The sequence below is a fragment of the Harmonia axyridis genome, chromosome 6 (assembly GCF_914767665.1).
Source record: "Harmonia axyridis chromosome 6, icHarAxyr1.1, whole genome shotgun sequence".
Lineage (NCBI taxonomy): Eukaryota > Metazoa > Arthropoda > Insecta > Coleoptera > Coccinellidae > Harmonia > Harmonia axyridis.
Genome location: NC_059506.1, coordinates 19,724,718 through 19,796,499, shown reverse-complemented (window position 1 = coordinate 19,796,499; position 71,782 = coordinate 19,724,718). Strand labels below are relative to the sequence as shown.

The 71,782-nt window shown below is 37.6% G+C and overlaps 8 protein-coding genes and 1 long non-coding RNA gene across 9 annotated transcripts in view; 1 reads left to right on the top strand and 8 right to left on the bottom strand.

Annotated features, from left to right (window-relative positions):
- Positions 1–1,007, bottom strand: part of LOC123682612 (brassinosteroid-responsive RING protein 1-like) — a 1,340-nt gene extending 333 nt beyond the window's left edge. The window contains exons 1-2 of the mRNA XM_045621344.1: positions 652–1,007; positions 1–65 (exon numbers count right to left, since the gene is read on the bottom strand). The exon at positions 1–65 is cut by the window's left edge and continues 333 nt beyond it. Of these exons, the coding sequence (XP_045477300.1) occupies positions 1–65; positions 652–713 (127 nt within the window). The 5' untranslated portion in view covers positions 714–1,007. The remainder of the gene's footprint in view (positions 66–651) is intronic.
- Positions 1,008–8,950: 7,943 nt separating this feature from the next.
- LOC123683108 lies at positions 8,951–9,661 on the bottom strand. Its single transcript, XM_045622009.1, has one exon. The coding sequence runs from the start codon at positions 9,659–9,661 to the stop codon at positions 8,951–8,953; it is 711 nt and encodes a 236-aa protein (XP_045477965.1).
- A 2,537-nt stretch (positions 9,662–12,198) lies between these two features.
- LOC123683107 lies at positions 12,199–12,834 on the bottom strand. The gene has a single exon (XM_045622008.1). The coding sequence runs from the start codon at positions 12,832–12,834 to the stop codon at positions 12,199–12,201; it is 636 nt and encodes a 211-aa protein (XP_045477964.1).
- A 6,760-nt stretch (positions 12,835–19,594) lies between these two features.
- Positions 19,595–20,511, bottom strand: LOC123682530 (brassinosteroid-responsive RING protein 1-like). The gene is made up of 2 exons (XM_045621176.1): positions 20,175–20,511; positions 19,595–19,993 (listed from the first exon to the last, which is right to left on the bottom strand). Exons 1-2 carry the CDS (start codon positions 20,234–20,236, stop codon positions 19,648–19,650), a joined length of 408 nt encoding a protein of 135 aa, XP_045477132.1. The 5' UTR covers positions 20,237–20,511; the 3' UTR covers positions 19,595–19,647.
- Positions 20,512–23,164: 2,653 nt separating this feature from the next.
- On the bottom strand, positions 23,165–23,836 carry LOC123682812 (brassinosteroid-responsive RING protein 1-like). The gene is made up of 2 exons (XM_045621618.1): positions 23,745–23,836; positions 23,165–23,563 (listed from the first exon to the last, which is right to left on the bottom strand). Exons 1-2 carry the CDS (start codon positions 23,804–23,806, stop codon positions 23,218–23,220), a joined length of 408 nt encoding a protein of 135 aa, XP_045477574.1. The 5' UTR covers positions 23,807–23,836; the 3' UTR covers positions 23,165–23,217.
- A 10,907-nt stretch (positions 23,837–34,743) lies between these two features.
- Positions 34,744–35,414, bottom strand: LOC123682657 (brassinosteroid-responsive RING protein 1-like). Its single transcript, XM_045621403.1, has 2 exons — positions 35,284–35,414; positions 34,744–35,098 (listed from the first exon to the last, which is right to left on the bottom strand). Exons 1-2 carry the CDS (start codon positions 35,343–35,345, stop codon positions 34,753–34,755), a joined length of 408 nt encoding a protein of 135 aa, XP_045477359.1. The 5' UTR covers positions 35,346–35,414; the 3' UTR covers positions 34,744–34,752.
- Positions 35,415–38,317: 2,903 nt separating this feature from the next.
- On the bottom strand, positions 38,318–39,070 carry LOC123682637 (brassinosteroid-responsive RING protein 1-like). The gene is made up of 2 exons (XM_045621378.1): positions 38,851–39,070; positions 38,318–38,670 (listed from the first exon to the last, which is right to left on the bottom strand). The coding sequence occupies exons 1-2, from the start codon at positions 38,910–38,912 to the stop codon at positions 38,325–38,327; spliced, it is 408 nt and encodes a 135-aa protein (XP_045477334.1). The 5' UTR covers positions 38,913–39,070; the 3' UTR covers positions 38,318–38,324.
- A 3,235-nt stretch (positions 39,071–42,305) lies between these two features.
- LOC123682858 lies at positions 42,306–62,317 on the top strand. Its single transcript, XM_045621660.1, has 3 exons — positions 42,306–42,606; positions 42,933–43,267; positions 60,456–62,317. The coding sequence occupies exon 3, from the start codon at positions 60,510–60,512 to the stop codon at positions 61,533–61,535; it is 1,026 nt and encodes a 341-aa protein (XP_045477616.1). The 5' UTR covers positions 42,306–42,606; positions 42,933–43,267; positions 60,456–60,509; the 3' UTR covers positions 61,536–62,317.
- LOC123682859 lies at positions 44,515–45,661 on the bottom strand. Its single transcript, XR_006747894.1, has 3 exons — positions 45,132–45,661; positions 44,681–44,801; positions 44,515–44,610 (listed from the first exon to the last, which is right to left on the bottom strand). It is a non-coding gene; the product is annotated as an uncharacterized LOC123682859 (long non-coding RNA).
- Positions 62,318–71,782: the final 9,465 nt, after the last annotated feature.

The following is a 71,782-nucleotide window of genomic DNA, read 5'->3' as shown; positions in this document are numbered from 1 at the left end:
TAAGGTACAATTCTCCTGTTAATCTGCTCAAACATACGCTGCAATCCTCTTCGAATGTTATACCCCTAGGAAAAAAAAAGTACATATTAATTCACTGTTTGTAGGTACAATATGGTTTTTGTTCATTTCAAAACAATTATTGAACAAAAATTTCTTTATAAGAACGAAACATTCAGAAACTAAAGATAAAATTTGATTATATCGTTTCAAAACTACTCACCTTCCTGTCCTACTTTTTCGTGAAACTCAAATTGGTCTAATCAGATTTTTCATAACTCTTTCCGTTCAAGAGATACAGTGTGATTTTGGAAATTGATACTTTTCGGACACCTCCTTTATCTCCGAAGTTAGTAGAAATAATGCTGAGGTAAAAACTACATCTGAATCAGAATTCTGCGTAGAATCCAGTGGCGTACTCAAATTTTTTTTTCGGGGTATGGTTTTGAAGATTCAACACAAACCTATATTTTTTTTAATGGAACACCCTGTATATTATTACTTCGTTCGATTCGTAATTTTTTTTCCTTCAAAATGATGTATGATACTATGTAGGTAGGACGTTCAGAAATATAAAAAAACACTAAAACATCAAATAATGATGGTTTTTTTGTTAATGGGTCATGAAACAAAAAAAATGATGTAAAGCATTACCTTTCTGTACAATCGTTGTACAACTTTTCGAAGTTGAATTCATATAGATGGTCTAAAGACATCTTTTCGGCTTCAAAATTTACTGCTCTGCTTTTTTTGGGACAGCGTGTCGACTTGTGCTACATGAAGTAGGTTCATATTTAACTGGGAATCTTTGGCTTAACTCCGTTTAAGATGTGTACTTCGAGGCTTAAATAGATTGTTGCGCCCTCTGTTGGGGGAAGCGTTAACCTGGTTGGCCGCGCCACCATGATGGTAACGCAGGAATCTGTAATCCCCACAGTACCCCCTTGCTAGTGATTAACGATATATTACATCCCCGCCTGGAAACGCTCGGGGAAACGAACTTGCCGACCTGATCTGGTCATGTAAGGTCGTCGTACTGCTGGCGCTTGCGTTGCTGCCTCGGGTTCTGCTGGAGCAGGTGGGATGGGTTGTTGGGCCGGGGGTGAGTTCTCGCCTGGTAAAAAGAGAAGAATTCCTTCGTCTTCATCGTCCTCGTTCGAATTTACAGCGTCCTCCGGTGAATTTTCGCTGACCGCGATGTAGGCTGGTTTCAGCCTGTCGATCGAGACCGGGACGTTGGTACCGTGAATTCGGAGGGTGTAGTGCTTTTCGGCTCGAGAAACCACCTCGAACGGTCCATCGTATGGGTGCTGGAGCGGACGTCGAACGGCGTCGTGCCTTACGAAGACGTGGGATGCGGTGGCGAGATCTTTAAAGACGAAGATCTTCCGCTCACCGTGCCTGGTGCCACTGACTGGTCGGAGCGCCTGAAAGTACTGGCGCAGGTCGCGAACGAAATCGTCGGAGTTATCCAGGTTCATCGTCGACGTCGAACCCAGGAACTCGCCAGGAAGACGGAGTGGTTCTCCGTATATCATCTCAGCAGCGGTGGATTGGAGATCTTCTTTCCAAGCGGCGCGGATCCCCAGTAGTGCAGTGGGTAGTGTGTGGACCCATGTGTCAGAGTCCAAGCATTTAATGGAAGCTTTGAGCTGACGGTGGAGTCGCTCGACCATTCCGTTGGCGGCCGGGTGGTACGCCGTGGTTCTGAGGTGGTCCGTCCCTAGTAGCTTGTTCAAGCAGCGAAATAGGTAGGACTCGAATTGCCGTCCTTGGTCTGTAGTTACCCGGAGCGGGACGCCAAACCTGGCAACCCAGTTAGTGTAAAATGCTCGGGCGACGGTTTCTGCTGTCTGGTCTTGGAGCGGTATCGCTTCTGGCCATCGAGAAAATCGATCGACGCAGGTGAGGCAATACCGATATCCTTTGGAAAATGGCATCACGATCAGGTCGATGTGCACATGTTCGAAACGGCTCGACGGCGGTGTGAAGTTACCGATCGGAGACGAAACATGTCGTGACACCTTTGACCGCTGGCATTGGATGCAGACTCGGGACCACGCTCGGCAATCTCTGGAAATGGAGGGCCAGACGTATCGTTGGCTCATCAGCTTTGTGGTGGCCTTGGCGCCTGGATGGGACAGGCCGTGGATGGCGTCAAAAGCTGGTTTCCGGAATGGAGCCGTCAGGAAGGGTCGTGCCTTAGTGGTGGATATATCGCAGAAGACGGCAGCGTTGGATCCTGGTATCGTGACTTGGCGTAGAAGTAAGCCAGAGTCTTGCTTCTGGCGGAACTCCTGGAGCTCTGGGTCACATTGCTGGGATGCTGCGAGGGCCTCGAAGTCGAGTGGTGCTGCGATTTCGTCCACCCTGGAAAGGGCATCTGCGACGACGTTTTCTTTTCCGGATATATGCCGGATATCTGTGGTGAACTGCCCGATGAAGTCCAGGTGGCGGTATCGGCGTGGGGAGCATTGATCGGACTTTTGACTGAAGGCGAAGGTCAGCGGCTTATGGTCAGTTAAAATGAAGAAGTGGCGTCCTTCAACCATGTGTCGGAAGTACTTGACCGACTTGTAGATGGCCAGGAGTTCCCGATCGTAGGCGCTGTACTTGCACTCAGCGCCAGCCAGCTTCTTCGAAAAAAAACCGAGTGGTTCCCACTCGTTGCCAACCCGTTGATGCAGTGCAGCTCCAATGGTGTGGTCCGATGCATCACAAACCAAGGAGACCTCGGCGCCAAGTTCGGGGTGTGCCAGAAGTGTCGCTTTTGCAAGTTCTTCCTTGCATGCGGCGAATGCGGCATCAGCGTAATTGTTCCAATTCACTGGTGTCTTCTTTTTGATGTTTCCTTGGAGCAGGTCATTGAGTGGTGCCTGGGTCTTAGCAGTTCCGGGCATGAAACGCCTGTAGAAGTTCAACATGCCAAGGAATTGTCGGAGATCTTTTGCTGTTGTTGGCCTGGGATATTCGCGGATGGCAGCGACTTTCTCGGGGAGTGGTTTTGTTCCATTACCAGATACTAGGTACCCCAAGAACTTTACTTCCTTAGCGCCAAAGTAACATTTCGCTGAATTGACGACAATTCCGTACCGCTGGAGACGTTCGAATAGAATGCGTAGATGTTCATGATGCTCTTCCTCGGACGAGGAGGCCACCAGTAGGTCGTCAATATAGGCATACACGAAGTCGAGTCCCCGGAGAACCTCGTCGATGAACCGCTGGAATGTTTGAGCGGCGTTTCGTAGTCCAAAGCTCATTGCCGGGAATTCGAATAATCCGAACGGAGTGGTGATCGCCGTCTTCTCCACGTCTTCAGGGGCCACCGGGATATGATGGTACGCTCGTACCAGGTCAATGGTGGAAAAAATTGACTTTCCACGGAGCATTTGGGCGAAGTCCTGGATGTGGCGCACTGGATACCGGTCTGGTAAAGTGCGCGCGTTTAGTCCCCGGTAGTCTCCACAAGGGCGCCATTCGTCTCCCTTCTTTGGCACCATGTGGAGTGGCGAAGCCCAACTGCTCTTCGATGGGCGACAAATCCCCAATTGGAGCATGGACTCGAACTCCTTCCTAGCGGCGAGGTAACGGTCCGCGGCTAGGCGACGTGGCTTCTGGAAGACGGGTTGTCCTGGTGTGGTGTGGATGTGATGCACTGTACGGTGTTTCACATCCGCTGCTTTGCAAGCGCCATCAGGGCGCGTCAGCTCCGGGAACTGCTGGAGCAACGCGTGATAGCGCGTATCGCCTGCGGATGTTCGAATTCCGGAGATAGTCGCGCACTTGGAGTCCCGTCCCGTGACACTGAGACTCGTGGATCGGTCAAGTAAGAGTCCGTTGCGCAGATCCACGAGGAGGTCGTAATGAGTCAGAAAATCCACCCCGATGATGGCCTTGGACACGTCCGCGATGACGAAATTCCACGCGAAATCACGGCGGAGACCGAGGTTAAGTGTCAGTGGAATTGAGCCAAACGTATCGATCGCACTACCGTTAGCCGCGGTTAGCTCATAACCGGTTTTTACCCGTCGGCCTTTCACTAGACGTCGCGGAAACACGCACAAGTCTGCGCCGGTGTCGATCAAAAAGTTTTCTCCACTGTTTCGGTCCCTCAAAAACAAGCGGCGTGTGTTGGGGCAGCTTTCGCCTGCCGCGTTCAGCGACTGCCTTTGCCGTTTCCCTGTAGTACGCGATGTAGGACCATCGTGGTTCCGCGAGTGACCGCGCACTTCCGCACGAAGATCGTTTAACTCGCGACTTTGTTCGTCGAGGCGCACCGACAACCTCTTCAACACTTCACAAAGCTGTGATTCGCTTTGTGACACCCGAGGTGACACCGCAGACACCTGTTGTGGCGTGACGGTACCTAGCGCTTCCATTACGCAATCTGCGGTCTTGGCCAGGTCGTCCAGGGTCACGTTGGGTTGGGCAGCCTGCGCGGCGATGCTGGCGCGAGCGAGGGGGTTGATCCGCTCCATCCACAGGGCGCGGACGATCTCGTCAGCGGCGTTGTCCCCAGCGAGCTGTTGGAGATACCGCAGGAACTGTGAAGGCTTCCGGTCTCCAATTTCGACTCTCTCCAGCAGTTGTCGCGTCTTTTGGGCCTGTGATTTCCCCAGGCGTTGGAGCAGCTGCTCCTTCAGTGTCTCGTACGGCTTTTGTGCTGGCGGGTTGATTATCAGGTCGCGAACCTCCTTCGCGTACCTGCCGTCTAGGGATTTGATCACCTGCCGAAATTTCGCTAAGCTGTCCGTTAGCCCGAAATCTTCAAGTGTCCACTCGACCTGCTGGAACCATACTTCTGGGTCCTCTGGGGTGAACGCCGGGATTTGGAGGCGTGCGAGTATTCCGGGAGTGGGTGCTGCGGCGGATGGATTCGGCATCTTGGCGTCTGGCGTCCTGGCGTCTGGTGTTAGTCGACCAAATCGTCCCTGTCACTCATTAAGTTGACGTTGATCACGTCGGGGTCACCAGTTTTGGGACAGCGTGACGACTTGTGCTACATGAAGTAGGTTCATATTTAACTGGGAATCTTTGGCTTAACTCCGTTTAAGATGTGTACTTCGAGGCTTAAATAGATTGTTGCGCCCTCTGTTGGGGAAAGCGTTAACATGGTTGGCCGCGCCACCATGATGGTAACGCAGGAATCTGTAATCCCCACACTTTCAACACTGTCAAACTGATACTAAACTAGTTAGCGTACCTGTACCTTTATGTACTCAAACAAGTACACGACTAACGGGATTGGATACGAAATGTGCACCTGCGCAATTCATTACTAGTTTGATTTAGGGAAAGGGACAAACAGCTTTCGATATTTTCTGACACTATCGAAATTTATCGAAATATGTAAGAGTAAAAATATCGATATTACTCGAATTATTGAAATTTTTATAGTTGTAGGAAATAGTAATTTACGTAACAAGTCCGGAAAATAAGGTTTTTTTGGACGAATAGACAAAATTCCAGGAAGAGCGTAAGCGAGTCCTGGAAGTCTGTGTGTCCAAAAAAACCATTTTCGGGCGTGTTGCGTACAATATTTTTTCGGCAACCATGTAAAATAACACTATCGCCGCTGCTTTCCATATTTTATTGCGATTGCGATCAACAAACATGCAAATTTTTGACAACTAATTTCATATGAACTGTCAGCCGTTATTTCGGTCTATCGATTCTATGATTCTTTTCCGGCCTAGTCCGGGAAATAATACTTTCTCAGAGAAAAAGTGTCCGGGAAGTGAGAACTTCCCGGACGGTTGCCGAAAAAGTATATTGTGCAACATGTGGAGAAAGTCCTTTTCTCGCTCGTGTGTTTGCGGCACTCGCCTTTCAGGCTTTTGCCACAAACTTCCACACTCGCGAGAAATGTTGAACTTTCCCCACTTGTTGCACAATATACTATTTCCTACAACTGCTATGAAAAGTAGCGTAGCGAGGTGTGGGCAAAGTGCCGTGAGAAATAATATTTCCCACAGTATGAGCAATACATAGTTTTGTGGAAATTCTAATAATTTGTAAAGACAATATCAATCGAAGAAAAATTCCTGAACTATCAGCTGCGACAGTCAGTGTACTACTTTGCTGCCTAGTAAAACAAATAACCAGTGTATGAGAATGACCAATTTTTATATCATACTCAGAATCTCCATGAAGTTCTGATTTCGAATACTTGTCACAATTTATCTGTGATACTTTTTAACGTAGGCCACTTTTTTTGACGAATTTCTTGGATAAAAAGCTTTGAACTAAACTAAATCTTGAAAACCGTTCAAGGTAATTGTACGATATTTTTATTGATTCCCGAAAAGTTTTCAAGTCTTCTGAAAATTTACGTATCACTCTACTGGTGGTCTGAAAGAAACTGCAATTTTTTAAAAATGACTCTTTGAAAATGTCAATAAGTCAATTTTTTCAAATGGCATGCGCTGATTTCTTTCTACCTGTCGGATAGACTAGTGGGTAGTCTTCAATTTTTGTTGTGCCCAAAACATAAAGTTTTCAAAATGTTTCGCATTTCATGTTTTGTACAGGGTCTGACAGTATACTTTTCACGCATACAGTTTCAAAGGGATGAAATTTAACTCTATTTAATACCAACTAATAATAGATATCAATTAAAAATTAGCCAAATCAAAGAAGCCATCAAAATATTCGGAAACATTCATTTTGACAAAATGAAGATCACGTGAAAAAACAGAAGCAAACGATTCCATATCTGATCGTTTTTCCATATTAAATGATGTGTTTATAATAAAAATTTTCTGTAGAAAATTCCACACACTCAATGACTCAATTTCAAATTTTTCGCATGTCATTTCCATATTCTCCGAAAAATATCATTAGAATCGGACGATTTATGTCCTCATTTCAATATACAGGTCGATTAGGTCTATCATTTGAATAAATTCATAATTACATTTGAAAGATCGAAAGAATATTTATAATAATATTAAAATATAGGTTACGGACATCTTTTGGTGTAAATATTTCCAGATAGAAATCGGCGTTGAGTCTATTCTAACCATGAATTATTATTCCATTTCGAATCTCACGGAGGTGGCGGTGCAAGGTACTGTATCATAAATCATATCCAGTAAATCTGCTCGTGGTGGCTTGTGCGGTTTCTGCTTCTGGATCGAAATTTACCGATCTTGTGTTCTCTGATTGGTTGTCTCTTGGTTATTACGTTAGAACAAAGGAATTCCTTCAATATACATACGCGTACAACTTTGCTTTCGCCGTTTTTTTCCCGAAATTCGAGGCTTTATTGTAAAAAACTGGATATACATTTATGATCCAAAGTATTGTCCATCTCTGGCGACTACTTTCTTCCATCTTTCGAAAAGCGTACGAATCCCGCGTTGGAAAAACTGGTCATCTTTTGACGCGATCCAAAAATGTTTAAACGAGAATAACTTTATGATGGAGACAAAAATCGACTAATATTTCAATAGCGCTATGTTCACAAATACTTAAGCTTATTGTATGACATCTTTGATCTATTTATTTCGACTACCCCTTACAGCTACAGCCATCTATTGCAAAACGACGGAAGCAAAGTTGTACACCTAATATTTAGGCCGAACATCTGACTCTAACATACTTTTGTAGATCAATAAAATACCGAATATCGTTTTATCTCTTACAACCAAATTGGCTCTTATTCTTGGATCATTAGGAATGAGCATATCAGAAATTTTCATTACATATAAAAAAAATATGTCTATCATTGCCAATCCAATATCCTTAGCTGTTTATTATTTATGGAAAACTGTTTGATTACTCGGATTATTAGTCGATTTTGTTACAACTCGTCTGTAGTAAGTGCCTCTTGTAGGCTATCTTTCGACTATCACTTACCACTTACCTCTATAGCTATCTATTGCAAAACGGCGGAAGCAAAGTTGTACACCTAATGAGAGTATTTTTTAAAATTGTTTTATTTATAATAAATCAGACTCATAAGACAAACAAGAGCTATTTCTGATTGAAATGACACTTAGTTAAAGTTAGAAAAAATAAGATGAAAAAAAAAACAAATGTTTTAAATATAACACAATTTATGATTTATTTCTCTCAAAAATGTTACAGATTGTGTCGAACAGAGATGTAAAATTAATTTTCTTCGTTGGTTTGGCACTCGGTTTGGCATTCGTTTTCTCCTTCATTCTCTTCTTTTTCTTCTTCAGTTTCACTCTCATCATCTTCTCCACTCTCATCATCTTCTTCATCACTGTCCATCTTATCGAACCGATGGATATTGACAGGTTTCCAATTTGTATCGAAGATACTGCAGGTTTCTTCGAAAACTAAATTTGTCCTGCACATGGGACAACATTTGGAACTGGAGCACCACCTGTCGATACACTCCTTGTGGAATGAATGTCTGCAGTCCGTAAGGTACAATTCTCCTGTTAATCTGCTCAAACATACGCTGCAATCCTCTTCGAATGTTATACCCCTAGGAAAAAAAAAGTACATATTAATTGACTGTTTGTAGGTACAATATGGTTATTGTTCATTTCAAAACAATTATTGAACAAAAATTTCTTTATAAGAACGAAACATTCAGAAACTAAAGATAAAATTTGATTATATCGTTTCAAAAATACTTAAAGAAAAAAATGATGTAAAAGCATTACCTTTCTGTACAATCGTTGTACAACTTTTCGAAGTTGAATTCATATAGATGGTCTAAAGACATCTTTTCGGCTTCAAAATTTACTGCTCTGCTTTTTTTGGGACAGCGTGACGACTTGTGCTACATGAAGTAGGTTCATATTTAACTGGGAATCTTTGGCTCAACTCCGTTTAAGATGTGTACTTCGAGGCTTAAATAGATTGTTGCGCCCTCTGTTGGGGGAAGCGTTAACCTGGTTGGCAGCGCCACCATGATGGTAACGCAGGAATCTGTAATCCCCACAGTACCCCCTTGCTAGTGATTAAGGATATATTACATCCCCGCCTGGAAACGCTCGGGGAAACGAACTTGCCGACCTGATCTGGTCGTGTAAGGTCGTCGTACTGCTGGCGCTTGCGTTGCTGCCTCTGGTTCTGCTGGAGCAGGTGGGATGGGTTGTTGGGCCGGGGGTGAGTTCTCGCCTGGTAAAAAGAGAAGAATTCCTTCGTCTTCATCGTCCTCGTTCGAATTTACAGCGTCCTCCGGTGAATTTTCGCTGACCGCGATGTAGGCTGGTTTCAGCCTGTCGATCGAGACCGGGACGTTGGTACCGTGAATTCGGAGGGTGTAGTGCTTTTCGGCTCGAGAAACCACCTCGAACGGTCCATCGTATGGGTGCTGGAGCGGACGTCGAACGGCGTCGTGCCTTACGAAGACGTGGGATGCGGTGGCGAGATCTTTAAAGACGAAGATCTTCCGCTCACCGTGCCTGGTGCCACTGACTGGTCGGAGCGCCTGAAAGTGCTGGCGCAGGTCGCGAACGAAATCGTCGGAGTTATCCAGGTTCATCGTCGACGTCGAACCCAGGAACTCGCCAGGAAGACGGAGTGGTTCTCCGTATATCATCTCAGCAGCGGTGGATTGGAGATCTTCTTTCAAAGCGGCGCGGATCCCCAGTAGTGCAGTGGGTAGTGTGTGGACCCATGTGTCAGAGTCCAAGCATTTAATGGAAGCTTTGAGCTGACGGTGGAGTCGCTCGACCATTCCGTTGGCGGCCGGGTGGTACGCCGTGGTTCTGAGGTGGTCCGTCCCTAGTAGCTTGTTCAAGCAGCGAAATAGGTAGGACTCGAATTGCCGTCCTTGGTCTGTAGTTACCCGGAGCGGGACGCCAAACCTGGCAACCCAGTTAGTGTAAAATGCTCGGGCGACGGTTTCTGCTGTCTGGTCTTGGAGCGGTATCGCTTCTGGCCATCGAGAAAATCGATCGACGCAGGTGAGGCAATACCGATATCCTTTGGAAAATGGCATCACGATCAGGTCGATGTGCACATGTTCGAAACGGCTCGACGGCGGTGTGAAGTTACCGATCGGAGACGAAACATGTCGTGACACCTTTGACCGCTGGCATTGGATGCAGACTCGGGACCACGCTCGGCAATCTCTGGAAATGGAGGGCCAGACGTATCATTGGCTCATCAGCTTTGTGGTGGCCTTGGCGCCTGGATGGGACAGGCCGTGGATGGCGTCAAAAGCTGGTTTCCGGAATGGAGTCGTCAGGAAGGGTCGTGCCTTAGTGGTGGATATATCGCAGAAGACGGCAGCGTTGGATCCTGGTATCGTGACTTGGCGTAGAAGTAAGCCAGAGTCTTGCTTCTGGCGGAACTCCTGGAGCTCTGGGTCACATTGCTGGGATGCTGCGAGGGCCTCGAAGTCGAGTGGTGCTGCGATTTCGTCCACCCTGGAAAGGGCATCTGCGACGACGTTTTCTTTTCCGGATATATGCCGGATATCTGTGGTGAACTGCCCGATGAAGTCCAGGTGGCGGTATCGGCGTGGGGAGCATTGATCGGACTTTTGACTGAAGGCGAAAGTCAGCGGCTTATGGTCAGTTAAAATGAAGAAGTGGCGTCCTTCAACCATGTGTCGGAAGTACTTGACCGACTTGTAGATGGCCAGGAGTTCCCGATCGTAGGCGCTGTACTTGCACTCAGCGCCAGCCAGCTTCTTCGAAAAAAAACCGAGTGGTTCCCACTCGTTGCCAACCCGTTGATGCAGTGCAGCTCCAATGGTGTGGTCCGATGCATCACAAACCAAGGAGACCTCGGCGCCAAGTTCGGGGTGTGCCAGAAGTGTCGCTTTTGCAAGTTCTTCCTTGCATGCGGCGAATGCGGCATCAGCGTAATTGTTCCAATTCACTGGTGTCTTCTTTTTGATGTTTCCTTGGAGCAGGTCATTGAGTGGTGCCTGGGTCTTAGCAGTTCCGGGCATGAAACGCCTGTAGAAGTTCAACATGCCAAGGAATTGTCGGAGATCTTTTGCTGTTGTTGGCCTGGGATATTCGCGGATGGCAGCGACTTTCTCGGGGAGTGGTTTTGTTCCATTACCAGATACTAGGTACCCCAAGAACTTTACTTCCTTAGCGCCAAAGTAACATTTCGCTGAATTGTCGACAATTCCGTTCCGCTGGAGACGTTCGAATAGAATGCGTAGGTGTTCATGATGCTCTTCCTCGGACGAGGAGGCCACCAGTAGGTCGTCAATATAGGCATACACGAAGTCGAGTCCCCGGAGAACCTCGTCGATGAACCGCTGGAATGTTTGAGCGGCGTTTCGTAGTCCAAAGCTCATTGCCGGGAATTCGAATAATCCGAACGGAGTGGTGATCGCCGTCTTCTCCACGTCTTCAGGGGCCACCGGGATATGATGGTACGCTCGTACCAGGTCAATGGTGGAAAAAATTGACTTTCCACGGAGCATTTGGGCGAAGTCCTGGATGTGGCGCACTGGATACCGGTCTGGTAAAGTGCGCGCGTTTAGTCCCCGGTAGTCTCCACAAGGGCGCCAACAAGCCCAACTGCTCTTCGATGGGCGACAAATCCCCAATTGGAGCATGGACTCGAACTCCTTCCTAGCGGCGAGGTAACGGTCCGCGGCTAGGCGACGTGGCTTCTGGAAGACGGGTTGTCCTGGTGTGGTGTGGATGTGATGCACTGTACGGTGTTTTACATCCGCTGCTTTGCAAGCGCCATCGGGGCGCGTCAGCTCCGGGAACTGCTGGAGCAACGCGTGATAGCGCGTATCGCCTGCGGATGTTCGAATTCCGGCGATAGTCGCGCACTTGGAGTCCCGTCCCGTGACACTGAGACTCGTGGATCGGTCAAGTAAGAGTCCGTTGCGCAGATCCACGAGGAGGTCGTAATGAGTCAGAAAATCCACCCCGATGATGGCCTTGGACACGTCCGCGATGACGAAATTCCACGCGAAATCACGGCGGAGACCGAGGTTAAGTGTCAGTGGAATTGAGCCATACGTATCGATCGCACTACCGTTAGCCGCGGTTAGCTCATAACCGGTTTTTACCCGTCGGCCTTTCAATAGACGTCGCGGAAACACGCACAAGTCTGCGCCGGTGTCGATCAAAAAGTTTTCTCCACTGTTTCGGTCCCTCAAAAACAAGCGGCGTGTGTTGGGGCAGCTTTCGCCTGCCGCGTTCAGCGACTGCCTTTGCCGTTTCCCTGTAGTACGCGATGTAGGACCATCGTGGTTCCGCGAGTGACCGCGCACTTCCGCACGAAGATCGTTTAACTCGCGACTTTGTTCGTCGAGGCGCACCGACAACCTCTCAACACTTCACAAAGCTTTGATTCGCTTTGTGACACCCGAGGTGACACCGCAGACACCTGTTGTGGCGTGACGGTACCTAGCGCTTCCATTACGCAATCTGCGGTCTTGGCCAGGTCGTCCAGGGTCACGTTGGGTTGGGCAGCCTGCGCGGCGATGCTGGCGCGAGCGAGGGGGTTGATCCGCTCCATCCACAGGGCGCGGACGATCTCGTCAGCGGCGTTGTCCCCAGCGAGCTGTTGGAGATACCGCAGGAACTGTGAAGGCTTCCGGTCTCCAATTTCGACTCTCTCCAGCAGTTGTCGCGTCTTTTGGGCCTGTGATTTCCCCAGGCGTTGGAGAAGCTGCTCCTTCAGTGTCTCGTACGGCTTTTGTGCTGGCGGGTTGATTATCAGGTCGCGAACCTCCTTCGCGTACCTGCCGTCTAGGGATTTGATCACCTGCCGAAATTTCGCTAAGCTGTCCGTTAGCCCGAAATCTTCAAGTGTCCACTCGACCTGCTGGAACCATACTTCTGGGTCCTCTGGGGTGAACGCCGGGATTTGGAGGCGTGCGAGTATTCCGGGAGTGGGTGCTGCGGCGGATGGATTCGGCATCTTGGCGTCTGGCGTCCTGGCGTCTGGTGTTAGTCGACCAAATCGTCCCTGTCACTCATTAAGTTGACGTTGATCACGTCGGGGTCACCAGTTTTGGGACAGCGTGACGACTTGTGCTACATGAAGTAGGTTCATATTTAACTGGGAATCTTTGGCTTAACTCCGTTTAAGATGTGTACTTCGAGGCTTAAATAGATTGTTGCGCCCTCTGTTGGGGGAAGCGTTAACCTGGTTGGCCGCGCCACCATGATGGTAACGCAGGAATCTGTAATCCCCACACTTTCAACACTGTCAAACTGATACTAAACTAGTTAGCGTACCTGTACCTTTATGTACTCAAACAAGTACACGACTAACGGGATTGGATACGAAATGTGCACCTGCGCAATTCATTTCTAGTTTGATTTAGGGAAAGGGACAAACAGCTTTCGATATTTTCTGACACTATCGAAATTTATCGAAATATGTAAGAGTAAAAATATCGATATTACTCGAATTATTGAAATTTTTATAGTTGTAGGAAATAGTAATTTACGTAACAAGTCCGGAAAATAAGGTTTTTTTGGACGAATAGACAAAATTCCAGGAAGAGCGTAAGCGAGTCCTGGAAGTCTGTGTGTCCAAAAAAACCATTTTCGGGCGTGTTGCGTACAATATTTTTTCGGCAACCATGTAAAATAACACTATCGCCGCTGCTTTCCATATTTTATTGCGATTGCGATCAAAAAACATGCAAATTTTTGACAACTAATTTCATTTGAACTGTCAGCCGTTATTTCGGTCTATCGATTCTATGATTCTTTTCCGGCCTAGTCCGGGAAATAAAACTTTCTCAGAGAAAAAGTGTCCGGGAAGTGAGAACTTCCCGGACGGTTGCCGAAAAAGTATATTGTGCAACATGTGGAGAAAGTCCTTTTCTCGCTCGTGTGTTTGCGGCACTCGCCTTTCAGGCTCTTGCCACAAACTTCCACACTCGCGAGAAATGTTGAACTTTCCCCACTTGTTGCACAATATACTATTTCCTACAACTGCTATGAAAAGTAGCGTAGCGAGGTGTGGGCAAAGTGCCGTGAGAAATAATATTTCCCACAGTATGAGCAATACATAGTTTTGTGGAAATTCTAATAATTTGTAAAGACAATATCAATCGAAGAAAAATTCCTGAACTATCAGCTGCGACAGTCAGTGTACTACTTTGCTGCCTAGTAAAACAAATAACCAGTGTATGAGAATGACCAATTTTTATATCATACTCAGAATCTCCATGAAGTTCTGATTTCGAATACTTGTCACAATTTATCTGTGATACTTTTTAACGTAGGCCACTTTTTTTTGACGAATTTCTTGGATAAAAAGCTTTGAACTGAACTAAATCTTGAAAACCGTTCAAGGTAATTGTACGATATTTTTATTGATTCCCGAAAAGTTTTCAAGTCTTCTGAAAATTTACGTATCACTCTACTGGTGGTCTGAAAGAAACTGCAATTTTTTAAAAATGACTCTTTGAAAATGTCAATAAGTCAATTTTTTTAAATGGCATGCGCTGATTTCTTTCTACCTGTCGGATAGACTAGTGGGTAGTCTTCAATTTTTGTTGTGCCCAAAACATAAAGTTTTCAAAATGTTTCGCATTTCATGTTTTGTACAGGGTCTGACAGTATACTTTTCACGCATACAGTTTCAAAGGGATGAAATTTAACTCTATTTAATACCAACTAATAATAGATATCAATTAAAAATTAGCCAAATCAAAGAAGCCATCAAAATATTCGGAAACATTCATTTTGACAAAATGAAGATCACGTGAAAAAACAGAAGCAAACGATTCCATATCTGATCGTTTTTCCATATTAAATGATGTGTTTAAAATAAAAATTTTCTGTAGAAAATTCCACACACTCAATGACTCAATTTCAAATTTTTCGCATGTCATTTCCATATTCTCCGAAAAATATCATTAGAATCGGACGATTTATGTCCTCATTTCAATATACAGGTCGATTAGGTCTATCATTTGAATAAATTCATAATTACATTTGAAAGATCGAAAGAATATTTATAATAATATTAAAATATAGGTTACGGACATCTTTTGGTGTAAATATTTCCAGATAGAAATCGGCGTTGAGTCTATTCTAACCATGAATTATTATTCCATTTCGAATCTCACGGAGGTGGCGGTGCAAGGTACTGTATCATAAATCATATCCAGTAAATCTGCTCGTGGTGGCTTGTGCGGTTTCTGCTTCTGGATCGAAATTTACCGATCTTGTGTTCTCTGATTGGTTGTCTCTTGGTTATTACGTTAGAACAAAGGAATTCCTTCAATATACATACGGGTACAACTTTGCTTTCGCCGTTTTTTTCCCGAAATTCGAGGCTTTATTGTAAAAAACTGGATATACATTTATGATCCAAAGTATTGTCCATCTCTGGCGACTACTTTCTTCCATCTTTCGAAAAGCGTACGAATCCCGCGTTGGAAAAACTGGTCATCTTTTGACGCGATCCAAAAATGTTTAAACGAGAATAACTTTATGATGGAGACAAAAATCGACTAATATTTCAATAGCGCTATGTTCACAAATACTTAAGCTTATTGTATGACATCTTTGATCTATTTATTTCGACTACCCCTTACAGCTACAGCCATCTATTGCAAAACGACGGAAGCAAAGTTGTACACCTAATATTTAGGCCGAACATCTGACTCTAACATACTTTTGTAGATCAATAAAATACCGAATATCGTTTTATCTCTTACAACCAAATTGGCTCTTATTCTTGGATCATTAGGAATGAGCATATCAGAAATTTCCATTACATATAAAAAAAATATGTCTATCATTGCCAATCCAATATCCTTAGCTGTTTATTATTTATGGAAAACTGTTTGATTATTCGGATTATTAGTCGATTTTGTTACAACTCGTCTGTAGTAAGTGCCTCTTGTAGGCTATCTTTCGACTATCACTTACCACTTACCTCTATAGCTATCTATTGCAAAACGGCGGAAGCAAAGTTGTACACCTAATGAGAGTATTTTTTAAAATTGTTTTATTTATAATAAATCACACTCATAAGACAAACGAGAGCTATTTCTGATTGAAATGACACTTAGTTAAAGTTAGGAAAAATAAGATGAAAAAAAAAACAAATGTTTTAAATATAACACAATTTATGATTCATTTCTCTCAAAAATGTTACAGGTTGTGTCGAACAGAGATGTAAAATTAATTTTCCTCGTTGGTTTGGCACTCGGTTTGGCACTCGGTTTGGCATTCGTTTTCTCCTTCATTCTCTTCTTTTTCTTCTTCAGTTTCACTCTCATCATCTTCTCCACTCTCATCATCTTCTTCATCACTGTCCATCTTATCGAACCGATGGATATTGACAGGTTTCCAATTTGTATCGAAGATACTGCAGGTTTCTTCGAAAACTAAATTTGTCCTGCACATGGGACAACATTCGGAACTGGAGCACCACCTGTCGTGCTCCTTGTGGAATGAATGTCTGCAGTCCGTAAGGTACAATTCTCCTGTTAATCTGCTCAAACATACGCTGCAATCCTCTTCGAATGTTATACCCCTAGGAAAAAAAAAGTACATATTAATTGACTGTTTGTAGGTACAATATGGTTATTGTTCATTTCAAAACAATTATTGAACAAAAATTTCTTTATAAGAACGAAACATTCAGAAACTAAAGATAAAATTTGATTATATCGTTTCAAAAATACTTAAAGAAAAAAATGATGTAAAAGCATTACCTTTCTGTACAATCGTTGTACAACTTTTCGAAGTTGAATTCATATAGATGGTCTAAAGACATCTTTTCGGCTTCAAAATTTACTGCTCTGCTTTCAACACTGTCAAACTGATACTAAACTAGTTAGCGTACCTGTACCTTTATGTACTCAAACAAGTACACGACTAACGGGATTGGATACGAAATGTGCACCTGCGCAATTCATTACTAGTTTGATTTAGGGAAAGGGACAAACAGCTTTCGATATTTTCTAACACTATCGAAATTTATCGAAATATGTAAGAGTAAAGATATCGATATTACTCGAATTATTGAAATTTTTATAGTTGTAGGAAATAGTAATTTACGTAACAAGTCCGGAAAATAAGGTTTTCTTGGACGAATAGACAAAATTCCAGGAAGAGCGTAAGCGAGTCCTGGAAGTCTGTGTGTCCAAAAAAACCATTTTCGGGCATGTTGCGTACAATATTTTTTCGGCAACCATGTAAAATAACACTATCGCCGCTGCTTTCCATATTTTATTGCGATTGCGATCAAAAAACATGCAAATTTTTGACAACTAATTTCATTTGAACTGTCAGCCGTTATTTCGGTCTATCGATTCTATGATTCTTTTCCGGCCTAGTCCGGGAAATAATACTTTCTCAGAGAAAAAGTGTCCGGGAAGTGAGAACTTCCCGGACGGTTGCCGAAAAAGTATATTGTGCAACATGTGGAGAAAGTCCTTTTCTCGCTCGTGTGTTTGCGGCACTCGCCTTTCAGGCTCTTGCCACAAACTTCCACACTCGCGAGAAATGTTGAACTTTCCCCACTTGTTGCACAATATACTATTTCCTACAACTGCTATGAAAAGTAGCGTAGCGAGGTGTGGGCAAAGTGCCGTGAGAAATAATATTTCCCACAGTATGAGCAATACATAGTTTTGTGGAAATTCTAATAATTTGTAAAGACAATATCAATCGAAGAAAAATTCCTGAACTATCAGCTGCGACAGTCAGTGTACTACTTTGCTGCCTAGTAAAACAAATAACCAGTGTATGAGAATGACCAATTTTTATATCATACTCAGAATCTCCATGAAGTTCTGATTTCGAATACTTGTCACAATTTATCTGTGATACTTTTTAACGTAGGCCACTTTTTTTTGACGAATTTCTTGGATAAAAAGCTTTGAACTAAACTAAATCTTGAAAACCGTTCAAGGTAATTGTACGATATTTTTATTGATTCCCGAAAAGTTTTCAAGTCTTCTGAAAATTTACGTATCACTCTACTGGTGGTCTGAAAGAAACTGCAATTTTTTAAAAATGACTCTTTGAAAATGTCAATAAGTCAATTTTTTTAAATGGCATGCGCTGATTTCTTTCTACCTGTCGGATAGACTAGTGGGTAGTCTTCAATTTTTGTTGTGCCCAAAACATAAAGTTTTCAAAATGTTTCGCATTTCATGTTTTGTACAGGGTCTGACAGTATACTTTTCACGCATACAGTTTCAAAGGGATGAAATTTAACTCTATTTAATACCAACTAATAATAGATATCAATTAAAAATTAGCCAAATCAAAGAAGCCATCAAAATATTCGGAAACATTCATTTTGACAAAATGAAGATCACGTGAAAAAACAGAAGCAAACGATTCCATATCTGATCGTTTTTCCATATTAAATGATGTGTTCATAATAAAAATTTTCTGTAGAAAATTCCACACACTCAATGACTCAATTTCAAATTTTTCGCATGTCATTTCCATATTCTCCGAAAAATATCATTAGAATCGGACGATTTATGTCCTCATTTCAATATACAGGTCGATTAGGTCTATCATTTGAATAAATTCATAATTACATTTGAAAGATCGAAAGAATATTTATAATAATATTAAAATATAGGTTACGGACATCTTTTGGTGTAAATATTTCCAGATAGAAATCGGCGTTGAGTCTATTCTAACCATGAATTATTATTCCATTTCGAATCTCACGGAGGTGGCGGTGCAAGGTACTGTATCATAAATCATATCCAGTAAATCTGCTCGTGGTGGCTTGTGCGGTTTCTGCTTCTGGATCGATATTTACCGATCTTGTGTTCTCCGATTGGTTGTCTCTTGGTTATTACGTTAGAACAAAGGAATTCCTTCAATATACATACGCGTACAACTTTGCTTTCGCCGTTTTTTTCCCGAAATTCGAGGCTTTATTGTAAAAAACTGGATATACATTTATGATCCAAAGTATTGTCCATCTCTGGCGACTACTTTCTTCCATCTTTCGAAAAGCGTACGAATCCCGCGTTGGAAAAACTGGTCATCTTTTGACGCGATCCAAAAATGTTTAAACGAGAATAACTTTATGATGGAGACAAAAATCGACTAATATTTCAATAGCGCTATGTTCACAAATACTTAAGCTTATTGTATGACATCTTTGATCTATTTATTTCGACTACCCCTTACAGCTACAGCCATCTATTGCAAAACGACGGAAGCAAAGTTGTACACCTAATATTTAGGCCGAACATCTGACTCTAACATACTTTTGTAGATCAATAAAATACCGAATATCGTTTTATCTCTTACAACCAAATTGGCTCTTATTCTTGGATCATTAGGAATGAGCATATCAGAAATTTCCATTACATATAAAAAAAATATGTCTATCATTGCCAATCCAATATCCTTAGCTGTTTATTATTTATGGAAAACTGTTTGATTACTCGGATTATTAGTCGATTTTGTTACAACTCGTCTGTAGTAAGTGCCTCTTGTAGGCTATCTTTCGACTATCACTTACCACTTACCTCTATAGCTATCTATTGCAAAACGGCGGAAGCAAAGTTGTACACCTAATGAGAGTATTTTTTAAAATTGTTTTATTTATAATAAATCACACTCATAAGACAAACGAGAGCTATTTCTGATTGAAATGACACTTAGTTAAAGTTAGGAAAAATAAGATGAAAAAAAAAACAAATGTTTTAAATATAACACAATTTATGATTTATTTCTCTCAAAAATGTTACAGGTTGTGTCGAACAGAGATGTAAAATTAATTTTCCTCGTTGGTTTGGCACTCGGTTTGGCATTCGTTTTCTCCTTCATTCTCTTCTTTTTCTTCTTCAGTTTCACTCTCATCATCTTCTCCACTCTCATCATCTTCTTCATCACTGTCCATCTTATCGAACCGATGGATATTGACAGGTTTCCAATTTGTATCGAAGATACTGCAGGTTTCTTCGAAAACTAAATTTGTCCTGCACATGGGACAACATTCGGAACTGGAGCACCACCTGTCGATACACTCCTTGTGGAATGAATGTCTGCAGTCCGTAAGGTACAATTCTCCTGTTAATCTGCTCAAACATACGCTGCAATCCTCTTCGAATGTTATACCCCTAGGAAAAAAAAAGTACATATTAATTGACTGTTTGTAGGTACAGTATGGTTATTGTTCATTTCAAAACAATTATTGAACAAAAATTTCTTTATAAGAACGAAACATTCAGAAACTAAAGATAAAATTTGATTATATCGTTTCAAAAATACTTAAAGAAAAAAATGATGTAAAAGCATTACCTTTCTGTACAATCGTTGTACAACTTTTCGAAGTTGAATTCATATAGATGGTCTAAAGACATCTTTTCGGCTTCAAAATTTACTGCTCTGCTTTCAACACTGTCAAACTGATACTAAACTAGTTAGCGTACCTGTACCTTTATGTACTCAAACAAGTACACGACTAACGGGATTGGATACGAAATGTGCACCTGCGCAATTCATTACTAGTTTGATTTAGGGAAAGGGACAAACAGCTTTCGATATTTTCTGACACTATCGAAATTTATCGAAATATGTAAGAGTAAAAATATCGATATTACTCGAATTATTGAAATTTTTATAGTTGTAGGAAATAGTAATTTACGTAACAAGTCCGGAAAATAAGGTTTTCTTGGACGAATAGACAACATTCCAGGAAGAGCGTAAGCGAGTCCTGGAAGTCTGTGTGTCCAAAAAAACCATTTTCGGGCGTGTTGCGTACAATATTTTTTCGGCAACCATGTAAAATAACACTATCGCCGCTGCTTTCCATATTTTATTGCGATTGCGATCAAAAAACATGCAAATTTTTGACAACTAATTTCATATGAACTGTCAGCCGTTATTTCGGTCTATCGATTCTATGATTCTTTTCCGGCCTAGTCCGGGAAATAATACTTTCTCAGAGAAAAAGTGTCCGGGAAGTGAGAACTTCCCGGACGGTTGCCGAAAAAGTATATTGTGCAACATGTGAAGAAAGTCCTTTTCTCGCTCGTGTGTTTGCGGCACTCGCCTTTCAGGCTCTTGCCACAAACTTCCACACTCGCGAGAAATGTTGAACTTTCCCCACTTGTTGCACAATATACTATTTCCTACAACTGCTATGAAAAGTAGCGTAGCGAGGTGTGGGCAAAGTGCCGTGAGAAATAATATTTCCCACAGTATGAGCAATACATAGTTTTGTGGAAATTCTAATAATTTGTAAAGACAATATCAATCGAAGAAAAATTCCTGAACTATCAGCTGCGACAGTCAGTGTACTACTTTGCTGCCTAGTAAAACAAATAACCAGTGTATGAGAATGACCAATTTTTATATCATACTCAGAATCTCCATGAAGTTCTGATTTCGAATACTTGTCACAATTTATCTGTGATACTTTTTAACGTAGGCCACTTTTTTTGACGAATTTCTTGGATAAAAAGCTTTGAACTAAACTAAATCTTGAAAACCGTTTAAGGTAATTGTACGATATTTTTATTGATTCCCGAAAAGTTTTCAAGTCTTCTGAAAATTTACGTATCACTCTACTGGTGGTCTGAAAGAAACTGCAATTTTTTAAAAATGACTCTTTGAAAATGTCAATAAGTCAATTTTTTTGAATGGCATGCGCTGATTTCTTTCTACCTGTCGGATAGACTAGTGGGTAGTCTTCAATTTTTGTTGTGCCCAAAACATAAAGTTTTCAAAATGTTTCGCATTTCATGTTTTGTACAGGGTCTGACAGTATACTTTTCACGCATACAGTTTCAAAGAGATGAAATTTAACTCTATTTAATACCAACTAATAATAGATATCAATTAAAAATTAGCCAAATCAAAGAAGCCATCAAAATATTCGGAAACATTCATTTTGACAAAATGAAGATCACGTGAAAAAACAGAAGCAAACGATTCCATATCTGATCGTTTTTCCATATTAAATGATGTGTTTATAATAAAAATTTTCTGTAGAAAATTCCACACACTCAATGACTCAATTTCAAATTTTTCGCATGTCATTTCCATATTCTCCGAAAAATATCATTAGAATCGGACGATTTATGTCCTCATTTCAATATACAGGTCGATTAGGTCTATCATTTGAATAAATTCATAATTACATTTGAAAGATCGAAAGAATATTTATAATAATATTAAAATATAGGTTACGGACATCTTTTGGTGTAAATATTTCCAGATAGAAATCGGCGTTGAGTCTATTCTAACCATGAATTATTATTCCATTTCGAATCTCACGGAGGTGGCGGTGCAAGGTACTGTATCATAAATCATATCCAGTAAATCTGCTCGTGGTGGCTTGTGCGGTTTCTGCTTCTGGATCGATATTTACCGATCTTGTGTTCTCCGATTGGTTGTCTCTTGGTTATTACGTTAGAACAAAGGAATTCCTTCAATATACATACGCGTACAACTTTGCTTTCGCCGTTTTTTTCCCGAAATTCGAGGCTTTATTGTAAAAAACTGGATATACATTTATGATCCAAAGTATTGTCCATCTCTGGCGACTACTTTCTTCCATCTTTCGAAAAGCGTACGAATCCCGCGTTGGAAAAACTTGTCATCTTTTGACGCGATCCAAAAATGTTTAAACGAGAATAACTTTATGATGGAGACAAAAATCGACTAATATTTCAATAGCGCTATGTTCACAAATACTTAAGCTTATTGTATGACATCTTTGATCTATTTATTTCGACTACCCCTTACAGCTACAGCCATCTATTGCAAAACGACGGAAGCAAAGTTGTACACCTAATATTTAGGCCGAAAATCTGACTCTAACATACTTTTGTAGATCAATAAAATACCGAATATCGTTTTATCTCTTACAACCAAATTGGCTCTTATTCTTGGATCATTAGGAATGAGCATATCAGAAATTTCCATTACATATAAAAAAAATATGTCTATCATTGCCAATCCAATATCCTTAGCTGTTTATTATTTATGGAAAACTGTTTGATTACTCGGATTATTAGTCGACTCTGTTACAACTCGTCTGTAGTAAGTGCCTCTTGTAGGCTATCTTTCGACTATCACTTACCACTTACCTCTATAGCTATCTATTGCAAAACGGCGGAAGCAAAGTTGTACACCTAATGAGAGTATTTTTTAAAATTGTTTTATTTATAATAAATCACACTCATAAGACAAACGAGAGCTATTTCTGATTGAAATGACACTTAGTTAAAGTTAGGAAAAATAAGATGAAAAAAAAAACAAATGTTTTAAATATAACACAATTTATGATTTATTTCTCTCAAAAATGTTACAGGTTGTGTCGAACAGAGATGTAAAATTAATTTTCCTCGTTGGTTTGGCACTCGGTTTGGCATTCGTTTTCTCCTTCATTCTCTTCTTTTTCTTCTTCAGTTTCACTCTCATCATCTTCTCCACTCTCATCATCTTCTTCATCACTGTCCATCTTATCGAACCGATGGATATTGACAGGTTTCCAATTTGTATCGAAGATACTGCAGGTTTCTTCGAAAACTAAATTTGTCCTGCACATGGGACAACATTCGGAACTGGAGCACCACCTGTCGATACACTCCTTGTGGAATGAATGTCTGCAGTCCGTAAGGTACAATTCTCCTGTTAATCTGCTCAAACATACGCTGCAATCCTCTTCGAATGTTATACCCCTAGGAAAAAAAAAGTACATATTAATTCACTGTTTGTAGGTACAATATGGTTTTTGTTCATTTCAAAACAATTATTGAACAAAAATTTCTTTATAAGAACGAAACATTCAGAAACTAAAGATAAAATTTGATTATATCGTTTCAAAAATACTTAAAGAAAAAAATGATGTAAAAGCATTACCTTTCTGTACAATCGTTGTACAACTTTTCGAAGTTGAATTCATATAGATGGTCTAAAGACATCTTTTCGGCTTCAAAATTTACTGCTCTGCTTTTTTTGGGACAGCGTGACGACTTGTGCTACATGAAGTAGGTTCATATTTAACTGGGAATCTTTGGCTTAACTCCGTTTAAGATGTGTACTTCGAGGCTTAAATAGATTGTTGCGCCCTCTGTTGGGGGAAGCGTTAACCTGGTTGGCCGCGCCACCATGATGGTAACGCAGGAATCTGTAATCCCCACAGTACCCCCTTGCTAGTGATTAACGATATATTACATCCCCGCCTGGAAACGCTCGGGGAAACGAACTTGCCGACCTGATCTGGTCGTGTAAGGTCGTCGTACTGCTGGCGCTTGCGTTGCTGCCTCTGGTTCTGCTGGAGCAGGTGGGATGGGTTGTTGGGCCGGGGGTGAGTTCTCGCCTGGTAAAAAGAGAAGAATTCCTTCGTCTTCATCGTCCTCGTTCGAATTTACAGCGTCCTCCGGTGAATTTTCGCTGACCGCGATGTAGGCTGGTTTCAGCCTGTCGATCGAGACCGGGACGTTGGTACCGTGAATTCGGAGGGTGTAGTGCTTTTCGGCTCGAGAAACCACCTCGAACGGTCCATCGTATGGGTACTGGAGCGGACGTCGAACGGCGTCGTGCCTTACGAAGACGTGGGATGCGGTGGCGAGATCTTTAAAGACGAAGATCTTCCGCTCACCGTGCCTGGTGCCACTGACTGGTCGGAGCGCCTGAAAGTGCTGGCGCAGGTCGCGAACGAAATCGTCGGAGTTATCCAGGTTCATCGTCGACGTCGAACCCAGGAACTCGCCAGGAAGACGGAGTGGTTCTCCGTATATCATCTCAGCAGCGGTGGATTGGAGATCTTCTTTCCAAGCGGCGCGGATCCCCAGTAGTGCAGTGGGTAGTGTGTGGACCCATGTGTCAGAGTCCAAGCATTTAATGGAAGCTTTGAGCTGACGGTGGAGTCGCTCGACCATTCCGTTGGCGGCCGGGTGGTACGCCGTGGTTCTGAGGTGGTCCGTCCCTAGTAGCTTGTTCAAGCAGCGAAATAGGTAGGACTCGAATTGCCGTCCTTGGTCTGTAGTTACCCGGAGCGGGACGCCAAACCTGGCAACCCAGTTAGTGTAAAATGCTCGGGCGACGGTTTCTGCTGTCTGGTCTTGGAGCGGTATCGCTTCTGGCCATCGAGAAAATCGATCGACGCAGGTGAGGCAATACCGATATCCTTTGGAAAATGGCATCACGATCAGGTCGATGTGCACATGTTCGAAACGGCTCGACGGCGGTGTGAAGTTACCGATCGGAGACGAAACATGTCGTGACACCTTTGACCGCTGGCATTGGATGCAGACTCGGGACCACGCTCGGCAATCTCTGGAAATGGAGGGCCAGACGTATCGTTGGCTCATCAGCTTTGTGGTGGCCTTGGCGCCTGGATGGGACAGGCCGTGGATGGCGTCAAAAGCTGGTTTCCGGAATGGAGCCGTCAGGAAGGGTCGTGCCTTAGTGGTGGATATATCGCAGAAGACGGCAGCGTTGGATCCTGGTATCGTGACTTGGCGTAGAAGTAAGCCAGAGTCTTGCTTCTGGCGGAACTCCTGGAGCTCTGGGTCACATTGCTGGGATGCTGCGAGGGCCTCGAAGTCGAGTGGTGCTGCGATGTCGTCCACCCTGGAAAGGGCATCTGCGACGACGTTTTCTTTTCCGGATATATGCCGGATATCTGTGGTGAACTGCCCGATGAAGTCCAGGTGGCGGTATCGGCGTGGGGAGCATTGATCGGACTTTTGACTGAAGGCGAAGGTCAGCGGCTTATGGTCAGTTAAAATGAAGAAGTGGCGTCCTTCAACCATGTGTCGGAAGTACTTGACCGACTTGTAGATGGCCAGGAGTTCCCGATCGTAGGCGCTGTACTTGCACTCAGCGCCAGCCAGCTTCTTCGAAAAAAAACCGAGTGGTTCCCACTCGTTGCCAACCCGTTGATGCAGTGCAGCTCCAATGGTGTGGTCCGATGCATCACAAACCAAGGAGACCTCGGCGCCAAGTTCGGGGTGTGCCAGAAGTGTCGCTTTTGCAAGTTCTTCCTTGCATGCGGCGAATGCGGCATCAGCGTAATTGTTCCAATTCACTGGTGTCTTCTTTTTGATGTTTCCTTGGAGCAGGTCATTGAGTGGTGCCTGGGTCTTAGCAGTTCCGGGCATGAAACGCCTGTAGAAGTTCAACATGCCAAGGAATTGTCGGAGATCTTTTGCTGTTGTTGGCCTGGGATATTCGCGGATGGCAGCGACTTTCTCGGGGAGTGGTTTTGTTCCATTACCAGATACTAGGTACCCCAAGAACTTTACTTCCTTAGCGCCAAAGTAACATTTCGCTGAATTGACGACAATTCCGTACCGCTGGAGACGTTCGAATAGAATGCGTAGGTGTTCATGATGCTCTTCCTCGGACGAGGAGGCCACCAGTAGGTCGTCAATATAGGCATACACGAAGTCGAGTCCCCGGAGAACCTCGTCGATGAACCGCTGGAATGTTTGAGCGGCGTTTCGTAGTCCAAAGCTCATTGCCGGGAATTCGAATAATCCGAACGGAGTGGTGATCGCCGTCTTCTCCACGTCTTCAGGGGCCACCGGGATATGATGGTACGCTCGTACCAGGTCAATGGTGGAAAAAATTGACTTTCCACGGAGCATTTGGGCGAAGTCCTGGATGTGGCGCACTGGATACCGGTCTGGTAAAGTGCGCGCGTTTAGTCCCCGGTAGTCTCCACAAGGGCGCCATTCGTCTCCCTTCTTTGGCACCATGTGGAGTGGCGAAGCCCAACTGCTCTTCGATGGGCGACAAATCCCCAATTGGAGCATGGACTCGAACTCCTTCCTAGCGGCGAGGTAACGGTCCGCGGCTAGGCGACGTGGCTTCTGGAAGACGGGTTGTCCTGGTGTGGTGTGGATGTGATGCACTGTACGGTGTTTCACATCCGCTGCTTTGCAAGCGCCATCGGGGCGCGTCAGCTCCGGGAACTGCTGGAGCAACGCGTGATAGCGCGTATCGCCTGCGGATGTTCGAATTCCGGCGATAGTCGCGCACTTGGAGTCCCGTCCCGTGACACTGAGACTCGTGGATCGGTCAAGTAAGAGTCCGTTGCGCAGATCCACGAGGAGATCGTAATGAGTCAGAAAATCCACCCCGATGATGGCCTTGGACACGTCCGCGATGACGAAATTCCACGCGAAATCACGGCGGAGACCGAGGTTAAGTGTCAGTGGAATTGAGCCATACGTATCGATCGCACTACCGTTAGCCGCGGTCAGCTCATAACCGGTTTTTACCCGTCGGCCTTTCACTAGACGTCGCGGAAACACGCACAAGTCTGCGCCGGTGTCGATCAAAAAGTTTTCTCCACTGTTTCGGTCCCTCAAAAACAAGCGGCGTGTGTTGGGGCAGCTTTCGCCTGCCGCGTTCAGCGACTGCCTTTGCCGTTTCCCTGTAGTACGCGATGTAGGACCATCGTGGTTCCGCGAGTGACCGCGCACTTCCGCACGAAGATCGTTTAACTCGCGACTTTGTTCGTCGAGGCGCACCGACAACCTCTTCAACACTTCACAAAGCTGTGATTCGCTTTGTGACACCCGAGGTGACACCGCAGACACCTGTTGTGGCGTGACGGTACCTAGCGCTTCCATTACGCAATCTGCGGTCTTGGCCAGGTCGTCCAGGGTCACGTTGGGTTGGGCAGCCTGCGCGGCGATGCTGTCGCGAGCGAGGGGGTTGATCCGCTCCATCCACAGGGCGCGGACGATCTCGTCAGCGGCGTTGTCCCCAGCGAGCTGTTGGAGATACCGCAGGAACTGTGAAGGCTTCCGGTCTCCAATTTCGACTCTCTCCAGCAGTTGTCGCGTCTTTTGGGCCTGTGATTTCCCCAGGCGTTGGAGAAGCTGCTCCTTCAGTGTCTCGTACGGCTTTTGTGCTGGCGGGTTGATTATCAGGTCGCGAACCTCCTTCGCGTACCTGCCGTCTAGGGATTTGATCACCTGCCGAAATTTCGCTAAGCTGTCCGTTAGCCCGAAATCTTCAAGTGTCCACTCGACCTGCTGGAACCATACTTCTGGGTCCTCTGGGGTGAACGCCGGGATTTGGAGGCGTGCGAGTATTCCGGGAGTGGGTGCTGCGGCGGATGGATTCGGCATCTTGGCGTCTGGCGTCCTGGCGTCTGGTGTTAGTCGACCAAATCGTCCCTGTCACTCATTAAGTTGACGTTGATCACGTCGGGGTCACCAGTTTTGGGACAGCGTGACGACTTGTGCTACATGAAGTAGGTTCATATTTAACTGGGAATCTTTGGCTTAACTCCGTTTAAGATGTGTACTTCGAGGCTTAAATAGATTGTTGCGCCCTCTGTTGGGGGAAGCGTTAACCTGGTTGGCCCCGCCACCATGATGGTAACGCAGGAATCTGTAATCCCCACACTTTCAACACTGTCAAACTGATACTAAACTAGTTAGCGTACCTATACCTTTATGTACTCAAACAAGTACACGACTAACGGGATTGGATACGAAATGTGCACCTGCGCAATTCATTACTAGTTTGATTTAGGGAAAGGGACAAACAGCTTTCGATATTTTCTGACACTATCGAAATTTATCGAAATATGTAAGAGTAAAAATATCGATATTACTCGAATTATTGAAATTTTTATAGTTGTAGGAAATAGTAATTTACGTAACAAGTCCGGAAAATAAGGTTTTTTTGGACGAATAGACAAAATTCCAGGAAGAGCGTAAGCGAGTCCTGGAAGTCTGTGTGTCCAAAAAAACCATTTTCGGGCGTGTTGCGTACAATATTTTTTCGGCAACCATGTAAAATAACACTATCGCCGCTGCTTTCCATATTTTATTGCGATTGCGATCAAAAAACATGCAAATTTTTGACAACTAATTTCATATGAACTGTCAGCCGTTATTTCGGTCTATCGATTCTATGATTCTTTTCCGGCCTAGTCCGGGAAATAATACTTTCTCAGAGAAAAAGTGTCCGGGAAGTGAGAACTTCCCGGACGGTTGCCGAAAAAGTATATTGTGCAACATGTGGAGAAAGTCCTTTTCTCGCTCGTGTGTTTGCGGCACTCGCCTTTCAGGCTCTTGCCACAAACTTCCACACTCGCGAGAAATGTTGAACTTTCCCCACTTGTTGCACAATATACTATTTCCTACAACTGCTATGAAAAGTAGCGTAGCGAGGTGTGGGCAAAGTGCCGTGAGAAATAATATTTCCCACAGTATGAGCAATACATAGTTTTGTGGAAATTCTAATAATTTGTAAAGACAATATCAATCGAAGAAAAATTCCTGAACTATCAGCTGCGACAGTCAGTGTACTACTTTGCTGCCTAGTAAAACAAATAACCAGTGTATGAGAATGACCAATTTTTATATCATACTCAGAATCTCCATGAAGTTCTGATTTCGAATACTTGTCACAATTTATCTGTGATACTTTTTAACGTAGGCCACTTTTTTTGACGAATTTCTTGGATAAAAAGCTTTGAACTAAACTAAATCTTGAAAACCGTTCAAGGTAATTGTACGATATTTTTATTGATTCCCGAAAAGTTTTCAAGTCTTCTGAAAATTTACGTATCACTCTACTGGTGGTCTGAAAGAAACTGCAATTTTTTAAAAATGACTCTTTGAAAATGTCAATAAGTCAATTTTTTTAAATGGCATGCGCTGATTTCTTTCTACCTGTCGGATAGACTAGTGGGTAGTCTTCAATTTTTGTTGTGCCCAAAACATAAAGTTTTCAAAATGTTTCGCATTTCATGTTTTGTACAGGGTCTGACAGTATACTTTTCACGCATACAGTTTCAAAGGGATGAAATTTAACTCTATTTAATACCAACTAATAATAGATATCAATTAAAAATTAGCCAAATCAAAGAAGCCATCAAAATATTCGGAAACATTCATTTTGACAAAATGAAGATCACGTGAAAAAACAGAAGCAAACGATTCCATATCTGATCGTTTTTCCATATTAAATGATGTGTTCATAATAAAAATTTTCTGTAGAAAATTCCACACACTCAATGACTCAATTTCAAATTTTTCGCATGTCATTTCCATATTCTCCGAAAAATATCATTAGAATCGGACGATTTATGTCCTCATTTCAATATACAGGTCGATTAGGTCTATCATTTGAATAAATTCATAATTACATTTGAAAGATCGAAAGAATATTTATAATAATATTAAAATATAGGTTACGGACATCTTTTGGTGTAAATATTTCCAGATAGAAATCGGCGTTGAGTCTATTCTAACCATGAATTATTATTCCATTTCGAATCTCACGGAGGTGGCGGTGCAAGGTACTGTATCATAAATCATATCCAGTAAATCTGCTCGTGGTGGCTTGTGCGGTTTCTGCTTCTGGATCGAAATTTACCGATCTTGTGTTCTCTGATTAGTTGTCTCTTGGTTATTACGTTAGAACAAAGGAATTCCTTCAATATACATACGCGTACAACTTTGCTTTCGCCGTTTTTTTCCCGAAATTCGAGGCTTTATTGTAAAAAACTGGATATACATTTATGATCCAAAGTATTGTCCATCTCTGGCGACTACTTTCTTCCATCTTTCGAAAAGCGTACGAATCCCGCGTTGGAAAAACTGGTCATCTTTTGACGCGATCCAAAAATGTTTAAACGAGAATAACTTTATGATGGAGACAAAAATCGACTAATATTTCAATAGCGCTATGTTCACAAATACTTAAGCTTATTGTATGACAACTTTGATCTATTTATTTCGACTACCCCTTACAGCTACAGCCATCTATTGCAAAACGACGGAAGCAAAGTTGTACACCTAATATTTAGGCCGAATATCTGACTCTAACATACTTTTGTAGATCAATAAAATACCGAATATCGTTTTATCTCTTACAACCAAATTGGCTCTTATTCTTGGATCATTAGGAATGAGCATATCAGAAATTTCCATTACATATAAAAAAAATATGTCTATCATTGCCAATCCAATATCCTTAGCTGTTTATTATTTATGGAAAACTGTTTGATTACTCGGATTATTAGTCGATTTTGTTACAACTCGTCTGTAGTAAGTGCCTCTTGTAGGCTATCTTTCGACTATCACTTACCACTTACCTCTATAGCTATCTATTGCAAAACGGCGGAAGCAAAATTGTACACCTAATGAGAGTATTTTTTAAAATTGTTTTATTTATAATAAATCACACTCATAAGACAAACGAGAGCTATTTCTGATTGAAATGACAGTTAAAAATAGGAAGAATAAGATGAAAAAAAAAACAAATGTTTTAAATATAACACAATTTATGATTTATTTCTCTCAAAAATGTTACAGGTTGTGTCGAACAGAGATGTAAAATTAATTTTCCTCGTTGGTTTGGCACTCGGTTTGGCATTCGTTTTCTCCTTCATTCTCTTCTTTTTCTTCTTCAGTTTCACTCTCATCATCTTCTTCATCACTGTCCATCTTATCGAACCGATGGATATTGACAGGTTTCCAATTTGTATCGAAGATACTGCAGGTTTCTTCGAAAACTAAATTTGTCCTGCACATGGGACAACATTCGGAACTGGAGCACCACCTGTCGATACACTACTTGTGGAATGAATGTCTGCAGTCCGTAAGGTACAATTCTCCTGTTAATCTGCTCAAACATACGCTGCAATCCTCTTCGAATGTTATACCCCTAGGAAAAAAAAAGTACATATTAATTGACTGTTTGTAGGTACAATATGGTTATTGTTCATTTCAAAACAATTATTGAACAAAAATTTCTTTATAAGAACGAAACATTCAGAAACTAAAGATAAAATTTGATTATATCGTTTCAAAAATACTTAAAGAAAAAATTATGTAAAAGCATTACCTTTCTGTACAATCGTTGTACAACTTTTCGAAGTTGAATTCATATAGATGGTCTAAAGACATCTTTTCGGCTTCAAAATTTACTGCTCTGCTTTCAACACTGTCAAACTGATACTAAACTAGTTAGCGTACCTGTACCTTTATGTACTCAAACAAGTACACGACTAACGGGATTGGATACGAAATGTGCACCTGCGCAATTCATTACTAGTTTGATTTAGGGAAAGGGACAAACAGCTTTCGATATTTTCTGACACTATCGAAATTTATCGAAATATGTAAGAGTAAAAATATCGATATTACTCGAATTATTGAAATTTTTATAGTTGTAGGAAATAGTAATTTACGTAACAAGTCCGGAAAATAAGGTTTTTTTGGACGAATAGACAAAATTCCAGGAAGAGCGTAAGCGAGTCCTGGAAGTCTGTGTGTCCAAAAAAACCATTTTCGGGCGTGTTGCGTACAATATTTCTTCGGCAACCATGTAAAATAACACTATCGCCGCTGCTTTCCATATTTTATTGCGATTGCGATCAAAAAACATGCAAATTTTTGACAACTAATTTCATATGAACTGTCAGCCGTTATTTCGGTCTATCGATTCTATGATTCTTTTCCGGCCTAGTCCGGGAAATAATACTTTCTCAGAGAAAAAGTGTCCGGGAAGTGAGAACTTCCCGGACGGTTGCCGAAAAAGTATATTGTGCAACATGTGGAGAAAGTCCTTTTCTCGCTCGTGTGTTTGCGGCACTCGCCTTTCAGGCTCTTGCCACAAACTTCCACACTCGCGAGAAATGTTGAACTTTCCCCACTTGTTGCACAATATACTATTTCCTACAACTGCTATGAAAAGTAGCGTAGCGAGGTGTGGGCAAAGTGCCGTGAGAAATAATATTTCCCACAGTATGAGCAATACATAGTTTTGTGGAAATTCTAATAATTTGTAAAGACAATATCAATCGAAGAAAAATTCCTGAACTATCAGCTGCGACAGTCAGTGTACTACTTTGCTGCCTAGTAAAACAAATAACCAGTGTATGAGAATGACCAATTTTTATATCATACTCAGAATCTCCATGAAGTTCTGATTTCGAATACTTGTCACAATTTATCTGTGATACTTTTTAACGTAGGCCACTTTTTTTGACGAATTTCTTGGATAAAAAGCTTTGAACTAAACTAAATCTTGAAAACCGTTCAAGGTAATTGTACGATATTTTTATTGATTCCCGAAAAGTTTTCAAGTCTTCTGAAAATTTACGTATCACTCTACTGGTGGTCTGAAAGAAACTGCAATTTTTTAAAAATGACTCTTTGAAAATGTCAATAAGTCAATTTTTTTAAATGGCATGCGCTGATTTCTTTCTACCTGTCGGATAGACTAGTGGGTAGTCTTCAATTTTTGTTGTGCCCAAAACATAAAGTTTTCAAAATGTTTCGCATTTCATGTTTTGTACAGGGTCTGACAGTATACTTTTCACGCATACAGTTTCAAAGGGATGAAATTTAACTCTATTTAATACCAACTAATAATAGATATCAATTAAAAATTAGCCAAATCAAAGAAGCCATCAAAATATTCGGAAACATTCATTTTGACAAAATGAAGATCACGTGAAAAAACAGAAGCAAACGATTCCATATCTGATCGTTTTTCCATATTAAATGATGTGTTCATAATAAAAATTTTCTGTAGAAAATTCCACACACTCAATGACTCAATTTCAAATTTTTCGCATGTCATTTCCATATTCTCCGAAAAATATCATTAGAATCGGACGATTTATGTCCTCATTTCAATATACAGGTCGATTAGGTCTATCATTTGAATAAATTCATAATTACATTTGAAAGATCGAAAGAATATTTATAATAATATTAAAATATAGGTTACGGACATCTTTTGGTGTAAATATTTCCAGATAGAAATCGGCGTTGAGTCTATTCTAACCATGAATTATTATTCCATTTCGAATCTCACGGAGGTGGCGGTGCAAGGTACTGTATCATAAATCATATCCAGTAAATCTGCTCGTGGTGGCTTGTGCGGTTTCTGCTTCTGGATCGAAATTTACTGATCTTGTGTTCTCTGATTGGTTGTCTCTTGGTTATTACGTTAGAACAAAGGAATTCCTTCAATATACATACGCGTACAACTTTGCTTTCGCCGTTTTTTTCCCGAAATTCGAGGCTTTATTGTAAAAAACTGGATATACATTTATGATCCAAAGTATTGTCCATCTCTGGCGACTACTTTCTTCCATCTTTCGAAAAGCGTACGAATCCCGCGTTGGAAAAACTGGTCATCTTTTGACGCGATCCAAAAATGTTTAAACGAGAATAACTTTATGATGGAGACAAAAATCGACTAATATTTCAATAGCGCTATGTTCACAAATACTTAAGCTTATTGTATGACATCTTTGATCTATTTATTTCGACTACCCCTTACAGCTACAGCCATCTATTGCAAAACGACGGAAGCAAAGTTGTACACCTAATATTTAGGCCGAAAATCTGACTCTAACATACTTTTGTAGATCAATAAAATACCGAATATCGTTTTATCTCTTACAACCAAATTGGCTCTTATTCTTGGATCATTAGGAATGAGCATATCAGAAATTTCCATTACATATAAAAAAAATATGTCTATCATTGCCAATCCAATATCCTTAGCTGTTTATTATTTATGGAAAACTGTTTGATTACTCGGATTATTAGTCGATTTTGTTACAACTCGTTTGTAGTAAGTGCCTCTTGTAGGCTATCTTTCGACCATCACTTACCACTTACCTCTATAGCTATCTATTGCAAAACGGCGGAAGCAAAGTTGTACACCTAATGAGAGTATTTTTTTAAATTGTTTTATTTATAAAAAATCACACTCATAAGACAAACGAGAGCTATTTCTGATTGAAATGACACTTAGTTAAAGTTAGGAAAAATAAGATGAAAAAAAAAACAAATGTTTTAAATATAACACAATTTATAATTTATTTCCCTCAAAAATGTTACAGGTTGTATCGAACAGAGATGTAAAATTAATTTTCCTCGTTGGTTTGGCACTCGGTTTGGCATTCGTTTTCTCCTTCATTCTCTTCTTTTTCTTCTTCAGTTTCACTCTCATCATCTTCTCCACTCTCATCATCTTCTTCATCACTGTCCATCTTATCGAACCGATGGATATTGACAGGTTTCCAATTTGTATCGAAGATACTGCAGGTTTCTTCGAAAACTAAATTTGTCCTGCACATGGGACAACATTCGGAACTGGAGCACCACCTGTCGATACACTCCTTGTGGAATGAATGTCTGCAGTCCGTAAGGTACAATTCTCCTGTTAATCTGCTCAAACATACGCTGCAATCCTCTTCGAATGTTATACCCCTAGGAAAAAAAAAGTACATATTAATTAATTCACTGTTTGTAGGTACAATATGGTTATTGTTCATTTCAAAACAATTATTGAACAAAAATTTCTTTATAAGAACGAAACATTCAGAAACTAAAGATAAAATTTGATTATATCGTTTCAAAAATACTTAAAGAAAAAAATGATGTAAAAGCATTACCTTTCTGTACAATCGTTGTACAACTTTTCGAAGTTGAATTCATATAGATGGTCTAAAGACATCTTTTCGGCTTCAAAATTTACTGCTCTGCTTTCAACACTGTCAAACTGATACTAAACTAGTTAGCGTACCTGTACCTTTATGTACTCAAACAAGTACACAACTAACGGGATTGGATACGAAATGTGCACCTGCGCAATTCATTACTAGTTTGATTTAGGGAAAGGGACAAACAGCTTTCGATATTTTCTGACACTATCGAAATTTATCGAAATATGTAAGAGTAAAAATATCGATATTACTCGATTTATTGAAATTTTTATAGTTGTAGGAAAAAGTAATTTACGTAACAAGTCCGGAAAATAAGGTTTTTTTGGACGAATAGACAAAATTCCAGGAAGAGCGTAAGCGAGTCCTGGAAGTCTGTGTGTCCAAAAAAACCATTTTCGGGCGTGTTGCGTACAATATTTTTTCGGCAACCATGTAAAATAACACTATCGCCGCTGCTTTCCATATTTTATTGCGATTGCGATCAAAAAACATGCAAATTTTTGACAACTAATTTCATATGAACTGTCAGCCGTTATTTCGGTCTATCGATTCTATGATTCTTTTCCGGCCTAGTCCGGGAAATAATACTTTCTCAGAGAAAAAGTGTCCGGGAAGTGAGAACTTCCCGGACGGTTGCCGAAAAAGTATATTGTGCAACATGTGGAGAAAGTCCTTTTCTCGCTCGTGTGTTTGCGGCACTCGCCTTTCAGGCTCTTGCCACAAACTTCCACACTCGCGAGAAATGTTGGACTTTCCCCACTTGTTGCACAATATACTATTTCCTACAACTGCTATGAAAAGTAGCGTAGCGAGGTGTGGGCAAAGTGCCGTGAGAAATAATATTTCCCACAGTATGAGCAATACATAGTTTTGTGGAAATTCTAATAATTTGTAAAGACAATATCAATCGAAGAAAAATTCCTGAACTATCAGCTGCGACAGTCAGTGTACTACTTTGCTGCCTAGTAAAACAAATAACCAGTGTATGAGAATGACCAATTTTTATATCATACTCAGAATCTCCATGAAGTTCTGATTTCGAATACTTGTCACAATTTATCTGTGATACTTTTTAACGTAGGCCACTTTTTTTGACGAATTTCTTGGATAAAAAGCTTTGAACAAAACTAAATCTTGAAAAAACCGTTCAAGGTAATTGTACGATATTTTTATTGATTCCCGAAAAGTTTTCAAGTCTTCTGAAAATTTACGTATCACTCTACTGGTGGTCTGAAAGAAACTGCAATTTTTTAAAAATGACTCTTTGAAAATGTCAATAAGTCAATTTTTTTAAATGGCATGCGCTGATTTCTTTCTACCTGTCGGATAGACTAGTGGGTAGTCTTCAATTTTGGTTGTGCCCAAAACATAAAGTTTTCAAAATGTTTCGCATTTCATGTTTTGTACAGGGTCTGACAGTATACTTTTCACGCATACAGTTTCAAAGGGATGAAATTTAACTCTATTTAATACCAACTAATAATAGATATCAATTAAAAATTAGCCAAATCAAAGAAGCCATCAAAATATTCGGAAACATTCATTTTGACGAAATGAAGATCATGAAAAAACAGAAGCAAACGATTCCATATCTGATCGTTTGCCATATTAAATGATGTGTTTATAATAAAAAATTTCTGTAGAAAATTCCACACACTCAATGACTCAATTTCAAATTTTTTGCATGTCATTTCCATTTTCTCCGAAAAATATCATTAGAATCGGACGATTTATGTCCTCATTTCAATATACAGGTCGTTTAGGTCTATCATTTGAATAAATTCATAATTACATTTGAAAGATCGAAAGAATATTTATAATAATATTAAAATATTGGTTACGGACATCTTTTGGTGTAAATATTTCCAGATAGAAATCGGCGTTGAGTCTATTCTAACCATGAATTATTATTCCATTTCGAATCTCACGAAGGTGGCGGTGCAAGGTACTGTATCATAAATCATATCCAGTAAATCTGCTCGTGGTGGCTTGTGCGGTTTCTGCTTCTGGATCGAAATTTACCGATCTTGTGTTCTCTGATTGGTTGTCTCTTGGTTATTACGTTAGAACAAAGGAATTCCTACAATATACATACGCGTACAACTTTGCTTTCGCCGTTTTTTTCCCGATATTCGAGGCTTTATTGTAAAAAACTGGATATACATTTATGATCTAAAGTATTGTCCATCTCTGGCGACTGCTTTCTTCCATCTTTCGAAAAGCATACGAATCCCACGTTGGAAAAACTGGTCATCTTTTGAAGCGATCCAAAAATGTTTAAACGAGAATAACTTTATGATGGAGACAAAAATCGACTAATATTTCAATAGCGCTATGTTCACAAATACTTAAGCTTATTGTATGACATCTTTGATCTATTTATTTCGACTACCCCTTACAGCTACAGCCATCTATTGCAAAACGACGGAAGCAAAGTTGTACACCTAATATTTAGGCCGAAAACCTGACTCTAACATACTTTTGTAGATCAATAAAATACCGAATATCGTTTTATCTCTTACAACCAAATTGGCTCTTATTCTTGAATCATTAGGAATGAGCATATCAGAAATTTCCATTACATATTAAAAAAATATGTCTATCATTGCCAATCCAATATCCTTAGCTCTTTATTATTTATGGGAAACTGTTTGATTACTCGGATTATTAGTCGATTTTGTTACAACTCGTCTGTAGTAAGTGCCTCTTGTAGACTATCTTTCGACTATCACTTACCACTTACCTCTATAGCTATCTATTGCAAAACGGCGGAAGCAAAGTTGTACACCTAATGAGAGTATTTTTTAAATTGTTTTATTTATAATAAATCACACTCATAAGACAAACGAGAGCTATTTCTGATTGAAATGACACTTAGTTAAAGTTAGGAAAAATAAGATGAAAAAAAAAACAAATGTTTTAAATATAACACAATTTATAATTTATTTCTCTCAAAAATGTTACAGGTTGTGACGAACAGAGATGTAAAATTAATTTTCCTCGTTGGTTTGGCACTCGGTTTGGCATTCGTTTTCTCCTTCATTCTCTTCTTTTTCTTCTTCAGTTTCACTCTCATCATCTTCTCCACTCTCATCATCTTCTTCATCACTGTCCATCTTATCGAACCGATGGATATTGACAGGTTTCCAATTTGTATCGAAGATACTGCAGGTTTCTTCGAAAACTAAATTTGTCCTGCACATGGGACAACATTCGGAACTGGAGCACCACCTGTCGATACACTCCTTGTGGAATGAATGTCTGCAGTCCGTAAGGTACAATTCTCCTGTTAATCTGCTCAAACATACGCTGCAATCCTCTTCGAATGTTATACCCCTAGGAAAAAAAAGTACATATTAATTCACTGTTTGTAGGTACAATATGGTTATTGTTCATTTCAAAACAATTATTGAACAAAAATTTCTTTATAAGAACGAAACATTCAGAAACTAAAGATAAAATTTGATTATATCGTTTCAAAAATACTTAAAGAAAAAAATGATGTAAAAGCATTACCTTTCTGTACAATCGTTGTACAACTTTTCGAAGTTGAATTCATATAGATGGTCTAAAGACATCTTTTCGGCTTCAAAATTTACTGCTCTGCTTTCAACACTGTCAAACTGATACTAAACTAGTTAGCGTACCTGTACCTTTATGTACTCAAACAAGTACACGACTAACGGGATTGGATACGAAATGTGCACCTGCGCAATTCATTACTAGTTTGATTTAGGGAAAGGGAAAATCAGCTTTCGATATTTTCTGACACTATCGAAATTTATCGAAATATGTAAGAGTAAAAATATCGATATTACTCGAATTATTGAAATTTTTATAGTTGTAGGAAATAGTAATTTACGTTACAAGTCCGGAAAATAAGGTTTTTTTGGACGAATAGACAAAATTCCAGGAAGAGCGTAAGCGAGTCCTGGAAGTCTGTGTGTCCAAAAAAACCATTTTCGGGCGTGTTGCGTACAATATTTTTTCGGCAACCATGTAAAATAACACTATCGCCGCTGCTTTCCATATTTTATTGCGATTGCGATCAAAAAACATGCAAATTTTTGACAACTAATTTCATATGAACTGTCAGCCGTTATTTCGGTCTATCGATTCTATGATTCTTTTCCGGCCTAGTCCGGGAAATAATACTTTCTCAGAGGAAAAGTGTCCGGGAAGTGAGAACTTCCCGGACGGTTGCCGAAAAAGTATATTGTGCAACATGTGGAGAAAGTCCTTTTCTCGCTCGTGTGTTTGCGGCACTCGCCTTTCAGGCTCTTGCCACAAACTTCCACACTCGCGAGAAATGTTGGACTTTCCCCACTTGTTGCACAATATACTATTTCCTACAACTGCTATGAAAAGTAGCGTAGCGAGGTGTGGGCAAAGTGCCGTGAGAAATAATATTTCCCACAGTATGAGCAATACATAGTTTTGTGGAAATTCTAATAATTTGTAAAGACAATATCAATCGAAGAAAAATTCCTGAACTATCAGTTGCGACAGTCAGTGTACTACTTTGCTGCCTAGTAAAACAAATAACCTGTGTATGAGAATGACCAATTTTTATATCATACTCAGAATCTCCATGAAGTTCTGATTTCGAATACTTGTCACAATTTATCTGTGATACTTTTTAACGTAGGCCACTTTTTTTGACGAATTTCTTGGATAAAAAGCTTTGAACTAAACTAAATCTTGAAAACCGTTCAAGGTAATTGTACGATATTTTTATTGATTCCCGAAAAGTTTTCAAGTCTTCTGAAAATTTACGTATCACTCTACTGGTGGTCTGAAAGAAACTGCAATTTTTTAAAAATGACTCTTTGAAAATGTCAATAAGTCAATTTTTTTAAATGGCATGCGCTGATTTCTTTCTACCTGTCGGATAGACTAGTGGGTAGTCTTCAATTTTTGTTGTGCCCAAAACATAAAGTTTTCAAAATGTTTCACATTTCATGTTTTGTACAGGGTCTGACAGTATACTTTTCACGCATACAGTTTCAAAGGGATGAAATTTAACTCTATTTAATTACCAACTAATAATAGATATCAATTAAAAATTAGCCAAATCAAAGAAGCCATCAAAATATTCGGAAACATTCATTTTGACAAAATGAAGATCACGCGAAAAAACAGAAGCAAACGATTCCATATCTGATCGTTTTTCCATATTAAATTTTGTGTTTATAATAAAAATTTTCTGTAGAAAATTCCACACACTCAATGACTCAATTTCAAATTTTTCGCATGTCATTTCCATATTCTCCGAAAAATATCATTAGAATCGGACGATTTATGTCCTCATTTCAATATACAGGTCGTATAGGTCTATCATTTGAATAAATTCATAATTACATTTGAAAGATCGAAAAAATATTTATAATAATATTAAAATATTGGTTACGGACATCTTTTGGTGTAAATATTTCCAGATAGAAATCGGCGTTGAGTCTATTCTAACCATGAATTATTATTCCATTTCGAATCTCACGGAGGTGGCGGTGCAAGGTACTGTATCATAAATCATATCCAGTAAATCTGCTCGTGGTGGCTTGTGCGGTTTCTGCTTCTGGATCGAAATTTACCGATCTTGTGTTCTCTGATTGGTTGTCTCTTGGTTATTACGTTAGAACAAAGGAATTCCTACAATATACATACGCGTACAACTTTTGCTATGCTCACAAGGTACGGAGTGCACCATCCTCACTCTTCGACCATCCGTCTTTACCTCCCACGCCAACATGGAGGACGAGGGCTCCTTAACCTTGAGTCGGTTCATGAGAGAGACATCATATCGCTCAGAGCGTATTTCCTCGGGGACAACTCACCTTTATTTTCTGCCATCCGCGAAGCCGATGGTAGGCTTTCACCGCTGAGGTTGTCAGAGTCATCACATCAGGACACTAGACGTCCTCAGGAGGGGTTGATAGAGGAGTGGAGGAGCAAGGCCTAGCACGGCAGATACCCTGGTCTCCTGGAGAGTACAGATGTCAATAAAGTGGAGTCTCTCACTTACCTGCGCGCGGGCTACCTTTTCCCCGAGACGGAGGGACGGCTCTTGGCGATCCAGGATCAGGTGATGCCGATAAGGATGTATCTAAAGCACATAGCTCAGCAAAACATCCCCACCGACCGATGCCGCAAATGCTCCCAGGGACCGGAGTCGATTCAGCATCTTACCTCTTCGTGCCCGATCCTGGCCCCAAAAGACTACCTTGAGAGACATAATTCAATGGCGAAGATTTACCATCAGCAAATGGCGCTAAAACTCGGGCTTATCCAGGAGGAACTCCAGCAGCACTTATATGTGCCAAAAGCACTTCTGCAGAACGCCACCTATAAAATGTACTGGGACGGCACGTTGGTAACAGACAGAGCAGTTGCCCATAATAGGCCAGACATCACTCTATTTGACAAGGTGAGGAAAACATGTCTCTTGATAGAATTCACCATACCCGCGGACGATAACATCACAAGGGCCTACTCGGAGAAGGTCACCAAGTACACAGATCTGGCGTTCCAACTACGGGAAATGTACGCTCTTGAGTCGGTCAGTGTCCTGCCTATGATCATCTCGGTCAATGGTATGGTAGAGAGACACTTGATTGAGAATACCCAAAGACTCTGCCTGGATAAGGACATAATCTCCGCTTCGCAAAAGCAGGTCATCCTGCACACCACCAGGATAATTCGGAAGGTTCTGCAAGGACCGTAGCAGAGGCCTCTGCCTTGACAATCCGTCCGGCAGTTGCCGACTATTTCCCGTCATTGAGCGGTGAGAAGGAAAATATATATATATATATATATATATATATATATATATATATATATATTGTATTCAGTTCACCAAATATCATTTGTTGAACATAAAGTTTGATATTTTTGATGGAATTGAAGCACAATTCGAAAAAACTCATTTTTCGGAAACTTAATAATACATAATCGTGAAATCGAATATAATACAATTTACCTTAAGAATTCCCGAGTGAAGAATCGGTTGGATTTTCAATCGCATTTCGGAACCAATTTTTAAAACCAGAAAAATTTTCAGTCAATAAACGAGAATTGATTAATTTCATTCATACTTCACTAATGAGTTGATTGAAATCCGACAACTATCCAATAACCATAAACTATTCATGGAATCGGCCATTTTAATATATATTCTTTTGTTCGCAGAAAGTCAAACGTCTAAGGAGAATTGGAGAAAATACATGTAAGTGGCAACAAAGAAGAGCAATAGACACTGATTTTTCCCCAGATGATGTGAGTTAACTTTTTCAAATACTATTTTTCATCGACACAATTTCATAGTTTAATGATAGAATACTTTTTCAATTTTGTTCAAAGGAAAAATAGTTATGTGATCTTTTTGATGTGGTAGTAATCAATATCAACAATCATTTTTTGAGCTGAATATTCAGTATTCCATTCAATATTCATAATATTGTATATATGCGATGGTTTTAATATCCAAAACGTTACTTTTCGAAAAATAAAATACCCGTTTTTGTTTCACAACTTTTGAACTCCCAACCTTCAGCCAGCAGTCACATTATTTCAGCAACAAATATGTAGTTTTTTTTTTGCAGGAAGAAGAGGAAAGATCTGAGCTAGACCAAAAGCGAGTAAAGATGCTCAAAGATCTATCAAAGATTATTACGAGCAAATCGGAAAAGCTATTGAGCTAGACCAGAAGCGAGTAACAGATGCTCAAAGATCTCTCAAAGATTATTACGAGCAATTCGGAAAAGCTATTGAAAAAAAAACATTTGTAGGGAAGACGAAACGATAAAAAGAAAAATTGAAAAAAAAAAATATATTTCACTCCAACATTTTAGTGCGAAAAGGAAAAGATGAAAAAAAATCATAATACATTCAAATATTTTGATAAAGAAGGCCGGATGAAATAATTGAGATTATCTATGTAAGTGTATATATGTAATTATTTGTATATAGTAGGTTTATTTTATTGTATATTCATTCAAAATGATAGAAAAATATTTTATTTGACTTAATTTACTTTACAAATTCCTGTCACAATAATGACCAATAGAGGCAAGACAACATTATTCTCAACATCTTGAATCAATATTGCAACCTCAATATTCTTTCAATACCGATTCAAGAAATAAACGACAATATTGTGGGTATATCCAAATTTGATAGGATATTGATTGAATATTGTTTCGACAATATTCAGAAAGTCATATTCAACTTTATTGGTTTAGTATTATTTCAATGATATGTGCTTGTAATACGCTCCATATATTGTTATTGCTATGAAAATGAATATGTACATATTAGTAATAGGTAAGTATGGCGATAGAAGGGAGTGAGTTCTCAGATGCACGCAAAAAAATCTATTCTCAAATTGAGTGAATAATATTTGGTTGAAGTATATGATAGATTCATATATAAGCAAGATTATAATAAATTTGGGTCAAGTATACTGTATTCTCCAAATTTAAATATACCAAGTATTCCAAATAAGTATATGATATTCTTGAATTTAATAAAGTCGGTATTATTGGTCCAAAGAAAATTCTTATATTTGCTGTGAGTAAATGACTATACTTGAAATGAGTGGATGATAAATTTCGTTTGAATATAAAATATTTTCAAAACAAGATATTGAATACCTCAATTTCAATCATTTCTTCGTTTGAAGGTAGTGAATCATATACTCGAATGAAAGAATTGATATACTCAAACCAAAATTAAGTTAGTGTTAGAATAAGTATGTAATATGGTAAATTCAAAATCAATTTTATGGTTGTTCCAAAGAAACAGTAAACTTACTTGAAATGAATATTAATTTCATATCAATTCTTTGAAATTATTCGAAAGAATATATGCAATTATCTATCCAATCCATTAGATTTCTTGATCTGAATAATAAATAAAATACAGCATATATAAAAAATGAATTTATTTCTCAAATCATCATAAAATAAATAAAAACCAACAAATAAACAATATCTACATTGGAAAAAAATTGTATTACATTTATACAAATACAGGATAAAACATTGTACTATACAAAGGATTGAAGGAACATAGTTATCTCCTAAAGAATAAATTATTTAGGTGGAGAGAATTCGAGATACATTCTTAAAAGTTCATCTACATCTATACAACAATTTGGAAACTTTTCGGCTATAATAGATTTTCCCCTGATACCAAAAACAAGTTGGGCTTGGCGGTTTGATTCCTCTGTGTTGCTCTATTTTTCTGTTCTTGAATGATTTGTCCAATATCACTTGAGATCTCTGCAAAGAAAGAAGAAATTTGTGATTAATAAATTTTATCGTGGACTTTTTCGAATGAAAAATACTACCTGGTCCTGAAGAATTATTCCAAAATTGTATCTCACTCATATCGATAGATATCTATTGATTTGCATTTTCATCAGCAAATGATAACGTAGCTCCCAATTGTTCATGAACAATTTCCATATTCTGCAAAAGAATCAAATTCAATTAACATTCATCAATTATGAACAGGATGTTGTATTCAAAAAGTGCATTAATATTTCGAAAATAATTAGAAATCTCTAGAAAATCTTTATAACAGACCCTATTAAATATTAACGCATTTGTTCTGAAAAAGTAAGAATTTTGTTGAAAATATCAATTCAAAAATACCTAGTCCTCAAAGAAATAATTCAAAGATATCAAGCTGAATTACAATAGTAAAAATCACCAAGAGCATCATGAAAAGGAAAATGAAATCCGAATTAATTAAAAAAAAAATAAAAGAGTTGAAATTATTTCTCAATAAAAACTTACCTTGAAATGTTCCAATCAGACACTCCATATATCCCTAATTCCTAATTAAATTTTGCTTTTCAGTGCTTTTATTCAGTATCTAACACTCATAACACAATCAAAACTTCTGTAGACCGATCAGTCCTATCACCTAAATGAGAATGAAGGGGATCGAAAGAGATATTTTCTAATGCAAACTGCACAGAGGGCGCATTTTAGTATATCTTCGAATAATATTCTTGAATCTAGTGGATGAAAGCATTTATATACTTGTATTACGATAAATACTACCAACAGGTGGATAAGATCGTTTTCATTGGCGCGGCATATCAAACGAGTCGAATCATGTTGACGAAGATGCAGGGAAAAGAACTCGCGTTTTAGTATATTTCGGTATAATATACTCAGATCTAGTACATGCAAATATAATTCAGATTATGAATGGTTTATTCTGAACTGGATTATTTGAATTTTTCAAAAATCAAAACTAATTTTGTCCCTCATCTTATTCAAAACGAAATCCGTGATCAAAATATTTTAGTTTTTTTTTTATTTAAATATTTCACTCATCAAGCACTTGGGTCATTATAGACACCTCTCAAAGGAATTATTTTTTGTAAAATACATTTATATCCATTAAATAATTTTTGGCTTATTCTATATCACACATATAACGTAAACTGTTAACGATTATTCCCATGTTGTGTCGGTCACGAGAACGTTGCTATCTGGGGCAATCCCAGGTGTTTGATTGCTAGTATGAAAAAGTTTTGTGGGACAAGAGAAAAAAGCATGGTTTTTCATCAGCCGAGTAAAAGCACACGTGAATGAAAATATGATTGAAACATATATCAAACAAAAACCAGGTTTTGATCAAGTAGCATTGGAAATAAAGGAACTACAATTTGAGAAGAAAAAAAGTGAATCAAAAAGCTTTTTAGTGAAAGTTCCATTCATAAAAAAAGACCAACTCTACAATCCAGAATTTTGGCCTGAAAATGTTGTGATCAAAAGATTCTACATGCAAGCTTATAAGAAAAATTGTCCGGCGGGCGATTTTTTATGAAAGACCTCACATTTTCAAAAAAATATGCCAAGACGCAAAATGAATCATTCCCAAAAAAAACAAATAGGTATGCACTCATTCACCAGAACATTCAATCGATCGGAAACAGTGTGGACTCCTTTCAACATTTCCTTTCATCCCAGTGTGATTGCATAGTCTTTTGTCTAACAGAGCACTGGAAAAGTGAAGATGAATTGCCACAGAAATTAAATAATTTAGAACTAGTCTCTGCTTTCTGTAGACCTAAAGGTACACATGGTGGAGCAGCAATATATATCCATCAAAATATTAAGTGTGAAAGAAGAAGAAAACTAGAAAACTTTTCTATAGTGGGTCAATTCGAGTGTGCAGCTGCGGAAATGTCACTAGGAGAGAAGAAATTCATAATACTATCAGTGTACAGACCATGTAGTACAAGCAGTGATATAGATGTGTTTCTGGAGCAGTTTGAGAGAGTTCTGACGGTGGCAATGGAGGAAAATAAGCATGTTATTGCAGCAGGAGATTATAACATAGACTCGCTCTGCTCGCCGAAGGGGCTCCGCCCCTTGGACCCCGTCACTATGCCGGTAGATCCTTCACTGGGTATCCCTCTAGAAAATAAAATATTTTTTTCGGAAACCTTGTATCGTTAGCTGATTTTAGACGATTCACTCGGTATCCTATGCTGATTCTAGGGTAGAATTCTATATGACTTCTTTCCTAGAACATACCATTTCGCCCTTGCTCACATGAAAATATTTGATGCAAATAACTTTCCATGACGACAAATCAAGGGCGGTCCTAGCCTTAAGTTTGAGGGGGTTCGCCGTTAAGGGTTTCGAGTTTTTCTATGGTACCAAATCCCAGATTACACCGATATCGAGCTTAACCTCTCAAAAATATTTATATTTAGATATTTATATGAATATTTATACAGGGTGTTTCAAGTTCGAAGGCCTATTAGACGTTTCTGGAGAACGGGGCCGATTTGAAATCTGAAAATTCAGAATATGACATTGTTCATGATGCCCTATTCAGCTAAAATATTTTAGAAGTTCTGGCACTTCCGGTTATACAAGAAAGATTTCCATTCTCAATTACTCTCTGCTAAAATTATTGCGTTAGTTCTCATAGTTTTCAAAATATTAAGAAAAAACCGTAAAAAAGAGAGAATTTCCATAGTCACTATCACGTGAATTATTTTCACTGTGAATATCCTATGCGTATACTCAATTCACTTTCACAAACTAGAATGATGTTGGAATATCGTGCATATCTTGAATTTGAAAAATATCATCACAGGGTGTTTCAAATATTGTGCCAAAAATTGTGAACAAAATTTGATCATAACTTTCGATTTTCAAATCAGAACCCTTTTTTTTTTGTGATTTCGTTGAATTCTACGGTAAAAATAAGGGTAGTGTTCAAACATAATTATGCTCTCAAATTCAAATAATTGACAGGATCATTAGGACTACAAGCCATTTCGAAACGCCTGAAAGTCATAGGAATGATTCAGAAACAAGAAAAGTGGGTGCCGTACGAGTTGAAGCCGGGAGGTGTTTGAACGGAGTTTGTTTGTTTGTGAACAGCTGCTTTCGAGGCAAAGACGGAAGGAATTTCTGCATCGGATTGGGACTGGAGACGAAAAACGGGTTCATTACGATAATCCCAAGCACATAAAATCATGTGGATATCCCGGCCTTGCTTCCACGTCGACTGCTAAACCGAATATTCTCGGTTCTAAGGTCATGCTCAGTATTTGGTGGGAACAGCTCGGCGTAGTGTATTATGAGTTGTTAACTGAAACGATCACAGGCGATCGTTATCGAACGCAATCAATGCGTTTGTGTCGAGCATTGAGAGACAAACCGCCGTAATACGACGAGAGAGTAGATGAATGGATTTTACTGCATGACAATGCTCGACTCCATGTTGCGAAAGTCAAGATATACTTGAAAAAGTTGAAATGGGAATTCCTACCCCACCCGACGTATTCTCCAGACGTTGCTCCCTCGGACTATCACTTGTTTCGATCAATAGCACACAGCCTGGCTGACCAGCACTTCCTATCTTATGAAGAATTAAAAACTTGGATCGATTCGTGGATCGCTTCAAAAGATGACCAGTTTTTTCAATTCGTACGCTGCCCGAAAGATGTGAGAAAGTATAGTGACCAGCGATGGGCAGTATTTCGAATCATAAATGTATAACCAGTGTTTTACAATAAAGCCTCAAATTTCGGTAAAAAAATTTGTACGCTTATGTATTTGTTATATTATAATATATTTATTTACTTATCACGGTTTTAGCCATTCAGGTAGAAATTAAAAAAAAAATAGTAAATCTATTGTTTCATATGAAAAAAAAGAAGACAATTGGCAAGTATAACACAAAATCTAATTTGGTCTGTGAACCCTTTGAAAACCTTGTAATCACAGCGTCCTCGTCAACATCAATGTCCCTGTATATGTTCTGGAGGACTAAACTGAATCCGATGCCAATATCGAAAAAACCAGAATAACACCATATGAACTACCATTTATTCATTTCGAAAATAAATTTGCCGAATTTTCTGCTCGAATAGCTGTGCGAAAATTATGAGTTTCCATACAGTTTTATAATACGTCATAATCTCAAACAATCTATTAATATGAATTTCCACCAAGTAAAAAACCGATCCCATCAAGAAGATCTGGCATACAGGCAACGTCGCAGATTATTTCGCATCTGACCATAGACCTAATATCCGTATTAGGATATTAGGTCTATGCATCATTGCATCTGACAAACGTTACGTATTAAACATGATGGCCGCCGCCATATATAAACAATCGATTAAAACCATCGATTTTGACGAAAAAAAGGCATTTTTATGTCAGGGAAAGCTTGAAATGTGATTAATTAATCATTTCCAACGAGAATCAGTTGATAAAATACAAGAAAACTAGCTATTAATGTGGATAACCTCACCTTCATTAGGCCAATTTCACAATTAAAAAAAAAAATCACAATAAAAAAAAAAAAACTAGCTGGATTAAGGAATTTATGACAGCGGATTCGTGATCTAAGACCCAAAATAAGTAAGTCTGCAAAATTTCATCACTTTTGAATCATTATTAAAATTAATTCTATATAGTAAACATTGTTTTTCTTTTCAGAAGATGGATTATTTTCGTTTGTATGGATAATTATACAGGATACTTATTTGTCGAATATCAATTAGAAGTATCTAGAGATGTTGGACCAATTCAAGTCTGAAAATTGAGATTAAAACTTCAAATTATTAACTAATTTGTAAAGAAATACACAATATTTGATCAACAATTATATAAGGTGTATATATATTTGAAGTAGTAATTAGACATTTTGAAATCTGAAATTCTCATTTCTCTAGAAATGGCAATTTCTTTCTTCTTTAAAAAATTTGGGAAAAATGCATAATCAAAGTGTGAGAGTTATTATCAGTCAATAGAAATACCACCTGAAATAAAGAAACTGCATTCAATGTTTATTTTCAGTTTTGACAAATATTGAATTTACATAATCATTCGATAAGATCTATGAAAAGACCTACAGTGAAATTTTGTTTTAGGAATATTCAGTATAGCTATAATGAACTGAAAAGAGGCAGAATGAATAGATCTACTTTTCAAAAACCCATGGCTTATGTTGCCTTGCAAGCAATCATATTATTTAGGTGTAACATCTTTGAGAAATCAGGTTATAAGAAGTCCCTCATTTCCAAGTTCATCAATACTTTTTCAGTTGAGCAACAAATTATTCTTCTATTCCATAATTTATTAAGGAATACAATATATGATCAACAATTATATAGGGTGTATATATTTAGAATATAAGGAAGGACACCTTTTGAAATCTAAAAATTTGGTTAATAGTAGGTTATTTTCAATAATTTATAATATCGAAAGACCAATTGGACATTCCTGAAGAACTAAGGGGTTTTTAGAATCTGATTATTGTATCGATGAATTTTGCATACTTTTCTGTTGCATATTTCTTGAAGGTATAGGGACAAAAATGATTTTTATGGGTTCTGATGAATGATCAAAGGGATACAGGTAACAATTTCATTAATACCAGTCGAGATGTAGTTATCATAGATAAGGTATGATATAAAAATTTCACTAGATAATTGTGATTTAGTGGAGGACATCTGAATGATGGTTCGCTACGTTATAGAGTAAGCTTGTAGCTCTGGGTTTTACTCAGAAGTAAATTGAACAGGGCAATATATATAGTAAATAAAATTTTGATAGATATTAGTTAAAAAAGATCAACAATTGAGCATTGTATCTACATAAAATCAAAAAATAACTTGCTAACTGCTGTTGCATTGTACGTGGATGACTTTTTCGTTTTAACTAATGTTAATTCTGAATGAATATAATATCTGATAGAAAATTCAAATGATAATTTTATCATAAAGAATTTATGGAAAGCTAAAAAATGTTTAGGGCTGAATATCACTCCTTTGAAAACTCAATTGAAATTTGATTCAACAAAAGAGAGTTGTAATGATGAACCATATAAGAAATTAATAGGTTTATTAACGTCTTTAGCAGTATTAACTAATCCTGATAATGTTAATTTCTTGAGTCAATTCAATAATTATCTCATTATTGAACACTGAAAAAGTGCAAAATTCATTTCAAGTTGCAAGTAAAAAAAGGTCATTGTTCAAGTTTTACTTCAGTCAGAAGATGTGTTCAGTATTTGAAATGACTGCCTCGGTACTAAAATTGTATCAGCCAATACTATTGACCCATGTTAGTGGGTTGATTTTTTTCAAATGTTAACTTTGGATCTGAATCAATTAATAATTTAATTTTTACCGAAAGCAATGAATAAATCAGTAGGATAGCATTTTCGAACTGGCCATAGAGCAACTATTCCTATAACTATTGAAAACTTTAGTGAAATAGGTATCTACATGTTTAATCATTCATTCATGAAATGGAAAGTTTTGATGAATAGTTACTTTTTAAAGTATTTTATACCTACATTGAATTGCTCGAAAATTGATACCAATTTCAAAAGTAACTGCCATGTTGAAATTCTTCATATACTGAATGATCCTTTAAATTTTATTTCTGTCGTAACATTTTGACTAGTAATTCAACTGATTTTTTATATGTATATCCTAGTATAGCTTTAATAAACAAACTAAAAAGAGACAGAATGAATAGACTTGCCTTTCAAATACCCATGGCTTATGTTACCTCATAAGAAATTTTAATTTCTTATCTTGGTGGAACCTTTTTGAGAAATCAGGTAAAAAGTTTGAGTCTCTAATTTCCAAGGTTTATTAATACATGTTTCAGTTGAGCAGCAAATAATATAATAGATAATATATAGTTGAAATTATTCGTATGGAAGATTTCACAACGACTTGACTTATTCATTATAAATTGAACAGCACTGCACTCAAATTCTTCAAAAACGGATGGGTCATTTATATTTTTGCACTCTCCTGTCGTAAAAGTGTATATTTCAGATATTCAAAAAACACATGGAAATTTCTGAATGTCATCTGACTAACTTGGCTTTTTTTCCAGTAATAAAGCCAATTGTGAATTATCTATAAGGAGTTTTTCTATCTGTTTAATACATGATCAGATGAAACTTCTGTTCTCTTTTGTAGTTCCATCTTCTGTCGCAATAGATTCAAATTCTCACGAAAGAGAATGTAGTTTTATAGTTTGTGGAAAATAAACGAAAAATTCCTGAAATAAAGTAACATTCATCCAATTGAATCAATAATTATACAAACCCTTCAAACGAACCTGAACTGAAAATGCATTCGATGATATCAATATTCATTTCCAAATTTTGACAAATATCTATCGAATTTTCGATTCGCCGAAGACTTTGCATTTTATCTGTCGGCATTTATTTAAATATTGAATAACAATTTTGGAAACTGCAAACTTTTTCAAGAACTTTCATATATCGAAATGGAATATTTATTATTAACATGACACTGACAGCCAAATTGTCCACAGATACCACAGAAATATGGGACTTGAAATGTCAAAATGATCCGAAACACCCCGTATACTCGAAAACCGCGGGGAGAATCGAAGGTTTGGGATTTTTCCCGGGATCTCCAGACGATTTTGAGGGGGGTCTTATTCTTGTCATTTTTGCTCTAGATGGTCCCGTTTGGGCTGTGATTTTACGTTTAAAGTTTGACGTATATGTGCAAGCGGTTTTATATATACTTAGATTTACTGGTGAACAACAAGAGGAAGTATGATTTTGTCACACTAATGAGTTTATTTGATCTTTTCCCCACAATTCATGAACCTACCAGAATTCATACAGTTGTATAGACAATATATTCGTTAACTTTCAGGTTAGTTCAGAATTGCTCAGTACTGTTGTTTCGGACCATCTCGGACAAAAAATAAGTTTCAATGTTGACATATTAAATCAGTTAAAATCAGTTTTTCGTAGATTTTACAATGATGAGGATAAGGTAAAGTTCCTTGGTGAACTGAGACAACAGGACTGGGAAAGAGTTTTTTTGGTTGATGAATCAAATGTTGAATTGCAATGGAATAATTTTATAAAATCTTTCTTACTCATATTCGAGAAACATTTTCCAATGAAATTAGTTAAAATTGGGGAGAATACAATTAATAAAAATAAATATTATAATACAGATGAAATCAGGGAAAGTAAGTCTAGACTGAACATTTTGTTGACTATGAAAACATATAAAAGTGAATATAAAATTTTATATGATTATGAGAAACGTCATTATGATAATCTTCTTTTAGAATCAAGGGCTGATTACTACAATAATAAAATCAAGTCATCTGATAATAAGAACAGAACTATGTGGTCCATATGTAATGATATCAGAGGCACAGGAATAAAAAATAATAATAATTTTCTTCAAAATTCACACGAAATTGCAAATAAGTATAACAGCTTTCTTGTTGATAAGATTCCTATTATGTTGAGTAATTTGAGTGATATATCATTCAATTGTAAGTTGGAGGATAACACTAAATGCATTGATTTACAACCAACCACTCCTGATGAAATTATTGAAATTGGGGGCAAAATTAAGAATAAATATAGTAGTGATATTGATGGAATTCCGGTCAATATAATGAAATATTGTATGCAAGAAATCAGTTATGTACTTTCATACATTATAAATAATTCTCTAAAATTCGGAATATTTCCTAAACAACTGAAACTGGCGATAATAAGGCCCATATATAAAAAGGGAAATGTTTCTTCTTTTGAGAGTTATAGGCCGATTAGTTTATTACCCAGTTTCTCTAAAATATTTGAACACGTCATTTGTAGAAGATTGTCTCAGTTTATGAAAGAATGCGATATCTTTGGTGAATCTCAGCACGGATATTTGGAGGGTAGATCGGTACAGACAGCTTTATATCGATTTACAGAAAGAATAATTAAGTTGATCGAGAATGATAAACTTGGTCTGGGGTTGTTTATCGACTTAGCGAGTGCGTACGATTGTTTGTCGAGACGGTTCTTACTTGTTAAACTTGAAAAACTAGGAATTAGAGGGAATGCGAGAGAATTGATTTCGTCATATCTTTCGGATCGACAACAAATAGTCTCAATCATTAATAACGGGAAAGAACTAAAATCTGAAATAGCGGAGTCAAACCATGGTATTCCCCAGGGCAGTGTCCTTGGGCCTATCTTGTTTGTAATTTTCATGATTGATATATGTGACTCAACTGAAGAGATCATCAACTCATTAACATCTTTTGTTGAAGATACAAATTTAATGATAGGAGGCGCTGATTTTGTCGAAGTTGAAACAAAGGCAATGTCAGTATATGATGAGCTTAAGTCTTGGTTTACTAAAAACAAATTAATAATGAATGAGGAAAAAACATCTGCTCTTCTCTTCACTACAAGTAGATCTAAGAAAATAAGGGGGAATACATTGAATTTAGATGGTCGTGAAGTAAAAATAGAAGAATCTATTAAATTTTTCGGAGTACAGTTGGATGGCTTTCTAAGATGGTCTTGTCATATTGATTATTTGGCAGGAAAGTTATGTAGTGTAGGCTTTGGCATCAGGACGATTTCAAAATATTTAAGTATAGAAAATGTTAAGATAGTTTATTTTGCGAATTTTGAATCACTATTAAGATATGGGATTATTTTCTGGGGAGCAAGCACAGATGTCCATAAACTGTTTGTGATACAGAAGAAAACTATGAGAATCATGTTCAAAATGACTTACATCGAATCCTGTAGAAATGTTTTCAGAAAAAACAAAATTATGACTATATTTGCCCTTTATATATATGAGTGCTTGATTTTTTTCTTCAAAAATAAAGAGACATTTTCTCTTCATACAAGTAGAACTAACTACCCCTTAAGATCCCTAGAACTGCATTATCCGATACACAGATTGTCGATATCTGAAAAGCATCCTTCTTATATGTGTATAAGAATTTTTAATAAGTTACCAAATGAAATTAAATGTGTAAATAGTTTTATGATTTTTAAGAGAAATGTTAGAGAGTATCTTGTTAATTTAGAACCTTATTCTCTGGATGATTATCTGTTGATAACTGTGTGATATTTTGGTTGTTAAAGACAATTTTCTTGACACTGTTTCTTTTATGTATGGCCTTATCTGGACATATTTTGAAATAAATATTATTATTTTTTCGACTTTTGCCTATACGCGTAGGATTTATCCTCGCCGTCGGCTTCTCACTTCTCGCTAAGAGGAACATTCACTCAATCCCAGATATTTAAAATATCAGAAGGGTAGAGCTCGGTCGTGTCCAGTCCTTGTGGTCCCCCTGGTTGTCGTCGAACTTCTGGTCCTCTTACACGCGATCCTTGGACCTGTCCTTCGCTTCCTAGGAATTTTCTCACCGTCCTTGCAGTACCTAAAAGAACAGCTTTTTGCATTACATTACATATATACTCACTAAGCCCTAGTTGCTTGATATTTCTCTTGAGATTTTTGGGTACTTTTCCTGTTGTTGAGATGATAATTGGAATAGTTCTCGTTGATATCATTCCCCACTGGCGCTTTATCTGAAATTCGAGGTCCCTATATTTTGAAATTTTTTCGACCTCTTTTTGACGCAAGTTGTTGTTATTAGGTATTGCTACGTCGATGAGTATAGCTGCCTTTTGATGTTTATCGACTAGCAATATATCTGGCCTGTTGTGAGGGACTGTTTTATCAGTCAAAACTGTACGATCCCAGTACAGTTTATAGCGTTCGTTTTCCAGGATGGTCTCCGGTCGGTACTTGTAGTATGGTACTTTTTCAGATTGAATTAGTGTTAATTTAGTTGCTATTTCTTGGTGTAATATCTTTCCTACTGCATCGTGTCTCTCTTTATATTCATTTCCTGCAAACATCTGACATCCACCCGTGATATGTTGTATTGTCTCATTTGTTGGACACCCATATCGGCATCGATCGTCGGTAATAGTTCGATCCTTTATGATATGCCTGCAGTAATTTCTAGTTGAGATCACTTGATCTTGGATGGCTAAAAGAAAACCCTCTGTTTCTCGGTACATTGCACCTGATGTGAGCCAATAGTTCGACGCTTCAATGTCGACATGATCCTGGTTCACCTCGTTGAAATGTCTTCCATGCAGGGGCTTCTCTCTCCATCTATCCAATTTTTCTTGGTTTGTCTGGTGGTTGTATGAAAATTGCTCCTTGTGAAGTTGTAAAGGTGTTGATTCGTCTGCTTCACACAGTATTTTGTAGAACTCTGATGTACTTGCTTGATCTCTGAAGTATTCCCGTAGGCTTTCTATCTGCCCACTAGCAAGTTCCATGATGTCCGTAAGACCCCTGCCTCCTTTATTTCTCGGCAGTGTAGTCCTCTCAATGCTGCTTTTCGGATGGTGCTTGTTTGCTTTTGTCATCAACGTTCTCATTTTACGTTGCAAGTTTTCGATGTCTGTTTTGCTCCATGAAACTATACCGAATGAGTATGTTAGAATTGAACATGCATATGTGTTGATGGCTCTCGTCATGTTCCTGCTGTTGAGGTTTGTTTTTAAGATTTTTTTGGTTCTCCTAATGAACTCAGTCGTTAAGTCTTGCTTCATTCTTTGGTGGTGGATTCGTCGATTCTGTTTCATTCCAAGATATTTATAAAGATCATCCAACTTCATTGCTTCTATTTGCTGTCCATTTGCGAGAGTGATCGGTTCATCTTGTATTCTTCCTCTCACTACGCTGAGAGTACGACATTTGTCCAAACCGAATTCCATACCTACATCTTTCGAAAAATGTTCCACTAGTTTGACCATAATTTCTAGGTGGTTCTTATTGCCTGTTATCAGTTTCAAATCATCCATGTACAGCAAATGATTGAGGGTGGTAGTATTATTATTTCCTTTAATGTTGAAACCCTTTTCAGTAGCGTTTAGCTTTTTAGAGAGTGGGTTCAGCGCCAAGCAGAACCATAATGGGCTCATGGAGTCACCTTGGAAAATTCCCCTCTTAATTGGAATCAGTTTGGTTTTTATGTTTGCCGTGGAAAGCTCGATGTTCGTTTTCCAATTGTCCATTGCAAGCTTTAGAAAATTGGTTATAATTGGATCGATCTTGTATATCTCCAAAATTTTCTTCAGCCAGCCATGTGGAAGTGAGTCGAAAGCCTTCTTATAATCAAAATAAGTCATGAAAAGGTTTCTATGTTTCTTGAAGGCTTGGTTGCATATGATGGAATCTATTACCAGCTGTTCCTTCGATCCTTGTGCATTCTTGGAACATCCTTTCTGCTGTGTTGTTATTATTTTATTTTTCTCGCAATGTTTGTAGATACGAGATGCTAAACATGATGAGATGATTTTGTATATTGTTGGTAGGCATGTTATAGGTCTATATTTTGATGGATCCATAGTGTTTTGAAAATCCTTCGGTATTAGGTAAGTGATACCTGTTGTTAAAAATGTTGGCATTTCTGTTGGATTATGTATTATGTTATTTATGTATTCGACTAGCCTGCCGTGCAGACACCAAAACTTCTTCAACCAGAAGTTGTGAATTCCATCTGGGCCTGGAGATTTCCAATTGTGAGTGTTCTTCAATATTTCCTGTAGTTCTTCAGACGTTATTACACTATGTGGCATTATTTTTATGGTCTCACATGATTTCTCCTCTCTTCTTATCCAATGCGCTTTGGAGTTAAAAGGAGTTGGTGTTGACAGTTGATCGGTCCAAAAACTCTCCATATCTTCGGCGCTTGGAGGACTCACTAATTTAGTTGACGTTTGTTCATTAAGCATTCTATAAAAGTTCTTTTCGGAGTTTTCAAAAATCATATTGTCATGTTTTCGTTTATAGCTCTCATTGTATCTTCTCAGTCGTTCAGAGTATACACTTAATTTTTGTTTGAGTGTATCTAGAGTTTCTTGAGCACTTTCATTGTTGGCGTCGTAGTTTGCATGTCGCCTATGGCGATCCATAATTGCATCCACTATTTTCTGTAGTTTTCTCGAGGGAGAACCTTTTTCAAATTGTGTTAACCGTCCTATATCTTGTCGGAGGCTATGTACTTTTGCTTCTAGCCTATTTCGCCAATGTGGTTTGTTATGCTGTTTTTTCTGTGCTGGTTGCTCACTTCTAGGTTTTGGCTTCACACCGAGCACTGCTGATATTGTAGAGGCTGCACAGTAGGTAATAAGATGCAATGACTCTAGGTTTTGGTCATTCGAAAAAAACGGTGGAATTATCTCTTATTATTATTATTATTATTATTATTATACCTCATCCATTTTTGAATGTTGAAACAAAAGTTATTTCAAAAGACTGGTCAAAATTCAAATAAGATGAAAAATGTGTTTTTCTTATCATTTTTTATGTTCACGATTGCTCACCAAAATCAATTTCACTTTTATTTTTATGTATTATTAACACATCTCAAAAATCACATAACTTACCTCAATATGGTACCGCTATGACAATTTTTGGCGTCATAAACTAGATGTATTGTGAAACGGTATATTAACAAATTATCTAGTATGGCCTTCATTGACTTGGTAAGCTACAATGAACATAAAAAGAAAAAGAAAATTCATATTATCTGCTAATTCAATCACAGGGTAGAGTTCAGATGAATTATTCACTTCCCTTTTAACACTCGAACCCTAATATTTAAATATTAAAATGAAATATGTCTCACTATGACGAAATTTTGTCCCCAAAATTTCATATTTTCATTTATTATGATTAGTATCGAACATGAAAAATGAGCAAATAGGTCTCCCATTCATCTTTGTGACTTGATCATATTCTAATTACAACTAAAATGTATCACTCGATATAATTATAATGTGTAAACCAATTCTTCAAAAATATAATTTGGAATGAGTATATTTCAATTTTCATAATGAGTAAATGATATCTTCGAAGTCGCAATATCGTATGTTCGAACAAAATGTAGCAGTATTCTTGAATCAATAAATTTATTCCTTCATTTCGAATACATCATTTACTTGTATGGAGTATTATATATTTCTATGAAGTATATGTATTCGGTATTCTATTTATTCATTCCAAGTATACCAAATTTCTTACTTTACTCTTTCCGATTCAATATATACTTGGATCAAGTTTAATATTTCAAGAATATCCTGTTTCTTGATTTGAGAATTGATTTTTTTCCGTGTGCGTCTTAAGTAAAAGATGAAGATCACCAGTTTATGAAATGTTCTTCTAGAAAATACTGTGAAATGAAAGAATGTGTGCAATGCTTCTCCATTCATCATGATACTAGTGAGAAACGAAATCCAAAGATGAAAGTTCTCAGTAGAAACAAAACACAAACGGAAAATATAGCAAATACAATCCAAATTCAAGAGATAAAAAAAGATCAAGATGAAAACATTGCATTAAAAGAACTCAAGAAAGAAACAATAGATTTGCATGATATAATTTATAAACAAAGTGAGAACAAAAAGAAGAAAGTATTATCAGAGAAATTGAGTGTAGAATTGATAAGAAATACACATATAGATTGGTGTCGAATTGTCAAAAATGCACAGCATATGCTCATATTACACTTCAAGAAGATCAATAGAAAACTTAAAAAAAACCTGCAAAACTCGCGATATTTGTAAAATAAATAAATCTTGAGGTCTAGCAAAGTATGGATTGATGTCGCAATTAGGACCAGTATTCGGTAACAAAGTCCTGAGATAGTGTAGATTGATAGGATCGTTGGGTTTGATGGTCACAGATCAACGAAAAACTATCTTCAAAATAGGGTTTATCACTTTAGAAGATACTCATTCATGAATACTTCAAAAACCCAAACGATTTCATAAGGATAGTTCAAAACACACTGGAAATAAACCAGAAAGATACAATATTAACAGTTCAATATCCAGGACACAAAATTTTTTCAATAGAACAAAATATCAGACTTATTCATTCATCGCATATGGCGCGTGGCGAGTAGTGCTGTTTGTTTATGCTCCGTACCTTATAAAGTTTTCGAGAAGTATATACAATAAACTAAATCAAGAAAATTTAGAAATAAGTTATATTCCTGGCTTTTACTGTTAATTGATCACCAATGAAATAAAAACATCCATGAGAGAAACATTAAAGGAAATCGTAAGTGGCGAAGAATTTATCGATAAATTATTATCGAAGTTCACAGATAAGATCCACACCTTGCAAGAAACCATAAACCAACAAGAAACATTAATTCAACAGCTCGAAAATCGAATCGATCATTTACAACAGATCAGTAAGATGAATAATATTTGCATATACAATTTGGATGAGGAGATTGAAGAAAAAACATCGGAGCAAGTAATTAATCTACTCAATAATAGGATGAAAATTAACATTAATAATAATAATAATAATAATTAATAATCAAGGCGCAGAGAGTTGGCGTAAAAAATGATAAAACTAGACCAATTATTGCGAAGTTTGAGGAATACCACCATAAAGCCATGATTTTAAAAAAATTGCAAATTACTGAGGGAAACAAAGATTGGAATAGCTGAGGACTTGCTAAGAAAAAAAAATCATCTTTATAAAGAAGTCACCACGATGTATGATAGAAAGTTAGTTTTTACTCATTTCGGTTATATATTCTTGAGAAAAATAACCGCATTAGAAAAGTAAAGGACATTGCGGATTTAAAATTACTCAAATCTAAATAAATTTAAAAAATTTCTTGTTGATATGTGATAGTACACTTGGGATAAATATTGATACTTACTTTATTTGTTTGATTTTTTTCATCATATTGATTTTGTGTTAGGTACGGAGTCGCTTGATTTGATTGGATTTAATTGCATATTAAGCATTCACATTTATGTCACTGGACTATTTTAATGGAGTGGATGGCTATGGTAGTCTGGAAACAGAGATCTTTGATGGGATTCAGAAGGTAAATTATTTTTCTGAACAAGGGAATTTTAATATATTGCACTTTAATATTCGTAGTATACGTAAAAACTTCGATGAGTTGATATTATATTTGGAACAAACAGAATTAAATAATATTGATATTCTTGTACTATCTGAAACCTTCAGAGTGGATAACTTAAATCATTTTAAAATTAGAGGCTTTAACAGTTTTTATAATGAATCGTTGAATAATAAAAATGGTGGACGAATCTTATATGTCAGAGATACAATAAATGCTAAATGCAATAATTATATATATCATGAAACAACTATTCTGAGATGTATCTTGAAAGTAAATGGTGAAGATTACGGCCTGTCTGCCTATTATAGATCGCCTAATTTGAACCTCAGCAGTTTCTTGGACGATTTACAAAATCATTTCGGTCAAATTGAACCACTAAAAACTGAAATATTCATAGGGGATTTAAATATCAATATTAAAGATAAAAAAAATTTCGAAGTTAATACCTACTTGAACGTTTTGTCTGAAAATGGTTTGTTTTCATGCATCAATAAACCAACTAGGGAAAGTGAAGTCCCTTCTACCATAATTGATCATTTGTTCCTTAAAACCACAGATTTAGATAATAAAAAAGATAGCAAAAAACCTTTTATCATTCGGAGTTCAATCACTGATCATTACTGTATTGGTTTAAGTATAATTAATAAGAAAATATCTGATGAAATAAACAAAAAACATAATAAAAGGGAAATTAATCATAATAAATTATTTACAAAACTGAAAACTGAAACGTGGCGAGGGGTGTATGAAGCAGATAAATCTGTTGAAACAATATATGAAACTTTCATTAGTAAACTGTTGTCAAACGTGAACCAATGTACAATTGAAAATCAAATTAACAGCAAAAATAAAAAAAGAAAACCCTGGGTTACGCAAGGTATCGTAAAATCGATAGAACATAATGGATAATTTAAAAAACAGTTGATTAAAAATTACACTTCTGAATTAGCAACCAAATATGAAGAATATAGAAACTTTTAGCATAAATTAATAAAGATAACCAAGAATACATACTATATCAAAAAATTTCTGATAATAAAAAAGATTATAAAAAACTTTGGCAGACTATTAATTCGATAACTGATTCCAATAGAAACAAGTTTTGTCTCAGAAAATTTAGTATTTTTCAGGATGACAAGTGTTGCGATGGAGATGAAGAGGTTGCAAATCGTCGTTGCCGTAAAAAATACTACTATGTGCATTCATGCTCATTTTACAGGAGAGGCCAAAAACCTTTAGAAACTATTTCGTCTTATGAGAAGTTCATATATGAAATTGATTAATACTTTTTTGTAATTATGATGGGACTTTTGAACGTCCAAAATATCAAATTTTCTTTATTTGGATGAATTGTGCACATAGGAGAAATGTGCTGCCGCGAATCTCCCACTTAGGAGTTCTTTCACAGGAAATAATATCAGAATAGATAGAATAAATCATTTTATTTTACTATTATTACAATTGTGACCTAATGAATAAAAAATAAGGATGAATTCTTCAAAAAAATTACAAAGAAGGTCAAAATTATTTGCTGACGCGTTTTTTGTTCGGTATTCGGTCCAGATTGTTCACAGATAAGAGACTTATTTTTTCAGGTTTATCTTTTTTGTAAGGCAGCTTATCATAAAAATCGTGATATTGTTGGTCCATAATTGACTTGAGGGATTGTAAGTAAATCTTTATATTTTGACTCACTGATAGGGATGGGGCTATTATACAGGGTGTTCCTAAATTGAACGTACAAACGAAAAGGGGAGATTCCTTAAGTGAGTTTAAGAAAAAAAAGTCCCATAAACATGGGGTCGCAAACGTTTCGTTTTCGAGATACAGAGTGTTTCTTGTTGTAATACATTTTTGTGTTGATTATACGAGTTTATCGAATCTTTATGAATCATCGCTACAGATCAGGAAAATTTCCATAAAAACTGACACTGAACTCATTCACCACAGCTTACGAAGTGGCCTTCCCATCATAATTTGGATTTTCTCGAGGATTTCGAGAGAATCGTTCAAAATTTTTTTTCTCGAAATCGTTGGTAAAGACAAAACTCCAAGAGACCGAAAAGTTTAGTGTAAGAACAAAGCTTCCTTTTACATTTTTTCAAATTTACAGTTGCTCACCAAAAAAAAGTTCTGCAGAAGAACAGGTGGCAGTGTTCCAGAAAAAATATCACCCTGTAGATTTTCTATCGAAATTGCCATGTCACGTGGTGAGAACTCTCAAATGTAATATCTATGCCAAATTTCAGTTGAATATCTTGTGAAGTGTATATACTATGAGAAAAAAACTTGAAAAAAATTCAAACTTCAACACTCTGTATCTCGAAAACGAAACGTTTGCGACCCCATGTTTATGGAACTTTTTTTTCTTAAACTCACTTAAGGAATCTCCCCTTTTCGTTTGTACGTTCAATTTAGGAACACCCTGTATAATGATTTGAGACCTTTGAAGCATTCCACAAGGGGTCTTCTTTGAGGCAGCAATTTATATTCCTCACTAAATTCTGTTTTCGTGTACACTTTACCATCTGGCGTATACTTTATCTTACAGATATCATTTACACATTTTTTGCCAACACCTATCCCTGGACGAATTGAAGCAAAAACGCTTTCCATTTTGGAATAGTCTTGGAAAAAATTGTGATGCACAATTTTTATATCATACGGATGCTCTGGCCGTGCTAATCGCATTCTGCAAACATAATCCATTGGAGTGAAAATTGGAGGTTTGAAGTAATGTTCCAGTGTAGAATGGACATTATCTGCTTCCATCATAGTATGACCTCTTTGAAGATAAAGCTGTTCAATGGTTATGCTTTTTTTACGGGCTGCATCTGACAAAGCGGTAGACAAAATTTTGTTACGATTCTGGCTGGCACATTCATCGGAAATCAAAACCACATTCTGAGTTGTATCTGGTAACCCATCAATATAATCCACCAGACAGCTTGCGAATTCATTCGCGGTAATTCCTCCACCCACTTCATGCCAAACATTTGTTTAAGATTAGCCAGTGTTGGGTATGGAATCAGGGTTGTTGCTCAGTATATGAATGAGGGTACTTTGAAAATTTTGTATCATGCAAATTGTGAATCGATCAATAGATTTGGAATCATTTTCTGGGGTGGCAACTCTAGAGTCCAATCAATATTCATAGCTCAGAAAAGAATTATTAGAACTATATGCAAAATGAAGTACAGGGATTCACGCAGGGGTAAATTCAGAAATATGAATATAATGACGGTATATGCTTTGTATATTTATGAATGTTTGTTGTTTGTTTTTAAAAATAGAGATAAGTTTGATATGGGACTTAGTCATAATTATAATACAAGAACTCAAGATTTATTATATCCTTATCATAGATTAACCTTGAGTGAAAAAGGTCTTTATTACATGTGTATTAAAATATTCAATAGACTACCTAATTATATTAAATGCTGTGATAGTTTATATAGATTTAAGAAAATTGTTAAGAGAATGTTAATTCATTTGGAACCTTACAATTGTGGGGATTATTTTGTTTCTGAAAACTTGTGTATTTAAGTTCTTTATTCTGACGTCATTTCATCTTTTATGTAGCTTTTGTTGTATAAAACTTGAAATAAAGAAAATTATCTATCTATCTAACATACAGGCGTACATAACCCTCATTCAGTTCATATAAAGTGAAGTTATGCAAAGTAAGTTTTTGCTTATAGTACATGGATGAGGCTAAACTGATTGGACACAAAAGTTTACTTTGTAAATCTAAAGTTATTACTATTTTCGTGTTAGATGCACTTTCTTTTTCTTTGTTTTTCTCAATTCTTGCTTGGTCCTTCCTAAGAATGTGTTTCTCATATTCTTCCTTGAGAAGTTGACCTTCCTTGAAGCTTATAAATATATCGCATTGATCTTTTATTGGTTTGTGAATTGCGATGTTTTTATCTTTCAAAACAGATTGGAATGTGGTCTTTTTGGCAGATTGTAGGGATTGATCGTTGCACCTTTCTTGATATACAGTCCTCATATGTTTTTTGATCTAAAAACAGGTTCAACATAGAGCTTTTTTGAAGATTGTCAACAGTAGTGACTTCGTACTTTCGGTTATGTATCCAGCCAAGTACTAACTGAATATTTGTCATTTTATACTTTTGTTTTACGTGAAGTATGAGGTCTCTGAGTTGATGAACTTCAGGTTCATCAACTTCTTTTCGACTATTTTCAGTAGATGTTTCTTCACGCAGTTTAGCCCACCTTTTGAAGGTATCTTCTCCTATACCTAAGGTATTTATGAAAAATTTTCGGCATACCCTCTCTCTTCTATTTCCACAATCTAAGAAAATATCATGTCCAATATTTTTCTTATGGTGACGTATATTTCCTCCTTGTTTCCGACGGCGATTTAATTTTCGAGTGATGACTAATCCTTGTTGTCATGCTCCAAAATCTATTGAAGGCAGCTTGACGATCTGCATCGCTGAATAAAGCACAGCAGAAACTTCTAGGCGTTTTTTTGGAGGGGACAAGGTGTTCACAGCGATTTTTCATGGTTCTATCTCCTCTCGGTACATTGTGACACACTTTTTCATTAACCACCTTATGGCCCATGTAAGATTTGCCGGCAGTCCGTTTTCTGGCTGACCGAGCGATATTTCGAAAACAACAATAGCTATGGGCTTCCCGTTTTTTCAGTTTAATCTGTGCTGAAAGGTGTTTGCTTATAACGTATTTAGGAAGTTGTCATTGATTGTAATATTTGGGAAATTAGTAATTTGAAATTATTGCATGATATATATTTTAGTTGTTTCTCATTTGTAAACGTCAGTTTCCAAAAACACAATATTAATCAAGAAAGTTTATTTTATCAAGTCACTAACTTGTAAAACTGACAGTTAACTTGCAAAATTTTTACAAGTTAGTAGTATTATTTACATTAGAAAATTTTGCTTTATCGTCATATATGTTGAAAATCATGGTGCAATTGTTATTTTCAGTAACACAGATTTTTGATGATGAAAGAGTTGATACTGATGATGATGAATCATATGTTGACTCAGAAACTGGTGAACTCGAGGACTGCAGAACATTTGTACTCTCCTTACTACCAAATAATTTGCTAGACATTTCGATTTTTTTGTTGTTTCGCTATTTGCTTTGGGATACCACCAATAGTGTGCTGGCCAGCATTAAGGGAAATGCACTTTCCATGTCGGTATGTCAAAAAAAAATCTTAGGTTTTCTGTTCCAGAAGGCCGGAGATTTCATATTTTCTGTATAACATGCAAGGCTTGAAGCTGCAGCCATAATCGGTTATGGTGAATCTTCTTGTTGTTAAATTTTTTGTTTGCCGCAATGTCACAATAACGTATTTTCTCATGTCTTCTACATCATTCATGTTTAAGGAGAGAATTTCGTCACATCGACAACATCCAAAAATCCCAAATATTGTTACAATTTTCGCCAGCAACCACTGGTCATCAGGAGCATGTTAAAGAAATTGTTCAGCCTCTTCTTTACTTAATGCCTTGGCCTTTTTTGGCGTATAACGCTCATTTTTTCGATTCAGAAACGCTATTACCTTTTGAAATCTGCAAATGACAACTAAACGTCATATTTTTCAATAAATTTTTTAAGGAAAACAAACCTGCGAACAGGGGCTTTTTCTTTCATTTCCAAGCAGCTTTTCAGCATAGACTATTTTGTCCATAAAGTATTAGGGCTGAATCTAGCTGATAGTTGATTCAAGTAGACCAACAAAACATCTTCAGTTACCCCAATCACACTATTTTTGTTTTGCCACTTTTTGAAGTCGTCGTATTCTCGCTCGTACCTTGAAGCTGATTTTGCAAGTAATAAACTTGAAGCTACACTACTGGCTGCCTCAATAATTTCTTTTGGTACATTCATTCTCGCTTTCGCCAAAACAAATGTAAAGAAAAATAAACAGACATGTTCATGGCAACGCTTCCATAGCTTACATAGACTTATATGTATATATGTCTATGATAGCTTACGACATTTGAGACAGATTATTGAGATTTTTTTGGAATTTATCTAACCTTTTTACAAATGAGAAACAAATAAAATATAAAACAATACACGCAAGGTAACGGGTTTTACTGGCTCAAGGAGGTAACTGACTCGCCTGCGGCTCGTCAATTATATCCTCCATTCGCCAGTAAAAACCCTCTTACCTTGCTAGTAATGTTATATACTATTATGTGCACCAAGTTCCGTAATTTTTTTTCAGGGTTTTGATATTCATGGAGGGGTAATTACCCCCATTACCCCCCCAATAAATCCGCCCTTGGTTATGAAAAATGCTCAATCAGCTGTCGAAAATATCACCTATGTATTAGTGTTCACGGATGATGCGTGAAACATGCAGCGGACAAAATCGCCTATGTGAATTTAAATGCACATAGTAGAATTTTCACAAGATCTTTCAAAGAGCGCTCACATAGGAGTTTTTATATCTGATAATTTGGAGATTGTAAGAAATATTTAAACACATAGAAGGTTTTCAGATCGATGCTCATGAACAGTGACAATCCATTTGTTCAAGAATCTGAAAATTCACTATTGTTGCATATAGAAGCATTTTTCCCGGCAACGACGAAATGCTTTCAATGAATTCTTTACCAACATAACTATGAAAACAAAAAACAACGTCGATCAAAATCTGGACCTACCAAACTCTGTCAGCCAACCTATGAAACATAATAACTCAATATTTCTTAATCCTGTAACAGAGGATGAATTGTTTCTGCATTCATTGAAAGCTCACTCAGCACCCGGCGAAGACGGAATTGCGGTAACTTTAATAAAAAAATATCAGAAATTTTTAATTGAACCAATAGTATATATATATAACAAGTGTATAGAGTCAAGTATGGTACCGAGTGCATGGAAAATTTCAATTGTTACACCAATCTTTAAAACTGGTGATCAAAGTCAACTTACAAATTATAGACCAATATCGGTTATAAGTAACTCTGCAAAAATATTTGAAAAATGCATAAAACAACGGTTGGAAGATTTTTTGAGGGGCATAACATTTTATTCACCAATCAATTCGGCTTTAGAAAGAAAAGATCTACGGAAGATGCAATATTCGAGCTAATAAAAGATGTTTACTTACACTATTCTAACAACAAAAAAGATTTGTTGTTTTTTTTGGACTTATCTAAAGCATTCGACCGGGTTGATCACAACATTCTTTTGGATAGATTGGAGAAATTGGGTATACGGGGAGGCCACTACTTTTATTGCAAAATTATTTAACGGGTCGAAGGCAAAAAGTAAAAATAAATGATAAGTTCAGTAACTACGCATCAATTACCACGGGGGTACCACAGGACACGGTATTGGGTCCTATACTCTTCCTGGCGTATATAAACCAAATTGGCAGCCTAATCCCAGACTGCAATGTGGTGTCATATGCTGACGATACGGCTCTTCTGTTTTCTTCTAATTCATGGAAAGAAGTATATAACTTGGCAGAGATTGGTTTAGAAGCAGTATATCAATGGCTAGGAACGAGTAGGTTGGACTTTAATTTTGAAAAAACAAAGTTCATGACAATGTCTCCAACTAATGCCAATCAACCTAAAGCGCAGTATCTTACTATCCATGTTTCATCTTGCAATAATAAAAAATATGTAACTGTATAAAAATAAAAAGAACTAAAACAATAAAGTACCTGGGAATAATTGTAGATCAAAATTTGAAATGGAGTGAACATGCAATATATTTAACATCAAAAATTCGCAAGATAATGTACAAATTTTTCCAACTTAGGGAGATATTGGACAGAGAATTAATACTCCTGTTGTATCGATCGATGGTTGAGTCCATCTTGAGGTATGGCATTGTTGTTTGGGGGGTTCTATATGACGCTAACCTAAAAATTTTGTCAACATGTAAACCACGAAGATATCCAACATTGAAACTATATGAAGAACTAAATATTTTAAAAATTAGAAATCTGTATATTCTTTCGTGTTTGACTTACTTGCCGAAAATATATAATTGTTTTCCTGTAGTTTTACATGACTATTCTACCAGAACAAATATGAGTAAACGTTTATATATGCCTGGAGTAAATAATTCTTTTTGCTCTAGGTTCGTAACTTTTTTTTTGCCGAAATTCTATAACGTGCTTCCAAGCACATTGAAAGAGTTGATTATGAGAGGTAGTAATAGAAGACTAATAAGATCTTTTATTGAGGAGAATAAAGAAAGATTCGCAAAAGTGTTTTCAAACTGAAAAGTATTTTAGTAGTTGATTAAAAAAGTAGTAGATTATAACAAAAAAAAAATTCATTTTCATAGTTGCAAACTAATAAACATAAGTGCAAACTCAGAGATTCCAGTTACACCTATTTGTCCATTATCGATCTCCCGGACTGCCATCCCAAAAGCTGCTTGTCTCAGGCGTGTCATATATATTTTTATTTTCAGTATGAGGGTGATCCCGGCACACAAATTCTAAAATTTAGACTGGATCACTTTCCTCAATGTTAATTTTGAGATAATGAACTTATATGAAATATGTAATCTATTTGGTGGTGAATAAATTATTATTATTATCCCTGACTTTTGCCTATACGCGTAGGATTTCTCCTCGCCGTCGGCTTCTCACTCCTCGCTAAGAGGAACATTCACTCAATCCCAGATATTTAAAATATCAGAAGTGTAGAGCTCGGTCGTGTCCGGTCCTTGTGGTCCCCCTGGTTCTCGTCGAACTTCTGGTCCTCTTACACGTGATCCTTGGATCTGTCCTTCGCTTCCTAGGAATTTTCTCACCGTCCTTGCAGTACCTAAAAGAACAGCTTTTTGCATTATATTACATATACAGGGTGAGTCTTTGACTTGTACATATATTTTAACCGAAGGTTCCTGAGGTCAAAAGAAATACTTTTTTCATTTACCATTTTTTCCGATTCGGCCCTGTCAAAAAGATATAGCCATTTTAAATTTTCTGAAGTTTTCTCAAGCATAAGATATACCTTTTGAACCTTGGAAATAAGCTACTAAATTAGAAAAACCATCATAAACTCACGTTCAACATTCCATTTGCTGAACAAAGTAGTGTTTATAATAAAATAAATGAGTTATTCCAATTTCGTTGACGCTAAAGATTAAATATTCTCCTTTTGATTTCTATTTCATTTTCGATAATTATAACAAATTGAGGTCACTACCACCCATATTAGCTCTGATACTCATATCCATTCATTCATTATATTTCATTTATATGATATCGTTGTTTACAAGAATTGCTATTTAACCTTAAAATCTCAAATAAATAATATTCATCTATGAAAGTTCTAACACAGACTATAGTAATCTGTGGTTTTAAGTTTGAATTTCAAATTTCGAGTGATGCCAAATATAAACACAGCAGTTCGGTTCGAATAATCTATGTTCTAACCGAAAATTTTCATTTACAGTTTACACTGTTATTGTTATTAGATATTTGTTATGAAATGAAGCATTTGATTTGATCCAACTATCTCATAAAAATATTGAAATGCATCAATATTTTGGAAGCCATCAGTATGAAAATATGGAAATATGTAAAATATTCTGGCTCTGTAATCAATGGAAAATGTTAGACTCCACTTGTAATCAAATTTGTTCTTAATGTGTACCTACATTATAGCCAACTTTACTACTTAATTCATCTTGATTTTGGCATTGAAAATAAATGAGAAGTATTCAATTCAAATATCCACAACAGAATATCCAGTTTCTTTCAACTCACCTAATTTGTTTTCACATTAAATCAATTATGGCCCTCTTGGAAGTATGTCAATCAAATGCTCTTAGGATGAATTTATGGAATAGCAAAAGAATAAAAGTATTCAATCACATGAAAATTTGTCTAGTATGTACCTAGTCCTAGTGGTATGTTTCGATGTGAGTTTGAATGAGCCGAAGAAGAATACAGTATTGTTCGATAGCAGCAGTCTTCAGTGGGATATTGATTGTTGTCATTATAATGGGATTATTTTGTGAAAATTTTTTAAACATGGGCTTCATGAATAATCTGGAATTTTCAAAAAGAATGTTGATTTTAGTGAAGTATCTTCTTATTATCAGAGCTGTGCCAAAGCTCAGTAATTTTCAATCAAATCGAGCAGTTGAGGTGAGCTTATTCACTTTTACAACTTCATTTTCAAACTGAGTTGGCTAGTACTTCAATTCTAAAATCTGAGACATGACATCATAGTAAATATTCATTTCTGTGTTTTTTTTCCACAACAGAACAGAGTTGCATTCAGCCAAAGTACCCAATTTTTTGAATTTCACAGATAATTTTTTTTTTAAGATCACGTTATTCGAAAACGGCGCTTTGTACGAGAAAACATGAAGAATACTTTTATTTTTCCAATTAGCCAAATATTCTTCAATGAACGTTCAAATTACTCTTAAGAGTTGGTTTCTTCGAATTTCTGGTATTTTTATGGGATGTAATGTTCATAATGAAGAAACAGAAGAATGTGTATGGAATCTTGTGTTCGGAAAAGATGTGTCATGTCAAGAAAGAGCTATATTCTGCCACGGTAGTACTTTCTTTATTATAACCTGTGATAATAAATTCCAATTATAAAGTTGCTGATGAGACAATTAATCAGTCATAAACAATTAATTAATCAGGGTTGGGTTAAGTACTTTTAATCACAAATAAATTTTTAAATCTGAAATAACAACAACTATAATCTAATAAGTTTCTTACAAATATATAATTCTTAGTTCTAATATACTGAATCGAAAGATTGCAATACCGTGCACTTAGGACAATTATACACTAATGAGTAATTTAGATAATGAAGTTCTAGTTAAAGCAGTCAAAATGTGAATGATGAAAAATTTAAAGTATCAAGCTAATATGGAATGTAATCTCTAAGAATAAGGATGAAGTTGAATTTGGAAAAATATACGATTAAGAAAATTTAAAAAAAGATACTCAATTTGGATAAGTTGAAATATAAGACAATATGAAATTATGAGTACTAAACTTTGAGAACTGCGAATACAAATCTGGAATCTATATATATAAAAGGAGAAACTGACTGACTGACTGACTGACTGACTGACTGACATATCAACGCACAGCCCAAACGGCTAAACGTAGGCACTTGAAATTTGGAAGGGACGTAGCT

Bases quoted from the DNA above. Each gene is read 5' to 3' on its own strand.
- LOC123683108 (XM_045622009.1), bottom strand. From the start codon at position 9,661: ATGGTCGAGCGACTCCACCGTCAGCTCAAAGCTTCCATTAAATGCTTG.
- LOC123682812 (XM_045621618.1), bottom strand. From the start codon at position 23,806: ATGTCTTTAGACCATCTATATGAATTCAACTTCGAAAAGTTGTACAAC. The intron at 23,564-23,744 runs GTAATGCTTTTA...TTTTTTTCCTAG, and splicing joins TACAACGATTGTACAGAAAG to GGGTATAACATTCGAAGAGG.
- LOC123682637 (XM_045621378.1), bottom strand. From the start codon at position 38,912: ATGTCTTTAGACCATCTATATGAATTCAACTTCGAAAAGTTGTACAAC. The intron at 38,671-38,850 runs GTAATGCTTTTA...TTTTTTTCCTAG, and splicing joins TACAACGATTGTACAGAAAG to GGGTATAACATTCGAAGAGG.
- LOC123682530 (XM_045621176.1), bottom strand. From the start codon at position 20,236: ATGTCTTTAGACCATCTATATGAATTCAACTTCGAAAAGTTGTACAAC. The intron at 19,994-20,174 runs GTAATGCTTTTA...TTTTTTTCCTAG, and splicing joins TACAACGATTGTACAGAAAG to GGGTATAACATTCGAAGAGG.
- LOC123682858 (XM_045621660.1), top strand. From the start codon at position 60,510: ATGTCACTGGACTATTTTAATGGAGTGGATGGCTATGGTAGTCTGGAA.
- LOC123682657 (XM_045621403.1), bottom strand. From the start codon at position 35,345: ATGTCTTTAGACCATCTATATGAATTCAACTTCGAAAAGTTGTACAAC. The intron at 35,099-35,283 runs GTAATGCTTTTA...TTTTTTTCCTAG, and splicing joins TACAACGATTGTACAGAAAG to GGGTATAACATTCGAAGAGG.
- LOC123683107 (XM_045622008.1), bottom strand. From the start codon at position 12,834: ATGCCGAATCCATCCGCCGCAGCACCCACTCCCGGAATACTCGCACGC.